The sequence below is a fragment of the Puma concolor genome, chromosome E1 (assembly GCF_028749965.1).
Source record: "Puma concolor isolate L17-30 chromosome E1, mPumCon1.1.hap2, whole genome shotgun sequence".
Lineage (NCBI taxonomy): Eukaryota > Metazoa > Chordata > Mammalia > Carnivora > Felidae > Puma > Puma concolor.
The window spans coordinates 18,342,267-18,394,269 of record NC_141680.1 but is presented as its reverse complement, the minus strand read 5'-3'; the positions used below and the strand labels follow the sequence as shown (position 1 = coordinate 18,394,269).

At 50.7% G+C, this 52,003-nt stretch overlaps 1 protein-coding gene, 3 long non-coding RNA genes and 1 pseudogene across 5 annotated transcripts; 4 read left to right on the top strand and 1 right to left on the bottom strand.

Moving 5' to 3' along the window:
* The first annotated feature begins 3,164 nt into the window (after positions 1-3,164).
* Positions 3,165-5,928, top strand: LOC147574168 (uncharacterized). The gene is made up of 2 exons (XR_015243712.1): positions 3,165-3,519; positions 5,715-5,928. It is a non-coding gene; the product is annotated as an uncharacterized LOC147574168 (long non-coding RNA).
* Positions 5,929-16,237: 10,309 nt separating this feature from the next.
* On the top strand, positions 16,238-17,277 carry LOC147574167 (uncharacterized). Its single transcript, XR_015243711.1, has 2 exons — positions 16,238-16,634; positions 16,957-17,277. It is a non-coding gene; the product is annotated as an uncharacterized LOC147574167 (long non-coding RNA).
* A 5,463-nt stretch (positions 17,278-22,740) lies between these two features.
* LOC112855137 (small ribosomal subunit protein eS25 pseudogene) lies at positions 22,741-25,590 on the top strand (annotated as a pseudogene).
* Positions 25,591-32,084: 6,494 nt separating this feature from the next.
* Positions 32,085-45,286, top strand: PIPOX (pipecolic acid and sarcosine oxidase). Of its 2 annotated transcripts, none has more exons than XM_086686474.1 (8): positions 32,085-32,261; positions 33,483-33,631; positions 40,962-41,175; positions 41,704-41,886; positions 42,875-43,027; positions 43,416-43,574; positions 44,165-44,240; positions 44,943-45,286. In XM_086686474.1, exons 1-8 carry the CDS (start codon positions 32,148-32,150, stop codon positions 44,984-44,986), a joined length of 1,092 nt encoding a protein of 363 aa, XP_086542600.1. In that variant the 5' UTR covers positions 32,085-32,147; the 3' UTR covers positions 44,987-45,286. The 2 variants fall into 2 exon arrangements, with proteins under 2 accessions (XP_086542600.1, XP_025773323.1); XM_025917538.2 differs by having other exon boundaries at positions 32,086-32,261; positions 44,638-45,286.
* On the bottom strand, positions 38,295-39,278 carry LOC147574166 (uncharacterized). The gene is made up of 2 exons (XR_015243964.1): positions 38,580-39,278; positions 38,295-38,438 (listed from the first exon to the last, which is right to left on the bottom strand). It is a non-coding gene; the product is annotated as an uncharacterized LOC147574166 (long non-coding RNA).
* Positions 45,287-52,003: the final 6,717 nt, after the last annotated feature.

Sequence of the window (52,003 nt, the reverse complement as noted above, 5' to 3'; positions counted from 1 at the left end):
TGGCATCCAGAGGGAGGTTATGCCAAGTTCCGGAGCTGCCTCTGCACCATTTCAGAACAGAAGAGGCCCGGAGTGCTTGGGAGGTGAGACCAGGGTAGGCACAAGGATCAGAGGACCTTGAGAGGGTCACTCAAGTCTCACTGGAAACTCCACACCAGCTGCTGCTGACCGTATGAGGGTTGAAGTTGAAGGGAGCCCGTGGGGTCTTGCAGGAAAGGGCTCAAGGTGTTGGCCCTCCAACAGCCCAAAGGCCCGGTGAGAGCAGCCTTCTCCTCTAGATTTGCATAATGTTTTGCATCTCATTTGAATGCTATTAATTTGGTGTCAGGCGAGGTTGGCACGGTGTAGAAAAGAGAACATCTGGCCTTCTCCCTCCCCTCTGTACCCTGAGGCTCACCCTGAGCCTAGCCCTCCCTAACTTGGGGAGAATGAGGCCTCCACTTGCGCCACCCACCGCAATGTTCCTTGGCACTTTGGAGAGTCCCTTGGTGAAGCCAGCTCCCAAAGGCCAAGGCTGCCTGGGCACTGTGGCCACCTGCAGAGTTATACTGAAGGAAGAAGAAAGGGTCCCTCGAGGTCACTCTCACCAGACCCAGAGTTACCAGGGGAGGGTGCTGGCAGTCTTCTCCCCGAGCAATCAAGATGGTTTGGCTTGGAAAGGGTCCAAAGATAATAACTCGGAGAGGGAGGGAACAAAGACAGGTGATAATCCCAGAGAAATATAGAGGGCTCTAGAAATAAAATTCCCTGAACTCAATATTTCTAGTGCTTGAACTTACATAAAATACATCTGTCCAGAGACATTGGGTTAATGGTGGTGTGGCTCTGGGACTGGGGGCCTGGTACGAGGATGACGGCCATGTGATGAGGGAGTGGGTCACCAGTAAGGTGAGCCCCTGAGAAAGGGGGAGAAAGCCTTTTGTGTATCTTGAGGCTGCCCCTGGCAGCTGGGCCTCAGAAAGCTACAGTGAGCTGGACGATGGGGGTGCGAAGAGCAAAGCTTCCCAGGTGTCCCCAAAGGGGTCTTGGTTCTTTCCTATATGGAACCAGTTAGGATGCCCAAGTGACTTCTTGCCTGGGTGGTCTACCCTGGAACCTTGGTCAGTAGATGTGAGAGTATTTATGCCTAGGACAAACAAGGAGGAGGTGCCATTGACCAGAAGGCGGTCCTCCTTCTGTCAGGGAGAGCCCCTCTCCCTTACGGAACCCTGGCCAACTCCATCCACTTCTGAGAACTCGGGCAGAATGAGGGTGGGGGAAACATGAACAAGTATCCCAGCCAGACTGACCTCACACCCCTGTCCCAAACAGCACTCACTCTGGGTCAAGCCATGGCTGGGGGCAAAAGAATACTCCATACCCTTTTCATGACTGAGACAAGACTGGGGGGTTGCTTTGAATAATGTGAGATGATAATTGAGTTTTCCCTTTGAGCAAACCCAGGCATGAAGCTTTGGAATTAGATTGCCCACGTAGGGGCACCTGGCTGGCTCGGGTGGTAGGGCATGTGACTCTTGATCTCGGAGTGATAAGCTCAAGCCCCACGTTGAGTGTAGAGATGACCAACAAATAAAATCTTAAAAATAAATAAAGAAGGACTGTCACATGCATTTAAAGCAGAGTCATAAAACATTAGTATATTCTCAGTTGGCCCCTGAATCCGATGGGCTATTCCTGACCTCTAAGAATAAGAATACTAGCACCATTTATTATTTACTGTCACTGGGCATGGAGTTGGGGTAGGTCCTATGAGGCAGGTACGTTATTGTCCCCATTGTACAGATGAGGACACTGAGGCCCTAAGAGGCTTAGTGATTTGCAGGTAGTTCATGGTGAAACCAAGATATACTAACAAGGCAGAGCAGAAAGGCACAGGTGCTGGTGGGCCTTTGCAGGGGCAGGTGTGGGAGGGACCTCAGGCTCCCTGAATCTGTGGGCTCTGTCCTGAGTTCACCTGCAGGGGGCCTGTACCTAGATTCTCTCCCCTGATGCAGTCCGGAGAGAGTAGGCTGCTTGGAATAGGCGAGGGCCGGGCTGGTCACTTATTAACTTATTCATTAGACAAATATTTATTAAGTATCCACTGTCCTAAGTGCTGGGGACACAAAGGTGAGTGAAAACAGTCACTGGCCCTGCGGGCTCGGAGCTCACAGTCTAGAATGAGAGACCTTACGCAGAACCACCTGACTAAATATAAACTGTGACATATCAGGTGCTCAGGGGAGGTTCACGGGGCTATGGAGGCCTACACTGGGGGTTGACCCGGTCAGGGAAGAGCACCTTGAGGAGGTGGTGATTGAGTGGAAAGCCACAGGATGAGTGGGTGTTACTTGAAGAGGCAAAGGAAGTACATTCCATGCAGAGGGAACAGCATGTGCAAAGTCCTGGAGTTGGCAGGACTAAAGAGATGATTACTGTGGCTGGATCACAGAGAAGTATGTGGTGGGATGCAGCTAGAGAAGCAGGCACGGGTGTAGGGCTCCAAAGCTCCAAAGCTCAGGGCTCCCAACCTGCCCGTGTGTCCATCCATTCATCTGTCTGTGTATTCCCTCATCCTACCCAGCCACCTACCCAATTTGTTCATCACCTGCTTACTCACTGTTTACTGAATGAGGGAACATTTTTTGTGCCAGGACCTGAGGGGAATATGGACAGGCAGAGCTCTCAAGGAGCTCCCAGACCAGGGAGGGGAGATAGAGTCTCAACTCACTGTCCTGCGGCATGTTTATCTCTATGAGTGCTTAATCAGGATAATAAAGGCCCTAGAGGCTGTCTCCCATGGTTCAAGCCTCCTAAGGCAAGGCAACATCATCTCCTCCATGGGGATCTTGCAGCCACATGGCTCCTCCTGACATCTAATCTCATTCCTTTCTGCTACAAAAGTAGCCCACTTCTTACCACCCCAAGGTAGGGAGTATTTCTGATGTTTGTTTTCATCGACTCTTCTTTTGGGTCTCAGAGGCTTCTTAGGCTCAGGAGAACACAGAGAAATGTGGTCAGGTCTCCCCCAGATATCAGAATCTACCTCCAGACACTTCTTTTTCTGGACATGAAAATAGGACAGAAACCCCAAATGTCCCTCAATTCTAGCTGTGCATTTCTACCCTCCACTCCTCCTTGAACTACTTGTCCTCTGCTTGTGACATCACAATGGTCTCTATGGCAACTGACTGTGAGGTCACCAATCCTTAAAGCAACAGAATCTGTGGGGCCAGACAATGGCCTGGAGGAGAGAGGGTGAATACAAAATGGGGGTCCAAGAGGGAACCCATCTCCTACTGGGCAAGGGCCACCCAAGACCTATGGGAGGGAGGAGGATTCCTCTTTGAGCCCCTTTGCAGAGAGGGGTAAAAACAGTTTCTTGGTTTTGTCCCTACACGGACACTGAGCCCCTCCAAAATTGCCCATGAAAGGAGAACTTCATATAGTCTGACTCAGATGGGCTACGGAGATTGATGGGGTTGCTGAAGAGCGTCTTGGGATCACTGACTTGGCTCTTTGGACCGCTGGGAAGTGCAGGTAGGAGAGGTTCTGGTCTCAGCCCCACTGGTTCGGAGGGTCTGACCAACACCTGGCATGTGTTTGAGCCTTGGCTTCCCCATCAGGGAAGGAGTGGAGGTACTAAGGAGCCTTGTTTCTTGACTTACAGGATAAGCAACAGATTGGCTTAACGCTATTGGGCCTGTCTTCCGTGAGTGAGTGGGGGGATGTTGCTGTGAGTGGGGAAGGGTGGAGGTAGGCACATGCGGGTGTTTTGGGGTAAGCTGGGATGGCTGCTGGTTACTCTGAAGCCATGTTAGTGGTCCGCAAGAGCGAGACCCACTGGAAAGGGAGACACTGCTCATCAGGAGGCTGAGGGGTGTAAATGCTCAGGCTTGGAAGTCAGGTCCGTGTTCAAAGTGATCCCAGACTTATGCTTGTCTTGGGCAAATTCCTGAGCCTCTCTGGGCCTCCGCTTCCTTACTTATTAAAGGAAAACCATGCCACTTGCCTTTCGGAAAATTATTCCGTAAGATATCCTGTAGGAAGTCTTGGCATAGAGCAGGCACTCAATAAATGGTTGTTTTATTCATTTTTCTATCCCCTTAGCCTAGGGTCTTTGCACATTATATGTGCTTCGTTAATGCTTGGGACTATAAGCACAGAGTGAAGAGTAGAGGACAGTGCTTAGAGCGGGGGAAGTCAGTGGGCCTGGGTTCAAATCCTGGTCCTTACAGCCTGGCACATGTTAAGTGTGCAGTGGATGGTGGCAACGGGGCTCAGTCTTGAGTGGGGCTGTTTCTGCACCTGCCACATGGCTTCTGTCCACTGTCAGCTTTAAGGAAGTGAGAGTTAATCCGTGGCGTGTCCAGAACTGGAGGGTGGGTGAGCCTTAAGACAGGGGCAGAAGGATGGCAGCCTCCCCGGGAGAGGTCACCACTGTCTGGATTCCTTCAATGTGGATACTCAGCTCATGCCAGCCATAGGCGCTGGGGCCCCAGCTGGACTGGTGGTCTTTGAAGTCAGGGCCAGGCAGAGTCTCACTCATCTGTGAAGCCCAGGCCAAGGCTTGGCACATGGCAGAGGTCCTGGTAGCAGCAGTTAAAGTCAATGGAGTTAGGTGATGTCTTAATAACCACATACTGGCTAACATGTTCTACGTACTCCCCATGCCAGGCTCTGTGCTAAGCTCTTTGCATGTTGTTGAGCCCCACAGCAACCTATGAGATAGGCGTTACTATCCATATTTGTTTAAAACGAGGAGGGGCGCCTGGGTGGCTCAGTCGGTTAAGCGTCCGACTTCAGCTCAGGTCACGATCTCGCGGTCCGTGAGTTCGAGCCGCGTGTCGGGCTCTGGGCTGATGGCTCAGAGCCTGCAGCCTGCTTCCCATTCTGTGTCTCCCTCTCTCTCTGCCCCTCCCCCGTTCATGCTCTGTCTCTCTCTGTCTCAAAAATAAATAAATGTTAAAAAAAAAAAAAAATAAAATAAAACGAGGAAAGAGGGGTGCTTGGGTGGCTCCGTCGGTTAAGCGTCCGATTCTTGGTTTTGGCCCAGGTCATGATCTCACAGTGCGTGAGTTCGAGCCCCGCATCAAGCTCTGTGCTGACGGCATGGAGCCTGCTTGGGATTCTCTCTCTCCCTTTCTCTCTGCCCCTCCCATCCCCCTCAAAACTAAACAAACATTAAAAAAAATGAGGAGAGACAGAGAGGCTAAGTAACACAGCCCAAGCCCCCACAGCTAGTAAGCAATGATGGGACTGGGATTTGAACTCAGGCCACCTGACTCTTAACTCCCATGGTAACCCAAGCCTCATGGGTCCTGTCCATCCATCTTGCCACATCTGCCACCACGAATTTTCTCCCCCACTGTCTTCTCCCAGCTGAGCCTCGATCCAGTGCAGCCCAGAGAATGCAAATTCTCCCCCCACCAGCCTCAGCCACCTGCCTCCCCCTGTACTGAAATAAAGCTGTGGCTGCCACGGCCGCCGCCACAGCCGAAGCCACCACCGGATCCCTTGCTCATTTCAAGTCCTCCTAAAGCTTGTTGAGTTCTTAACTTATTAAAGATAAGCACATGGAAATAGGGAGCAAATCTCTTTATTTATGACATAATCTCCAGCCCAGAAAAGCGGCAGGAACAGTGTTGCCTATATTAGGGAACCAATAGGAAAAAAAATCAATTAGATCCGCCAGAGCGCTTCGCTATTAACTTTCTTCTGATGTTTCTCTTAAGGCTGGCCGTGGGGGTCCCTGCCAGCCGCAAGCTGGAGGAGAGAGGAGAGCTTTGCAGGAACAGAGGAAGGGATGTCTCCGGGAAGACAGCAGACCGGGCTCCCAGACGGGCCTGGAAGTCTCTCTATCCCGGGTCTCCTTCACTGCTCTCCAAACCTCCGCCAGGAAGTCCTTATGTTGATTAAACCTCCATCCTCCTTGCTGCATGTCAGCTAGTGGCAGCTTGTTATTCTTTGCTTCGTGCAGACCTGAACCCCAAGTCTGATCACATTTCCTCTAGATCCTTAGAGTGGAGGATCCTCTTGTTTCTGGAAGAATGCTTTTCTGGAGGGGCTCTCGTTGACTGATCTTTAATAGAGTTGGCTTCTGCTGGGTAACACTGCTCGGGACCTGCCGCCACCCCCACGAGGCCTTCATGTTCATCCACCTGCCTCCGGGAGCAACTTCTAAGCTGTCTCCGAGACACAGGGCTCTCCCTTGTTCCTGAGAGCCTATAGCAAGGGGGACGTCCTGATTCCCATAGTAACCCAGGTTTCGTCTCCTTAAAGGCAGGGGATAATGGCTTGTGCACTAGTTTTTCCTCAAGGCCAAGCAGGTAGCAGGCGCTCAATAAATATTCATTGAATCAATAATTATGATAATAGCAACTCCATCGATTGAATGCTTACTCCGTGCCAAGGCTGAGCAAGGCAGGTGGTTATTTTTTTTTTTTTTTTTTTACCTAAAGTAGGACCTTTCTGCTTCTCCCTGAACCAGAAGAGGCTTCCGGTGTTTTGTTTTGTCTTATTTTTTCAGCCAGAGGCAGAGGGAACAGAAGCTCTGAGAAGCAAATATTATAATCCCCATTTTATGGAGGAAACAGACGCAGAAAGAAACAACTTGTCCTGGCTCATAAGTGAACGATAGGCTCTCTCCATCCATGTTTAGCCATTGGGAAGTCCTTCTTGACTTGTTTCAAGTCTTGTTTCAGTAGCCCCAGTTCCTTCTCGGTCCCGTGGAAGCAGAGAACGGCCCCACCTCCCATGCGGATTTGCCTCAGTTTAGGACTGTCCACTAGCTCTTTGCATGGAGGAATGAATATTAAACACCAAGCCTCACAGAGGCCAGCCCTGCGGGGCAGGCAATGAACCAACCCTCCTCATGCCTGTTCATTATTATAATTAATATTGAGCCGCGCTTGGTGGTGACCTCGCCCTCACCAGGTATTTGGGCTATTTTAGAAGCTTATTCAGATCAATGACAGACAGCTCCAAATAGATAAACTCACTGCCATCCAGACGAATCAATTGTAACACTGCCGTCACAACAAGCCCAAGAAATCAATCTGATTTCAGGCGACATGGTAACTCAGCACTGGGCAAGCTGGTTTTAATTTCCGTGTGGCTGAGACCCAGCTTCCTCTGCGCACGGGAACACCCCACCCTCCCAGCTGGTGTTCCAGGTACACAGGTGCCCGGGCGGGCCCTCAGAGGACCCAGGCCAGGGAGGCAGTCACAGGGAGGACAGGACGCTTAGGAGGCCGTGTGACCTTGAGGAAGGCTCTTGAACCCCCAGACCCAAGAGGAGCTGACTCAGACCCGCTGCTGGGATCCTTGTTTTGCTGGCTTCAGCTCCGATTTTTCCGCTGCCCTCTGCAAAAACCAAACCTGGAGGCCTTTCTGGGCCGCCTCCCAAATCGGGGAGCTGTAGAGGTGGTCTGCCTACCTCAGGCAGCAGGACAACGGCCCTTCTTGATCCTGGAGATGGAATCTGTTCTAGCAGCGCAGCAAAAAAGCTCCCCAGAACAGATACAGCCATTTACCGGGTGCTTACTTTATGTCCAGGCACTATGCTAAGTATTTTACACGCCATCTTAACCCTCACGACGGCCCCAAGAGATGGGGAGCCATTGTCCACATTTTGTAGAAGAGGAAACCAAAGCTCAGAGAGTTAAGCAACTTGTCCGGAGTCACACAGCTTATAAGTGATGGAGTCTAGATTTGAACCCAGATCTGTTAGACTCCCTTCCTCACGCCTTAGCCACCAACACGGTCTTAAAGCTGACGCCAGAGATGCCCTCATTCTCCCCCTCCCTGGATCCTGTCAGGTGAAATGGAGCCATTGCCTCTTCCTCCAGGCTGCCAGGGAAGGGAGACTGTCTCAGGAATTCTCACAATCAGCAACCGTTCCCTGAACTTCCACCCCGATGTTCTAGGTCCCTGAGTTGAGGCTGTTGAGGAGACGGGAGGGTCAGGAGGCCAAGCTGGCCACCTTCCCACACCACACCTCTCCCCTTCCCTCCCTCAGTCCTGTTAATGTATCTAGGTGGTGAGGAGCTGGGCCTGGGACGGGCAGCAGTGTGTTCTAAATGGCCCAGGTCAGGGCTTTTCAAATATATTTTAGCTAAGAACCTCTCTAGTGGGGAGACACCTTACGAGGAAGGCGAGGATACCAGCAGATGAAAATGGAGCTGGTCAGACGGAGAAGGGGGCCTGGGAGCTCTCCGTCTCCGTCCTTCTCCCACCCCCAGCCCCACAGCAGCAGCCCTTTCCCCCCACCCCGCCCCAGGTGGTTCCATCAAGCCCTGGGCCTGGCTCCCTGCGCATCAGGTTCAGCACCTTCTGTCCTCCCCAGGGGGGCAGGGACATCTGGATTCTGCAGCCTAGCAATGGAGGGTGACACACAACACCACGCAGCTAGCAAGTGACAAAAGCAGACTCAGATCCAGGCCTATGTGGCTGCAGAGGGCGGTGATTACCTGCCGTCTCTCTTTGCCAGACAGCGGCTGCCCCCCTGTCACCCCCTGTCCCCTGTCCTGCATAAAAGCATCAGCCCTTCCACCCACCAGATACAGAACCTGGAAAGGCACTCAAACTGTAGCAGGAGAAAAGGGGATTAGACACTGGCAAGGACTTCCTGACTCATTAGCTTGGGTTAGCAGTGCCCCCTCTCCGGAGGGGCTTCAGGCAGGGTCTCAGTTCAGCCGTCCCCCTGTGGCTCCCACTTCCTGAAAGCTACTGAGAGACAAGATGACCTCTGCTGTGTGTGGCTTTGTCTTTTTTTTTTTTTTTTTTTTGCACAGCTAATAGCTGCACATGGTTCCGAAAATAAGGGGACGGAAGCCTAGTCAGCGAAAAGCCCCTCCCCAACCCGCCCCCCACCCTCCAGTCTCCCAGTTGCCCTCCCCGGAGGCAAGCACACATTATGTGTTTCCTGTCTAGACATATACAAGCAAATAGGGACCCATATTCTCTTTCTTTAGTCCTATTTTTAATACACAAGATGTAGCACACTCTGCTCGCTGTTTTGTGCCTTGCTTTTGTCACCTGACAATATATCTTGGAGATTACTCCGAATCAGTACATAAAGAGCTGCCTTACTCTTAGGTGTCTTTTTACGGTCACGGGCTTCTGGGGAGCTCAGAAGTAATCACATCTGGTTTGATTAGCTTCACATTTCCATTTACGACATCCCCGCCCAGAGAGGGCAGGGAAGCTCTCCAAGGTCACGCAGCAAGGACTGGGGCCGCGTGCCGGCTTCTCCCCCTCCCCTGTCCCCAGCTCCTGCCCCCAGCCACCTCGAGGCTGAGCGCGGCCCAGGGGCCCAGGCGAGGGAAGGCGAGGGAGCCGGGCGGCTCTAATTGAAATGCTGGCCGCGCGGCGCGGGCTCGTTCGCAACAGGCACCTGGCGGTGCGCGGCGCGGGGCGGCCGGGCCCGGGGCGCGGGGTGCGGAGAGGACCGGCGGCGGCGCGGCGCCACGTGGGGGCGGGCGGGGCCGCCGATTCCCCGGGAAACCCGCGCCGCGTGCTTCCCGGTAATGAGCTCCCGGGGCGGAGGTGAGCTTCCCCCGCTGCTCACACGGCCGCCGCGTGGCACCAAAGGAGACGGGTACTTTTTTTCCCTCCGTGCCTGACAGCTCATTAGAAGAATTAATTTACTCCGGCGTTTGCAGTTTAAAGGACATTATTTACTGGTTAATTGTTGTTATTACAAAATGTTAAATATCATTATTTATTTCCCAGGCCCTGACAGCTTCTCTGACAGGAATTTATTAGGTGAGACGCTATCACCGGTGGGCCCCGCCCGTGAGGGGCAAGGTGAGGTGGCAGGTTCGCATCCCCCCCGCCCCCTGCCCGCCCGCCGCCGCCGCCCGGCCTAGGTCTGCGCCCAGAAGAGGCGCTTTGAAGGTCAGGAAGTGAGGGGCTGACTCTGGCCCACCCCAGGACAAGTGGCCATTGGCTCCTCCTCTCCCATCTCTGCCCGCTGTGGTGGCGGTGGGGCATTGGGGGGGGGGCAGTTGGTGGCCGACAGGGGACACATTTGCATAAGGTAGCAATTTGGGGGTCAGGATGGCAGTTGCCAGAGGTCTGGTGGCCAGAATGAGGCCTGGACTTTGGGTCTTGCCCTTCAAGGTTACTCCAGAAACACAAGTATTCAGGCCACTTTCTTGAAATGCAGAGAATTTAAGAGCTGGAAGTGGGAAAGGAGGTGAGGGCATTTGGATCCCACACTGGTGGCCTCCAGGCTGCAAATAGGGTCTATGGATTTGTGGTTGACCTGTTCAGGAGACTTCATATAAAAATCTTGATTTCTGGGGGCCCCTGGGTGGCTCAGTCGGTTGGGTGTCTGACTTCGGCTCAGGTCACCATCTCACGGTTCCTGGGTTCCAGCCCTACAACGGGCCCTGTGCTGACAGCTCAGGGCCTGGAGCCTGCTTCGGATTCTGTGTCTCCCTCTCTCTCTGCTCCTCCCCTGCTCACACTCTGTCTCTCTCTCAAAAATAAATAAAGATGAAAAAAATTAAAAAAAAAAACCTTGATTTCTGGCTGTCTTGAAAAATAAAATCTCGCCACACTTGACCCACAGTCTTGTTATCAATTGACAATGACCAGCTGGTAAGGGACATGCCTGCTACCCAGCTACGGTCTCTTCCACTCTTTGATTCCCTCTCGACGGGTTTTTGAGTTTCCCACTCCTGATCTGATCTAGTGATCACGTATAGATGAAGGAGTTGAGTCCAGGGCGGTTAAGGCTCTGATGGCCAGGACCACAGCCCAGCCCACTCTTCACCACACCATGCACCCCCCACATCTCTCTGCTCCTACCTCCTCTGGGTCAGGTTTGGAGTGAGTTTGGGCAGGGAGCTCGGGTCTTGGGGCAGCCTCTGTGCCAGGAGTGAGAGACAGCCCGGTGAGACTTTGCAAGGATCATGGGTCCAAAAATGGCATCGATTTGTTTATTCAGGAAGTAGTTTCTGAGGACCTACTATGTGACATATGGAAATGACTTGGATACAAATCTTGCCCTCAAGGAATTCGGTCTGGTGCGATTGTGTGCGAAACAGGCGCCCGAGATTACAGTACTGGGAGATGTATGAGTGTCAGAAGCATAGGGCAGCTCGGAGGAAGAAGGGGGACCAGTAGGTCTGGAGGGGATCCGGGGAGGAGGCTTTCCAGGGGAGGGAATTAATACCCCATGGAGCATGTTCTAGGCTGGGCGGGCTGCCTGTGTCCTCATACACAGATACTCATCATCTCCCGTACCTCTCATAACATGGTCAATTAAAAATGTCATCCGTCGATAAACAGTGGTTCTGCCAGGCCTCAGAGAGCCCCCTTCCTGCCATCTACATCCTCCCGCCCTGTGGCTGTCTGGAAGCTGCTCCAGCTTTGGGGACCCAGTCACTTGCCTACAGTCCATCAACCATCACCCACGTCCCATTGCCAGTCTCTGGGGCAAGGCTGATTACCCTCCTTTTATAAATTAGGAGCCTGAGGCAGGAGATAGGAGACAGGAGCTGGGGGCAGATGGAGCTGATGGGCCCAGGGAAGGAGGGAGAGGGGACGCTTGTCTGAGACCCAACATCCAGTCCTGGCAAATACGGATCTTTCGGGCTGACTTCAAACAATGGCCCGTTAGGTCTTCAGCCCCCTCTTTTCCTGCCCAGGAACCTGATGGCAGCGGGTAGCCTCAAGAAAAATTTGGAGAACTAAAGGGAGATGAAAAATACTTTGAAAAAGTATGAGAACGGGCTCAACCGAGCCATTACTGTTGCTATGCTGTAAATTATTACAAAGTTATTTCTGGCTGGCAGCCTGGTTTATTTTAGACCCTACCTCATTTCTTCCAGGTTATAGGCCCTAATTCCTTGCCTGGTGAGACAGAAAGAGACTAGCACCTATTGGAGTGAATCCTGAGCAGATTCAGAAGCTATAACGACAGCTTGAAGGATTTTACAGATTCCCAGAATATCAGGGCATGCTGCCCTTTGGAGGTCTTCTCCACCAGCCCCCTCATTTTATTTTATTGCCATATTAAATTTTTAAAAATTGTATCCGCATTTTGAACGGGTAATCCGTGCCCAAGGTGCAAAATTCAAAAGATGTAAAAGAGTGCCTGATGAATAGTCTCTCTCACTCCTCAGAGGCGGCCAATGTTTTCAATTCCTTGTTTTAATATATATATATTTTTTGAGCAGATTTTTTGAGGGGGACCAGAGGGAGAGAGAGAATCCCAAGCAGGCTCTATGCTGTCAGCACAGAGCCTGGCAAGAGGCTCAATCTCACAACTGTGAGGTCATGACCTGAGCCGAAATCAGGAGTCAGACACACAACCAACTGAGCCACCCAGGCTCCCCTTACTGCATTTTAAAATAGCATTGTTTTGGGGCGCCTGGGTGGCTCAGGAGGTTAAGCGGCCGACTTTGGCTCAGGTCATGATCTTGCGGTCCGTGAGTTCGAGCCCCGCGTCAGGCTCTGTGCTGAGAGCTCAGAGCCTGAAGCCTGCTTTGGATTCTGTGTCTCCCTCTCTCTGACCCTCCCCCATTCATGCTCTGTCTCTCTCTGTCTCAAAAATAAATAAACGTTAAAATAGCATTGTTTCTTTTCTGTTCATGTAGAAAATACCCTAACTCCTGCAGAAGGAAGTAAAAATCACATAGAGTCCCACTGTTTCGGGTTGAATACTGTTGACATTTTGATGTATAATCAGCAAGACTTTTCTCTTTGCATACACACATCTCTAGTTACAAATTTGCATAACCTGAGTTATTTATTTGTTTACATTAAATACAATTCTTCAAAATAACAGCCTGAGAGGGAGGATACATGCTAAACTGCTAATAATGAGTACTTTGAGGAGAGGAATGGGATTGGGTTAGGATTCGGTGGGGGGGCGGGTGCTCTACCTCTATTATCTGAAAATTGTTTTGGAATGAAAATATATTCGTATATGACTCCGCCCACCCCATATTGCAGAATCTGATTTTCAATGACTGCATCAGAAGGCTACTATGTGACCAATCCTTTATGACTGTGGTTTTAGGATGGGTTTGCCATTATCAACAAAGCTGGGATGGACATTTTTGTAGTTTTTAAATTTTTATTTAAAAAAATTTTTTTAACGTTTATTTTTGAGAGACAGAGATGAGCACGAGCAGGGGAGGGGCAGAGAGAGAGGGAGACACAGAATCCAAAGCAGGCTCCAGGCTCTGAGCCGGCAGCATAGAGGTCAGCGCAGGGCTCGAACCCACGAACTGTGAGATGGTGACTTGAGCCGAAGTCGGACGCTTAACCAACTGAGCCACACAGGTGCCCCATTTTTATACAGTTTTACACACTTGTCCAGTATTTCCTTGGAGCAGTGTCTTTTTTTTTTAATTTTTAAAAAATGTTTATTTATTTTTGAGAGAGAGAGAGAGAGACAGAGAGTGAGTGGGGAAGGAGCAGAGAGAGAGGGAGACACAGAATCCAAAGCAGGGTCCAGGCTCTGAGCTGTCAGCACAGAGCCCTACGCGGGGCTCGAACTCACAAATGGTGAGATCATGACCTGAGCTGAAGTCGGACGCTCAACCGACTGAGCCACCCAAGCGCCCCATCTTTTTTTTTTTTCTTAACTTAAAAAAAATTTTTTTTTTTCAACGTTTATTTATTTTTGGGACAGAGAGAGACAGAGCATGAACGGGCGAGGGGCAGAGAGAGAGGGAGACACAGAATCGGAAACAGGCTCCAGGCTCTGAGCCATCAGCCCAGAGCCCGACGTGGGGCTCGAACTCATGGACCGCGAGATCATGACCTGGCTGAAGTCGGACGCTTAACCGACTGCGCCACCCAGGCGCCCTCTTTAACTTTTTTTATAAACTTTTTTTCAATGTTTATTTTTTTTTTTAATTTTTTTTTTCAACGTTTATTTATTTTTGGGACAGAGAGAGACAGAGCATGAACGGGCGAGGGGCAGAGAGAGAGGGAGACACAGAATCGGAAACAGGCTCCAGGCTCCGAGCCATCAGCCCAGAGCCCGACGCGGGGCTCGAACTCACAGAGTGCGAGATCGTGACCTGGCTGAAGTCGGACGCTCAACCGACTGCGCCACCCAGGCGCCCCTCAATGTTTATTTTTGAGAGAGGGAGAGAGAGAGAGCACAAGTGGGGTACGGGCAGATGGAGAGGGAGACACAGAATCTGAAGCAGGCTCCAGGCTCTGAGCTGTCAGCATGGAGCCCAGTGCGGGGCTGGAACAGTGAGATCATGACCTGAGCTGAAGTCGGAGGCTTAACTGACTGAGCCACACAGGTGCCCCTCCTTGGAGCATTTTCTAAGAGATGGAATTGCTGGGTCAAAGAGAATGTACACTCTAAGGCTTTTTGATACATCATGTCAAAATCCCTTCCTTCTGGATTGTTCTAACATCCCATTCCACCAGCAGTGCCCACTCCCTATCCCCACTTCCCACTGATATGCTCAGCACAGCACAAATGAAAGGCTTGGGAGATAGTGGGGCAAGATCATGGGACGCTGGGGTGGTTTCTTCTCTGGGTGAAGCTTAGGAAGGGGCAGTGTGTGATTTGCGAAGCTTGCCCTGGTGCCTCAGAACCGTGGGAGGTGGGCAGGAGCCCGCAGGGGACCTCAGTGGCCAAAGGGGAAAGGAGGAGGGGCAAGGAAAGAAGGTAGAACCCTCAGGGGCTTCCACCTGTCCAAATCACAAGCCTAAGAGATGTGTCTGAATCCAGATCCTTCCTCCAGGCATCCAACTATAGGGGGAGTGCAGTGTGTCTTAGAGCTCATGGCATGGCTGCGATGCCTTCTCTTAGAGCTCTTCCAGCCCATGACAGTTACATCCCTCAAGTTCAAGTGGCACATGGAGGACCTTCCAGGGTCACACATCTCCAGCTCCTGCCTCTGAGTGTCACAGTTACTCTTTGATTCCACGTGTTTGTTGTGCCCAATTCTGTGGGTCTTACCTGCAGATTTTGCATCCTTAGACTCTGGTTAAGTTGACCCATACTATTCGGAAAGCTTCAAGAGGAACAAGAAGGACTGGAGACCCACTGACTGATTTAATGCTGAAAAGATGGCATTCTGAAGGTGCCCCCTCCTCTCTGGAGCCCAGCATCTCCCCAGTGGCCGAGGTTTCCTCTTGATGGGGCGACAAGAGAAAGCCCAAGACTGCATCTCATTGGTGAGATGAATAATACATTTGAAGCAACTCACAAACTGTGTTTGATCCGCCTAAAGCTTCAACGGTTAACGTATTTCTCTTTATCCCCAGCAAGGGAGGGCTGGGAACTGTCAACATTTTTCTTTCTGCCTAATTTGTGCCTTCTCCATCAAGAGAAAAGCAGGGGCCAGGGGAGGGAAGGAGGCAGGGAAGGAGGGCGACACATTCCCTGAACAATTCACTGAGTCACAGTACTGGGGGGTGCTCCCGAGGCCTGGGAACCCCTGGGATCACCGGATCAGAGCAGGGGCGGGAGGCTCTGGGGTGAGGGGCTGTGCTATGGGTGCTGAAGCTCTTTGAGGCCTGTCTGCAGGACTGTGCGCCCCTAAGAAGTTGATCCGGGGGAGGACCCATCTCCAGCGTTTCCCCCTCCAGTGGGAGACCAGAGAGGGAAAGCTGAGGCTTGCCAGCTGCCAAGCACTGGGTAGTAGGGAGTAACGACATTAAGCACTGACACTGACTGAGCTCAGAGGCCAGGCACTGTGTCCATGTGTAACTGACATGCTTTCAGTTTTCTTCACGTTGCTCTGAGGGGTGACCTTAAGTTCTAAGGATCTCATCCAAGGTCCCACTGCTAGTCCGTTTGGGGCTGTCTAGCCCAAAAGTTCACGTTCTCAACCACAGTGCTCTTCTCCCTCTTGCGTAGTCTCCGATACTTTGCCGAACTTGTCTCCTGTTCTGGAGGGGAAGTAGAAAGAAGTGGTTAACCTCGCACCATGCCTCAGTTTCCCCATGTATAAAATGGAGATGTTAACAATAGTACCAACTTCACAGGACTGTGGTGAGGAGCGTAGGAAACACCATGTGCATTTGTTTTTACTCCCAGCTTATTTCACTCCACAGTCGAGTTGCAATCCGTTTCCCCCCGCCCCCCCACCGCCCCTCCACTGACCTTGAGCCAATTCCATCCTCCCTCTTGGGACTGCCTATCACTACTCTGTCCCGCCAGCTTGGGGCCGCACTGCCAGGGTCCCCACACCCCCTTCTGAGAGGTCCTCTCCTTCCCAGGACTTGCGACTTGCCGATTTTCACGGCTCTCTTTTCTGCAGTGGCCGCTGGAGGAAACGCCCATCCCCTAGGTAGCCGACAGCACACTTTTGCTGGAGGCAGAGCACAGAGAGAGAAGTCTTCCCTGGGAGGAAGCAGAGCACATCGTCCCCACTGGGGAAGGAACAAGGGATGGAAGAGCGAGAGAGATTTTCCTAATAACTGACAATGTGTCTCCACCCTGAGCCATTCATTCCCGTACTTTCTCAGGCTCCTCCTCCCCCTGGGGAAGCTATTCATCGTGTCCACTCTCCAGCCCTCCAACTGCAGCGTGGACTGGGATTTCTGCAGAGGAGCAAAGAAACGCAGGAGAATTCCCGAGTGTGGGACAGGGGGAAGGAGTCGGCCAAAGCAAGGACCAGAGCCCGATTTTGAAGAGGACCTCCTCAAAGCCTGGATGTGTGAGAGGGGGCGTCCTGGGGAAGCGAGACCTCTCCCCACAGGGCCAAGGCAGGCCCAGTGGTCCCTAGCAGCCTGGCCCTTGCGCCTGCCCCGTGCCCCAGAGCCCTTCTGTTCAGGCCTGGCATCCCACGGTGGTGGCATTCTGCTCAGCGGCTCGGAGCACAGACGGGAAGGCGGGCATTGCAGAGAATCGATTTGCGGGAGCAGCGGGGGCTTTCTCTTCCTCCTTACTTCTCTGCTCTTTGATCTCCTGTCCTTCCTCCGCAGTCCCGTTTTTCTCCTCCTTCTTCCCTTGATCTCTCCCTCTTTCTCTCCCTTCAGCCGAATCACAGCAGCTCCCAGAAGGGGGGTGGGGAGCTGCAGTCCTTTGTCCTCTCGCTCCTTCTGACTCGCTGCCCAAGGTGCCAGCCTCCTGCCCCCAAGTCCTGAGAGGTGAAAGGAAACCCACGCACATGCACATGCACGCGCACCCACAAAGCCAGAGCTGAAGCAGAGGGGGAGCAACCACAGAAGAGAGGGAGACGCGAAGAGAGAAAGACAGGGACAAGATTCGGGGCGTCGGAAAGCCACTGAGAGAGATGGGGAGAGTCAGAGACGACGAAAAAAGAGAATTCAGCAAATTAAAATTTTTACAACCATCCGGCAAGTCTGCAAAAATGATCTTCCCTGCGGTCTTTCATTTATCTCATTATCTGACTCCTAATGTGCTTTTTCCCCCCTTTCTTTTCTCGCCACACTTGGTGCAAAATCTTATTAGCTTTTTTTTTTTTTTTTTTTTTTCTGGCAGGGGCTTCATATAGTCTTTTTCATTACATTTCCTAATAAAAGCAATCACTAGGAAGGCACGGCTGGGGGATTAAAAAGCCACCTCAGCAGCCGCCTGGCCAGCAGAACCATGACTTGTTTGTGCTGCCAGGGGATCCGGCCAGGCCCCGCGGGCTGGGTCAGGGAGACCCAGGTTGTGCTGTGGAACATTCCAGGGCTGGGAGAACGGTTCTGCCCCGGCAGGTTCACAACTGTATAGGAGGTGTGAGGACAGAAGCCCTGTAGGAAGTGTGGTTCCTCCCTGGAACCGGTTCACAGCAGGAGTGACAGCTACCTGCCTGACCCCCAGTGCTGTTTTGATCCAGAGAAAAGAATATTTTGGGCCTTTCTCTCTGGTCGTTGGCCCAGCACATTCTTTTGAATAGCATCAGTGATAGCAAATCCTCACCTTTTGAGACTAGATTTGATTTTGTTATCCATGCTTTTTTTTTGGTGGTAAAATTCACATAATCTAAAATTTACCATTTTAACCACTTTTTAAAAACTTATTTATTTTGGGGCGCCTGGGTGGCTCCGTCGGTTAAGCATCCTACTTCGGCTCAGGTCATGATCTCACGGTTTGTGAGTTCGAGCCCCGCGTCGGGCTCTGTGCTGGCAGCTGGGAGCCTGGAGCCTGCTTCCGATTCCGTGTCTGCCTCTCTCTCTGCCCCGCCCCTGTTCGCGCTCTGTCTCTCAATAATAAATAAACATTAAAAAAATTTTAAAAAACTTCTTTATTTTGAGAGAGAGAGAGAGCACAAGCAGGGGAGGAACAGAGAGAGAGCGAGAGGGTGAGAATCCCAAGCAGGCTCTGCACTGTCAGTGCACAGCCCGGTGTGGGGCTCAAACCCATGAACCGTGAGATCATGATCCGAGCTGAAATCTAGAGTCAGATGCTTAACCCACTGAGCCACCCAGGTGCCCCCCATTTTAACCACTTTTTAAGGGTACAGTTCAGTGGCGTTAAGCGCGTTCACATTGGTGTGTAACCATCAGAACTGGCCGTCTCCACAACTTTTTCATTTCCAAACTGAAATTCTGTACCCATTAAGCACTGATTCCCACGCTCCATTCTCTTAGCCCCTGGCAACTGTCAACCTATTTTCTGTCTCTATGAACTTGACTACTCTAGGTACCTTGTATAAGTGGAATCATATAGTATTTATCCTTTTTGTGACTGGCTTTTTTTTAAAGCGTATTTTTAAAAATGTTTATTTATTTTTGAGAGACAGAGCACAAGCAGAGGAGGGGCAGAGAGAGAGGGAGACACAGAATCGGAAGCAGGCTCCAGGCTCCGAGCTGTCAGCGCAGAACCCGACGCGGGGCTCGAACCCACGAGCTGTGAGATCATGACCTGAGCTGAAGTTTGATGCTCAACCGACTGAGCCACCCAGGCGCCCCTAAGTGTATTTATTTTGAGAGCGACAGAGAGAGTGTGCAGGGTAGGAGCAGAGGGAGAGGGGGACAGAGGATCCGAAGTGGGCTCCACACTGACAGCAGAGAGCCTGATGTGGGGCTCAAACTCCTGAGCTTCGAGATCATGACCTGAGCCAAAATTGGATGCTCAACCAACCGAGCCACTCAGGCGCCCCAAGCGACTGGCTTATTTCACTCAGCACAATGTTTTCGAGGTTCACCCGTGTTATAGCATGTGTCAGAATTGCCTTCTTTTTTAAGGCTGAATGATATTCCGTTGTATAAATATATCCCATTTTGTTTACGTCATGCTCTTTAAAACACAGAAACAGGGGCACCTGGGCGGCGCAGTCGGTTAGGCGTCCGACTTCAGCCAGGTCACGATCTCGCGGTCCGTGAGTTCGAGCCCCGCGTCAGGCTCTGGGCTGATGGCTCAGAGCCTGGAGCCTGTTTCCGATTCTGTGTCTCCCTCTCTCTCTGCCCCTCCCCCGTTCATGCTCTGTCTCTCTCTGTCCCAAAAATAAATAAAAACGTGGAAAAAAAAGAAAAAAAAATTTAAAACACAGAAACATTTCTATCCGTATAAGGAAACTGAAAAGAAACAAAACCCCACCCAGATACCCATCACATTAATGTCACTATTCTCCCTCTTGTGTGTTTCTCTCTTATGCTAACAGTTATATCTCCACCCCCTCGGTGAATTGTCGTGTCCTCCAAGGGCGGGTTCACACCACTCTGAGCTAGCAGCATGATGGAGGATATGGTGCTTGGAAGGAGCCAAACGTTACCAGGAAACAGGTGTGATAAACACCTTAAGGCAGAGGAAGGAATCTCTATCAAGCAGTATGACATTTTATTGCCTGGGTTATAAACTGGCCATGAAGTATTTATCAAATTGCCCTCCAGGATGATTTACGCCACATAGCGAGTGTCAGTGGGTTAACTACAAGACCTCTCAAGTGGGTGACTTTGAAGAGAACGATAGTCATTTGGGAAGATTTGACTTAGTATGTGTTAACATGAAGATACAAAACAATCTGATTAAAAGTGGCTTTTAAAGGTCTTGCTGCTTTGGGGATCACTGAGGCCATCCCTTGGTTAACTGCTGAGTCCCTTAGGTGCTCTGCCAGGACTGGCGGAATTGGTCCCGACCAGCACTTCTCAGAGACCAGAGAGCATCACGGATTTAGGAGACCCGCAAGAGAAGGCGTTATTGCAAAAGTGTGCACACCAGTATCTACGGAACCACAGCCCGCTGCCAGCAGGGATGCTTCAATCTCAGCCACTGGTTCGGTTAATAACAACAAAGCCTTGGATCTCTGTGGTCCTTTGGGAATCTTGTACCTTTTATTTTGTTCCCACTCTCTTCTCTCAGTCTCTGCCACTCTCTTTCCCTGGCCCAGACCCTAGAAGTTAGCAAATTCTGCTCAGGGAAGAGTAGAAACCCAGAGGTTACAAAGACCACCTTTCTTCCATCTTGTGTCAGAGCCCCTGAAACAAACTGCGATTTCACTACTTTTCCTCTCTCTACATGAGCAGAAAGTATTTTCCACGTGGCCTTAAAAACTGGATCTTTTCCTTATTCTCTCTCTCTCTCCCTCCCTCATACACACACGTACACACACACGTGCACACACCCTCTCTGTTCCACTAATATCAGCCTTTTCTAGATCACTTCCCTTTGTCTTCCTGAGAAGTTGCCCCCTCCCTTCCATCAATGCTCCAGGGGGCTTTTATTTTTCTTTTATTCTCAGCTCTCTATCAATCAAGGGGAGGGGGGGACACTTTATCTGAGCCCTTAGTGAGCAACAGCAGCAACCAGCAGCTGCCAGGGCAGTGGGGACTTCATTTCCGGCGCTGACGTTTATAAATGTGGCACAGAATACCAGTAGGGACCGAAATAAATCAAACAGCTTCTCCAGAGGTCCCTAGGGGCTGCTTTAGAATTTCTTCCCATTGGGGGTCATGTTCCTTCTCTTTCTTTGCAGGGGAGGGGTAGGGAATGCTGTGATTTGCAGCATGGAATGAGCCACCTCCTTGCCCTTCTTCAGAGAAGCACTGAGCCCGGGACGCAGGATGCTCTGGGATGAGAGCATTGGACCTGTCTCTGGATGGGGAGAAAGGCTTGGGGCCTGAAGTCCTGGGTGGGGGTTGGGATGCTGCCTCTGTCACCTACTAGCTACCAGTATCCTTGTCTGCAAAATGGGGGTAAAAATGCCTTCCCTGCCTACCTCGCGGGGCTGTTGTGAAGGTTGAATATCTATAAAGTGGGCGTCATGAAACTTTTGATAAGCTTATGCAATGTGGCGAGGGGTTATTATTGAGGGGCAATGACAAGGACCAGGGTTGTCCAGGAAGCCTTTTGGATGGGTTCCAGGCAGACCTTCCCCAGCCCATTCCACAAACCTTGGCTTTTTCCTTTCGTTCCAGAATTCTGGGCAAGGAGCTCTGATAGTCTGTTCCAAACACAGCTGGACTCCTCCCAAAATGTTTTCTAAGCCTTCTTTCTTCTGCTCCTCTAAGTACTAAGAAAATAAAGGTGGACAAGTATGAGAGCGGTAGAGAGAGAGGGAGAAAGGCAGAGAGAGGGAGAGAGGGGTGGGGGTTGGAGAGACACGGAGAGAGGGAGAGAGAGACAGAGAGAGGGCTGCCAAGGACGAGGCAGGAAGAAGGAACAGTTGGCTGATGCCAAGCTACTGTGAGCTCGGCATGGATCCTTCCAAAGTTCTGTATGAGAACCCTGCTCAGAGATGGGACCCAGCGTGGGCTCTACAATCTCACCCCTTTTATGCTCCCTAAATTCCAGATGCTGCCTACCACCTTTCACCTGTTCCCTGGCCTTTCTGTGGATTTTGATCCTACCCCGGCCAAACGCTGATTGCGGTTGGGAGCTTCGATGCAAGCAGGATGCTGACAATGCCCTGAGCCCCCTCAGGACAGCAATTACCTGTACAGCATTTTCTTCTAAGCCTTTTTCTGTAACAAGATTCCACCCAGCTTCACTCCCCAGAGGCAACTTGTGTTGCCAGTTTCTCGCTGTACTTAGAGAGAGAAACTGATTTTCTTTAAATATTTGTTCAACATTTGATTTAAAGAGGTTAGGTACTACGAAGAAGAAGGATGAACAGAGGACCACGTTTCTCTATTGTTCTGAGCAATGCAGCCCTGATAGGCAATTGCATGCTTCATTCTTTAAAACAAAAGCTTGTTCGTAAGCAGGACCCACTTTCAGCTGAAGGCCGTTAACTTTGGAGGTCATAGCCTACACCTGTATCTTATGAAAATAGTCCTCCTTTCAAACAAGTATGGGGATTCCCTTGAAGCCACCTGGGCCCCCAAATTCTATCTTATTCCGATTCACGATGATGCTTTAGGGTCACATGTACACCGGCCCTTCAGCCAAAGTCTGGCTGGTTCACCCCTAAATCTGGTTCTCTGGTAGCTGTTATTAAATTCTCACTCTTGCTGCCCTCTGGGGGAGGTAGTCACTCTTTGTATCCGAGGAGGAGGGAACAGGGGAGTGTAAATGGAGGAGGTACTGGAGAGCCGATATATGTTGGGTACCAGTAATCTGATTGCAACTGAGGTTGGAAACCTGGTAATGTGAGGCTGAATTATTTGGACCGACTATCCCAGTGAAATCAACTAAAAGGGCTAGATAAGATATCAAATATATCTTAAAAGCTCCAATGGGTTGATAAAATACCAAGGAATTAAGAGGCCAACATGGAAGAGAGCATCTGTCAATCCTAGTAAATCTGAACTTTCATTTTGATCACCTGGGAGAGTGAGTGGGTTAGAAGCCCATGCTCAGTGTCTCCACGTGGTGGGGAATCTCATAGAGCATCTTCCCCTCAATCCACTGAGACCCCAAAGGACTCCTGCATGATCCAGAGGACCTCAGACCAGGCACTCCACTCAGATAGCTTGGGACTGGTGGTGCCCCTTGTATCTGATGGAAGTAAGCACAATCTTCTCCAGAGGAAAGCCCCTTTGTATTCTGAGTATTCCTATCTATTTGGAAGAACATGTAATAAATTAATGTGCAATAAGCAATAGTTTGTTCAAATGCAGTTACCAGAACATGGTTAAAGATAGACAAGCTTAGAAGAAAATAAGGTTTCATGTTTCTCGTAGAGACAAGAGATAAATGAAAAATACCTGAGAAGACTTCACACGTTAGACCGATCGGACATGGACTATAGAACAACCATGCTTATTGTGGTCAGAGAAATAAAGGACAAGCTTGAAAATATTTACATGGAATAAAAAATTACACAAGGGAACAAAATAGACTTAAAAAAACCCAAATATCAATTCTAAGAGAAAATGAAAAAAAATAGCAGCTGCAGTTAAAATCCAACGCATTAATTTAAAAGCAGCCACGATGCAGTAGAACAGAGAATTAGCAAAGTAGAGGATAATAGTGAGGAGTTACCCAGCATGCAGTGTGGAGACAAAAAGGGGAGTGGGATGGAGAAGACAGTAGATACAGTGGCCAGAGGCCTAGTATATGTTTAATTAGCATCCCAGAAGAACAGAAAAGAACAAATAGGGGAGAGGCAAATATTTGAGAAGAGATAATGGCTGAGCGCTTTCCAGACCTGATGGAAGCCGCTTGTCCACAGATTCAAGAGGCCAGTGAATCCCAAGCATGAATATCCTGTCTAAATCAGCAGCCATACGAGAGAGGAGGGAGGTGTACAGCCCTGTGATGTCTTTCCGGCCCCAGTGGGCTTACACGTTCCATAAAATACTCGATTAGGAAAAAGAGGACTAAGGCTCCCACTAGGAAGCAGAGCTTTGTGGCTTTGGTGCCTGAGATTCCCTCCTCCCTTAGGCTCCCCTCCCCCTTCTACTGCCTCGAGGCCTCTCCCCCAGCCAGGTCCTGGTAGCCTACTATTTCTCTGCAAAGGCCCTCCCTCATACCCCTCTGTCTTGATTTCAAGGACAGGAAGGAGGCCCAAGGCAGAAACAGAAAAAAAGAGTAGAATAAGAACCTGAGAGAAAAGCCGAGTAAGGGAGATGAGTCTTACAGACATTAAGACTCAGGATTTGGGCCAGGCTGGCTTTGGAGGCCAGCCTGGAGGCAACTAGTGGGAGATGGGGAGCGAAGATGATATAGGAGTTGCTATCTAGAATTTCCCTCCCCTTCCCTTTCCTCCTTTCCCTCAGGCTTCCCTCTGATTCTCTGCCTCCGTTGACCTTACGTTTGGCAGGATAGTGTTGGGGGGACCCGAGCTCCACATTCCCTAAGGCACAGCAACATCAGGCTGCCCAGGTAGGAGAGGGAAAGACCGTAGCTCCTTGAAAACGGGGGAATATTAGAGCACTGAATCCCTGGAGCTGGTCTTCCTGCGTGCTAGTGAATTTGGGTTGCTATTTGTCACGTTAAACCAGCCCAATCCATGTGAAGGCCACCTGACTCTTCCTGCCCCCATTTCTCACTGCAAATTCCAATCCCAGGGTGTCCCGAGAGCCAGGCTATGAAGCATGGTAAAGCCATGGAAGAGTCCCTCCAGAAAAGGGAGGAGAGGCTCCTGACAGATGTCTCACATGTTGTTTCCGTCCTAAACACACCCTCACCGCCAAGGGGCAGAACGGGGACGCCAATTCTCAGCACTCTTTGATTTGCTATTTTCCCCTAACGTCTACTAAGTTTTAGTGGGACCTCTCCAAAAGCACAGTGGTGGACGTACACCCACACAGACATGCACAGGTATCAAGATGCCTCCTTAAGCAGCACCTCGGTATGTCTCAGAGCACCAGCGTCAGATGGGTGTGCACATGTGCACACATATTTGTGTATAGCTGGGGTAGCAAGACTTCGAAACAAGATTGAGAAGATTCCAGTATTTGGGGCGCCTGGGTGGCTCAGTTGGTTAAGCGTCCCACTCTTCATCTCGGCTCAGGTCAGGATCTCACAGTTCGTGAGTCTGAGCCCCACATCGGGCTCTGCACTGAGGGTGCAGAGCTTGCTTGGGATTTCCTCTCTCCTTCCCTGTCTCTCTGCCCCTCCCCAGCTCTCTCCCTCTCAAAATAAATAAAATTAAAAAAAAAAAAAAAAGAGAGAGAAGATCCGAGGATTTGCTTTTTGTCTGACATCTTAGCGAGGCTGCAGGGGTGACGGGTACTCTCTAAGCTTCTCAGTGCTGCCCAAGGACGACAAGAAAAAGATGCTGGAAAGTTGTCCAAAAAAGACAAAGACCCAGTGAGCGAATCTGGGGGAAGGCCAGAAAGGAGAAGTGGTCCAAAGGCATAGTTCAGGACAAGCTCGATAACCTGATCTCATTTGACAAATGACATATACAAACTCTAAGGAAGTTCCCACCTATAAGCTTGTAGCTCCAGCTGTTGTCTCTGAGAGACTGAAGACTCAGGGGGGCGGGGGTGCTGGTCCCTGGCCAGGGTTGCCCTTCAGGAGCTCCTTGGTAAAGGACTCGTTTTTTTATTAATGTTTATTTTTGAGAGAGAGAGTGTGCATGCATGTGCAAGAGTGGGGTGGGGGGCAGAGAGAGAGGGAGACAGAGGATCCGAAGCAGGCTCTGAGGTGTCAGCACAGAGCCCAACGCGGGGCTCGAGTTCACGAACCATAAGATCATGACCTGAGCCGAAGTTGGATGCTTAACCGACTGAGCCACCCAGGCGTCCCTGGTTTCAAAGCCCAGAGCTCAAGTCACTTACACCAGAAACAGCAAAGGTGGAGATGTGCCAGCTGCTGGTGAAGATTCATGAACAGATCCTGCCAACTGTCCACTTTGGAAAATAAAACTTTATTAAGTATAAGAAAAAAGAAGATTGCAGTGTTCATCTTCAGAGAAGTTTTCCCTTAGGACAATGACAATGCTTCTTTCCCCTCATTAAAAAAAAAAAAAATTTTTTTAACGTTTATTTATTTTTGAGACAGAGCATGAACAGGGGAGGGGCAGAGAGAGAGGGAGACACAGAATCTGAAACAGGATCCAGGCTCTGAGCGGTCAGCACAGAGCCCAACGTGGGGCTCGAACTCACGGACCGTTAGATCATGACCTGAGCCGAAGTCGGATGCCTAACCGACCGAGCCACCCAGGCGCCCCTCTTTCCCCTCATTTTTACTGCATTTCCCTTTGTCCTAGTGGGGTCCGAGGTGGATGCTTCCTTCCCAAGCTAAGTAGTGATTTAGTTTTTTACTCACAGGACTTTCTTCCTTACCCGGAGACTGCATAGCAATGGGATGCTTGTATCTTGGGGATGCAGAGTTGACTGTAATATCTGCCACTTGACAAATGCAAACACAAAAGGATGGCAGGAAGGAGAAGCCAGGGTCTCTGGTGTTGTATCCCCTCTACCTACAGGCCTGAAGATGGGCTCTGTCAGCCTTTGATAAACCTCTCCAGGCCAGCCTTGATGAGACCTCCCCACCCCGAACACCCAATACCAGATGGCTGGAGAGCCGCGCAAGTCCGGGTGCCTATGGCAGCCAGAAAAACCTACCATACTTTTCAGCAAATGTGTATGGGTGCCGGGGCGCCGGGGTGGCTCAGTCGGTTAAGCCTCCGACCTCGGCTCAGGTCATGATCTTGTGGTTCATGAATCGAGCCCCACGTCGGGCTCTGTGCTGACAGCTCAGAGCCCGGAGCCCGCTTCAGATTCTGTCTCCGTCTCTCTCTGCCCCTCCCCCATGTGCTCATGCTCACGCTCTCTCTCTCTCTCTCTCTCTCTCAAAAATAAACATTAAAAAAAAATATGCATGGGTGTCTTCTCTGTCCTGAATGCTTTCTCCGTGCACGGAATACTCTGTGGCCATCAGGAATAATGTTCCGGCTCCATCTGACTCATGTGGGAGCCACGATACAGGAAATGGAAACAGCAAGGTGCTGTGTAGTGTGCTACTTCTGAAGTTAAAAAAAAAAAAAAAAAAAAAAAGAACGTGCAGTTTCTTTCTTTTTTTAAAAAAAATTTTTTTTTAACGTTTATTTATTTTTGAGACAGAGAGAGACAGAGCATGAACAGGGGAGGGGCGGAGAGAGAGGGAGACAATGAATCTGAAACAGGCTCCAGGCTCTGAGCTGTCAGCACAGAGCCCGATGCGGGGCTCGAACTCATGGACCGTGAGATCATGACCTGAGCCGAAGTCGGACGCTTAACCGACCAAGCCACCCAGGCACCCCAAGAACGTGCAGTTTAAATGTGTTTGCACACCCATCGAACGTCTCAGTACTGCATGGGATGAGGAGAACAGAGTGACTGAGGGTAGGGCGGTGAGGAGACGCCCTCTTCGCAGTGTTCTCTGCTGAACAATGTAACCGTTGCTCCGTATGTGTGTATTACCTGTGGAAAATGACAATCAAAAGCAGACCCCTTCCTCTTCGGGAGCTTCGGGGGAAAGGCAGACACGCAAACAATTACAACATACTTGGCTCATTGTTATCACGGAGACTAGACAGAGAAGGGAGTATAGGAGAGAGGACGTCCAAGTTGGCTTGGGGGTGTCGGAGAATTTGGAACGATCACGGCGAATGCTGGAAGCTCTGTCAGCTCAGCCTTGCCAGGCCCTGAAGAGCACAGTGAGAAGGGACCCGTGCTAGAGCTGCGGGAGCCAGCAGAGGCCAGAACGCAAAGTGCCTTGTGTGCCAAGAGATTTTATCGTAATAGGAAATGGGTGGCTGTTACAGAATTTTCAGTAGGGGACTGGCCTGTTCAACTTGCTGTTTAGAGAGAGGACTCTGGCGGGAGCGTGGAGGGCTAGATTAACAGGGGCAAGGTGGGGTGCCAGGAGCCCGGGGATGAGGTTAATGCAAGAATCTAGGTGAGTGAAGGCAGATGGTTGACCTGGGGCAAAGGGAGCGGGGAAGGGGGGTAGCGATGGGGAGTCAAACCGGAGACATGCAACGGGGCCACAGTGTGTATGGTGACCATGTACAGATCCAGTTCTGCGGCTCCTGGTTTTCTCACTCTGGCATCTTCTGCACATTCAGGGCCCCGGACACCCCTGGCAGCTGGCAGGATGGGTCTGGAGGGGCCACTTCCCGGTCTGCCTGCCTGCCTCCTTGCCCCAGGTTCCGGCTCCTTGGCAAAGAGGGGCAGAGGAAAGAGAACAGAAGATTCTCCCTCGCCATCCAACTCCTAGGTCTCTCTTATTTATTCCACGCTCTCTCCCGATTTGGGTCCTCTCATTATTTTGAGCTGTGCAGCCTGCTGCTTCCCTGGCTGGGCTCTCCCTCCCCCGTCTGCGAAGTGTCAATCAAGCCATCAGATGAGCAGTTCAGCCTCACATCCTCGGTGGCTCTGCCCCAGGACACGAGCCGCAATTGCTGACACACAGCCGGGCGTGGGGTAGGGCTGCCGGCTCTTTCTTTAATAGTCTTCCGATCCAAAATGGGTGTTAAAATGGAATTTGAGGGGATCTCTTCTCTCCGCCTGCCCCTGTCAGGACAGCCGCAAGGACGGGGCAACCCTGAGAGAGAAGGGGAAGACTTCAGAAGCCGATTTCCTTTTCATTTCAAGGTTGGGCCACGGCCAGTGTCTGCTTTCGGAGGAGCTGTTTGAAATTCTTAACAAGAAGCGGATGCTTGCGTCCAGGAATCCAGGGCAGCCTTGTGAAGTGACGGTGGGGGAATGGAATTGTCATTTTATTTCTGAAGGGATAGTACGTTAAACAAAGGAGAGGTGGGACATAGAGCCGCTTTGTAGCTTCCCGGGAGAACGAACAATAAGAGACGGTTGGGGAAGGGGGGAGGGGGTGGGCAGCAGGAAGAACTGAGATTCGAACAAAGAAAGAACTTCCCCCAGCCCTGGAACCAGTGACCGAGGAGATCTGAGGAATCTGCTTCCCCGGGGGATTCCTCCCTCTCCTTTTACAAATTGTGAATGGAAGCTCAATTTTGATAGGACGTGGAAACTAATGAGCATTAATCTCAATTACTGTGCCGAATTCTCTTTAGATCTTTGATAACACGCACACACATAACTCCTGGTTGCGATCCGAGTGTGTGTATTTGTGCTCTGTTCTTTTTCTTAGGATGATCTCATACATACGCACGTTTCGATGTAGCCCACAGTCCTCAGCTTGTCATTTTGAACCGCTCCATAGTATTCCGTTGTGTCAACCCGCCAGATTTGCTCAGATATTCCCTGTGGCTGGGTTGTCTCCAGTTTTCTATATTGTAAGAGCATGGCTATGAATGTCTTCATACAGATGTCTTTTTCTTCCCTTGGATATTTCCTTGGGGTATAGTTCCCCAAGTCAGATTTCTAGGTTGGAGGGTTTGAACCATTCTACTGTCCCTGAACGCTGCCCCTTACTCTCCCGAAGGCCCAGACAATCCGAGTCGCCACCCTATTCTCTCCCCTTCCCCACGGCACTGACAACATCAGATTTTGTCATTGTTACTTATTGTTGCTCATTTAATAGGCACATAATCGTACCTTGAAGTTAATAAATTCCTATCTCTTTCATTGCTAGTGAGGCTGGGCACACTTTCATGGGAGGATTTATTGTCTGCTTCTCCTTGTGTGTAGACGGTTCATCTCCTCTGACACCTTATCAAGAGAAATCTGGGGACTGACCTTATATATTTGTATCAAGTCTTTACATACTTAAATAGTACACTTTTTCCCGTTGTGTCTACCATTCTTTAAGGGAGCCGTCCAACTGTGAGGAGGGTTGGGGTTGGGGGTGAGGGTGGAATTGAGATGACTTTTGGATTCTAGAGTGGTTTTTTTTTTCCATAAGAAAAAAAAGAGCCAGTCATATGGTACCCCTCTTCCGGACCCCCATTTTCCTAGTAAAGGAGGGGCTGGGCTGAGAGGACAGCCGGTTGCCAAGGCCACTCTGGGGCATCCTTTGCTGGGGGCGGGAGCAACCTGGGATCACATGATCTCCTGATCCAGTGTTTTTTCCCACTCACAGTACGGCCGTGAAAGAAACAGCAAACTGTTATTTATGTATGTACGTATGTTTATTTATTTTGAGAGAGAGAGAGAGAGAGAGAGAGAGAGCTCTTGTGCACAGGGGAGGGGCAGAGGGAGAGGGAGAGAGAGAATCCCAAGCAGGCTCTGTGCTGCCAGCATGGAGCTCAATGCGGGGCTCCGTTTCAGGAACCGTGAGACCACGACCTGAGCTAAAATCCAGAGTCTGACACTTAACCGACTGAGCCTCCCAGGTGCCCTGAAACAGCCAACTATTTAAATCAGAATCATCATTATGAGTTCTGACCAATCCCCAGTACAGCACAGTGGTTAAAGGAACAGGATCCGGAGCAGATGACCCTAGGTTCACATCTCGGTGCTTATGTTTACCAGGCGTGTGGCTTTGGGTGAGTCGTAACCTCCATAAGCCGTAATGTCTTTGGCTGTAAAAGGGGTGTTTCAGTCATGGCTGCATAAAAAGCTACCCCAAAACTTAGTGGCTAAAACAACAACTGTTTTATTCTATCTCACGATTTTGTAGGTCAGGAATTCAGATGGGGCTTGGCTGGGTGATTCTCTTTCATGTGTCATTAGTTGGGTCACTCAGCGGTATTGAGCTGGCGGCTGGGCTGGGCTGGGGGAGGGGGACATTCAAGATGGCTTCGCTCTTTTTTTTTCTTAACATTTATTTATTTTTGAGAGAGAGAGCGTGAGTTGGGGGTGGGGGCAGAGAGGGAGGGAGACACAGAATCTGAAGCAGGCTCCAGGCTCTGAGCTGTCAGCACACAGCCTGACGCGGGGCTCAAACCCACGAACTGTGAGATCCTGAGCTGAAGTCGGACGCTTAACCGGCTGAGCCACCCAGGTGCCCCAAGATGGCTTCACTCTTATGTCTGGCTCCCCTGCAGTCTCGGGGCCTCCCCGCAGGGTCTTTCCCGCAGGGCGGTTGGACCTCTAACATGGTGGCTCAGAGCTCCAAGAGGGAGTCTCAAGGACAAGAAGAAGAAGCGCTCGGTGTCTTATTAAGGCCTGGGCTAGAAAGTGTCCCAGTGTCATTTCTGCCTTACTCTATTGGTCACACAGTCACAGAGCCTCTGATGGGAGGAGTGACCATGAATTTGGGACCGTCTTTAATGTGCCCAAAGTGGGGATAAACACGTGTCCACGTGTCCTTCTAAGGCTGCAAGGGTTAAACAAGGAGATGCGTGCAGAGGCCGATTTACCGTGAAGCTAATGACACTTCAACCACGGGGCTCCTTAACTGGATGGTCTCTTCCTAGTCCTGGCATCTAATTTTGTATTCATGACTTTTCTTTTCTCTTCCTCTTCTTTCTTCCTTCCTTCCCTCCCTTCCCTTGCCTTCCTTCCTTCTATTATTTTTGAGAGAGAGAGAGAGACAGAGAGAGAGAGAGAGCAGGGGAGGGGCAGAAAGAGAGGGGGACAGAGGATCAGAAGTGGGCTCTGTGCTGACAGCAGAGAGCCTGATGCGGGGACGGAACTCACAAACTTCGAGATCATGACCTGAGTCAAAGTCAGACACTTAATCAGCTGAGCCACCCAGGCGCCCCTCCTTTCTTTTTCTTAAAGAAGACCCCCAAATTGTATAAGAACCAGGCCCTACAAATCCTAGCTCTGTCCTGAATACATGTAAAAGTACTTACTTAGCACACTGCCTGGCACAGAGGGCGCGTTCCCTACAGGGCCCCTCCATGCCCCGGGCTGGTGCCTGGTCCCCTCTCTGTGCCTCAGGACAAAGCTCCACCTCTCTGTCCTTTCCATTTGTTCCGGATAATTTCTTCTCCTTTGTAAAAAGTGAAAGTAAGACATGCTGAGAATAATTTCATAATCACAAAACTGCCCTCCCGTTTTGTTTCCTGCGTCTACCCCCGACCTTGCACCCCACCGGGGAGGTGGGTCTTACCCTGGGCAGAGTGCCAAGTTCTTAGCTTGGCCCTCTAGAATCTCCAAAGGAAATCAGGCGGGAGGGAGGGAAGCCAGCAGGGGGAGGCAGCATTCCTGGTGCCCAGCTCGGTCTAGGAGGCATTGAAATTCCAGGGCCGAAGTCCGGAGACAAAGATCATAATGAGACAGGAAGGTGGCATGGGAAGGAGCCATTTGCATGACAATAATTGAGCCAAGAATAGAAAGCTAGAGGGATACAAGGGTGAGGCTGGCAGCTGAGCTGGGCTAAACCTCAGATCAGACTACCCAGCTCCACTCTGCAGGAGAGGTGGGGACTGAGCCCTATGCCAGGTTTTGCGGGGAGGGAGGGGTGGGGAGAAGGATGCAGCCCAGGGGATTGTGGGAATGCTGGCCAGGCTGGACTTTGCCCTACTCCTCCTCCTTCAGCCCAGAGGCTTCTTTGTGTGCGGGCTTTGTGGCTGTAGGACTAAGTGGGCATTATGGCTGCTCAGAAAGATCTCTGTGATGCCATTGTGATCGGGGCAGGCATCCAGGGCTGCTTCACGGCATACCATCTGGCCAAACACAGGAAGAGGGTCATCCTGCTGGAGCAGGTACTATGTTCCCCCTGCACTCCTGACCTTAGGGACGGTCCCTCTCTCCTCCCCTAGAGAGAAGTTTCCAGAGCCAGCAGACTTTGGAGTGAGGTCTGATTGTCAAATTCTGTGCAGTTTGCGGCTTTGCTGCCTAGTGTATTTCGTGACAACGCAAAGAAACTTCCACCGTCCCTAAGACCCACACTGGGTTTCCAGGCTCATTGCCTCCTCTTACTGCCTCCCGGTTCCTGCCCTTGATGGAGAAGTGTCCGAGGCCCTGTTCTCTTCCTTCTTGCCAGTCAGTTTCTTCTGTGCCTTTTAAAATGGTTGATCCGGTCCGGAAAAATAATCAGTTCTGCTTTGGGTAACCTTAAGTAAAAATAATTTTGCCCAGAGGCAAAAGCTGATTTGTCAGCCTAAGAGGTAGGATTCTTCCCTGGGTATTCCTGGCCTCTCACGCTGGAACCCAGCAGAAGCTTCTGTTGCTTTCTGTCACCTCTGGTTGATGGCAGCCTTATTGTTTGATACACAGGCAGGACGACTTAGGTCTTATTTTTCCCTGTGGAAAAGGTGACCCCACGTGGGGCAGTGTACCTTGACCACGGCACATGTGGGTGGGCCCTGTGAGTCTCCGGGGTCCTTCCCTGGGCAGGTCCACCCAGCCCACCTTCCAGAGTCCTCTATCCTCCCATCCTCTCTACAGCTATCCAGATGAGTTTTGATTTACCCTTCTTGGTAAATGAGCTAGATTGGTTAGAAACCTTTTTCAGCTTCTCTATCAGTTTTCTCAAAGCCTGAGGGATTCCTGGTTTAACCTTGCAGGAAACTCTCCATCCTCTGCTAAATCCCAAGGTGGCTCCCTTGTCCCGAGTGATCTGAAACCACAGAGAAATAGCATCTGCTTCCTTGTCCGTAAGATGAAGGGGGCTAGACTGGAATGATCTCAAAGGTTCTTTGTGGTTCTGTTTCTCTAGGAGACTAGGTGGGGTGGGGTTGCAGCAAGATGACCAAAGGCTAACTAACGAAGGGACTTTGGGATGTGAATAATGTTAGCAAAAGGGAAGCTGAGTCGGTGCTACTGAAAACTTCTGTGCCGATGGCTAAATCAGTAACTTGGTCGTGAAGGGAGACTGAATGGAAAGATCTGAACGTGACGAGCTGGCTCCAGGGGGTGGGGATGAGGGGCGGGCAGCGTAAGGGGTAACAGCTTCGGCTGTCTCTCTTGTTTTCCGTCTCCAGTTCTTTCTACCGCACTCCCGAGGAAGCTCCCATGGGCAGAGCCGGATAATCAGAAGGGCATATCCTGAAGACTTCTACACCCAGATGATGGATGAGTGCTACCAGATATGGGCTCAGCTGGAGCATGAGGCTGGGACCCAATTACACAGGTTTGGGTGTGGGTGGGAGAACTCCTTGAATCGTGGGGCCCAGTGCCTGGGGGTGCTTGGAGTCTGTGAGGGGGCACCGCCATCAACACTTGAAATGTGGTGCAGGGACACAGGGCCCAGGGGAGTGCCAGACACGTGGAAGTATTGTGCCCACTGTCATGACGATTGCCCCACAGGGCCAGCTGGCTCCTGCCTCACTCTGAGCTCCAGGACTGGGGTCAGACACGTGTTCGAGGCTGGCAGAGGTTGTACTGGGAAGACTGCTGAAAAGGCACTGGGAGCAGATCTCCAGAGCTGGCTCCATGGAGCCATCTGAGACTCTTTTAGGGCAGAGATTGAAATCAAGGAGGAGGCTGCTGTCTTGATTTTTTTTTTTTAATGTTTATTTTTTTCTGAGAGAGAGAGAGAGAGAAAGCACTAGTGGGGGAAGGGCAAAAAAAGGGGGAACAGAGGATCTGAAGCGGGCTCAGTGCTAACAGCAGCGAGCCCTACGTGGGGCTGGAACTCATGAACCGTGAACTGCGAGATCATGACCTGAGCCGAAGTTGAATGCTCAACTGACTAAACCACCCAGGGACCCCTGTCTGGATTCTTTATATTCCTGCTAATATCATAGCCCTTCATGCTGGATCCTCATCCCCAGAGTGACCCCTGTAATCCATGCATTCTCTCTGAATGCCTCTTCCTATAGGCCTCCTCTTCAGGCCCCGTGGCTTGCTGGAGATCTCGATTGTTCCCGTGGCTCTCTAACCCTTAAGACACTGTTGCCCCCCCACCCAACCTCCACTGACCTTTCAAACACCCACGGGGAGGAAGGCAGACAACCCATCATGCGCAGAGAACTTGAACCACCCACCCCACATCCCCTCCCACCTTCTCTGTGGCTCTTAACTGAACTTTCTACAAAATCACGGCTCTATCCTACAGGGTGGCAGTTATTTTAATGGCCAGGAACCAAGAGGTTACTGTTCTGTTGCAAAAACACCATTAACTTAAGAACAAAGTGAAATCCATTATGCAAATACGGCTAGGACAGCTAATTACAGATTTATTCCAGAGGCAGCGAATGCACCCAGCACCCAAATAAAGGAGCATGTCTTGCTGAGGGGTGGCCTGGCAAAGGGACCCCTCTCTGTCAGCCATCTGTGAATACAGTCTGGTAGTAAAAGTGCCAAGGCCGTGGAGGGACCACTTCTTCCCAGCAGACACGGAGGCAACTAAGATGTTGGGAGAGTGATGTTACGAGAGTGTCTGGAACCTTTCAGAGGGAACATGGTTCGGGAGACAGGCTTGGACTTGACTTTGTGCTCTACCTCTTACGGACTGCGTGACATTGGAAAAATTTCTATACCTCTCTGTGCCTCATTTTTTCCTCACAGAGCTTCGTGGGGATGAAACGAGACTCTTAGGAAGTACTTGGCATAGCGCCTAGCACCTTCTGATAAGTGGCAGCTCCTACGACCTCTTCCGGGTCAGCGGTATCCTATCTGCATTGCACAAGGCAGGAAGAAGGGCAGGAGGAGACACGTGGGGCGTAGCAACCATGGACAAACCGCTGCTGGAGAGAGGGAAAGGAACCGCTGGGTAGGAGAGTCTCATAATCTCACAATCCTTTCCTTGGCAGGAATCTGGAAGGGCTTTGGGACCAGGCCGACCTGCTCTACACGTCAGCTCCGACACATTTAGCTATATGGTTTGCAGCAAGCCGTTTAACTCTACGAGACTCAGTTTTCTCATCTGTAAAGTAGGGGTATCTATTTCATGGGGCTGCTGTGAGGATACGTATGTGAAGGGCTTAGAGTAGTACCTGACAAGTCCCTCGTCATCATTGACACCATCATCACCTATTTAATGCTTGTGATAAGAAACTAAGGCTGTTTTAAAAGGACTCAACACGGGTTAACTCATTTGTTTCTCCCCACAGCCCTTTGAGAGATTTGTTACTGAGCAGTCAGGGTCCTATTAGTGCAAATCACAGGATTACTATACTCCTAGTTAGTCTAGAATAGGGCTTGGCGAACTTTTCCCGGAAATGGCCACATAATATTTTAGGCTCTGCAGACCATATGGTCTCTGTTGTAACTATTCAGCTCTGCCAATTACCCAACTCCTGCCATTGTAGTGTGAAAGCAGCCACAGATGATATGTAAATAACTGAGCGTGGCTGGGTGCCAATAAAACTTTATTCACGGACGCTGACATTTCATATTCTCCTCATGTCATGAAATGTTCTTTTTTTTTTTTTTTTTAATCAACCACCAAAAAAAAAAAAAAAAAAAAAAACCAACACAAAAATCATCTTGGCTTGTGTGACAAACAAAACAGGTGGTAGACCTGATCTGGTTCCCGGGTCATGGTCTGCTGGCCCCTGGCTCAGCAGATACCACAGACTGGTTACTTTGTCCATCCCCTCTGTCCCAATAAATTCATGTCTAAATCATCCTGGGTGGAAAGACTACTAATGTTTATTTAAAGATAGGGACAGGGGCGCCTGGGCAACTCAGTCGGTTGAGTGTCCCACTTCGGCTCAGGTCACGATCTCGCTGTCCGTGAGTTCGAGCCCCGCGTCGGGCTCTGTGCTGACAGCTCAGTACCTGGAGCCTACTTTGGATTCTGTGTCTCCCTCTCTCTCTGTCCCTACCCGCCCCCTTTTTCTCTCTCTCTCTCAAAAATAAATAAACATTAAAAAAATTAAAGACAGGTACATATTGGGGCACCTGGGTGGCTCAGTTGGTTGAGCTTCCGACTTCGGCTCAGGTCATGATCTCATGGTTCACGAGTTCGAGCCCCACGTCGGGCTAACTGCTGTCAGGGCAGAGCCTGCTTCAGATCCTCTGTCTCCCTTGCTGTCTGCCCCTCCCCCACTTGCACGCATGTGCGTGTGCATGCGCTCTCTCTCAAAAATAAATAAAAACATAAAAAAAAAAAGACAGGGACGTATGATAGCCCCTCTTAAAAGACCACTCTGATGCCTAGAGTCCCCAGTTATGAAAAAGAAAGAGTACAATGAATGTGCTTTGGAAAACCTTCCGAGTTCTACAGAGTGCTAGGTATGTTGCTATTATTATTTGAATCATTATCACGTCCTTTCTTGTGGCTAATCTGATTGACTCGGGCAGGCTAATTTCTTTGGTTCTTTTCTTTAGGAACACAGCACAGATACTTCCCGTTCCAATTCTTTTCGCTTTTATTCTTAATTCTGGTTTTCTACAATGACGCATCATCTCTGGGGTTCTTATTCTCCGAGGTTCTTCCCGGAGAACCAGCACAACATCATGATCTAACCGACAGATACAGATGTATTTACTTAAGGCCACCGCACAATGATGAAAAAAGCAAACAAACAAACCACCAAACATCTTCAGGAGTTGCCGGTGAAGGTGGTTGTCCGATTCTTTTCATTCTGTTCTGCCTCTTCCTGTGACAGTGGCATACTAAACACGGGTGGGCTCAGGATATTTGCATATATTCTGGGTACAGACAATGACACAGGTGCCGGATCACAAGGTCCGAGTCTTTTGTGACGGGTACAGCCAGGACGCTGATACCACCAGCAAATCCCAGCTCTGGGGCCCAGCTCTTGCTTGCCCCGCCTTCTCCCTTTGAGTCCTAATATCTAGCTCCTGACCCAGGCTGCCCCTGCTTAGCTGACAATATCAGACAAGATCACAGCCGTAGGCAGTACAGCTGCTGGCAGAACCTGGTGGCCCCCTCCGCAGCTGCTGCTTCCTGTGTCTGTGAAGTGCCTGGCTTGTCAGCCACATCCCCTCCCTGGAGCAGAGTCTTTGTTAACCAGTTCCACCTCGGCCCACTGAGCGGAAGATGAAACGCCAAGAGCTCCTCCAAAACCAACAAAGACAGCAGCCATTACCGAGTCCCCTACCCAAGGTGACTCTGGGAGCTGGCTTGCCGTGCACTTTAAACCCCCGAGAGGAAAAAACGGGAGCCTGGGATGGGAGGTGGCTGACGCGGGTGAGCTGCCTGCCCCTCCCGATTCCTGCTGGCTCCATCCGGCGCCCTGGCCTCCTATAGAAATGGATGGAAATCCCCTATCACCAGCTCCTTACATCGTGTCCGAGGCTTTAGTCGGCCAGAGGAGTCAACAAGGCCCTTGGGAGGATTCTTCGATTACCTCTTCCTAGTGCTGAATCCGGCTGGGGTTGGAGGAAGACGCCCGTTCACACCACACGCTCTGCACTCAGCTGACCGCGTACTGGGAGCTGGGAGCTGCAGTCCTTCCAGGGTTCCCTGACAACCCAGCCTCGCTGCAAGGTGCTCTCTTTCTAGGCCAGCCCTGACCAGGCATTTCCTGGACAAATTTTTTTTTTTTTCCTTGCGACGGCCTTGTCTCCTCTCATGCCTCCCCTCCCCTAACTTTGTAGCCTAGATCTGAGCAGAAAGAGCACAGGGAGACCCAGAGCACAGGGGTGAGAAATTGATGCAGAACTAGCCGGTCTGTTTATTGGGATCTAGGAAAAGCCATTAAGAAAATAAGCATTTAAATGATTTTCAATCCGCCCATGGAAGTCATCTATCTTCATACTGGGGGGAAAAGGCCCATTCTCTGATCCCGGTTTTGACTGACTGATTTCCAATTCTCTAAGCATTTCCCACAGGAGCCTCTCACCTATCTCCCATAATGACAGGCCTTTGCATTTCCAGGCAGTGTTTTACATTTATTTCCGATTTGCTCATAATGGTCAAAAATCTCTCTCCAATCGGAGGCATTTCTCCAGCCGTGCGCGGTTTCCCTCAGGCCAAATAGCTCAGCTGTGATCCACGGAAAATGAGAATTTCCCAAACGCATCTTCGGACCAGGGGAGGGTCCAGCATCACAAATTCAGATGGAAAATTTCCCACTGTTAGATCAATATCTGGGCTAAGAAATAAATGCCACAGGGGCAGAGAGCTGGAGCAAAATGATTACAATTGGCACAATTACACTCACCGGCGGAATCAGCTCACTGATTACTCCTAGGGACGGGAGCGCCCGCTTCATCCACCGCAGGATAGCTTGGGAATTAGAACATCACTCAGCGTTTCATAATTCGACTGATTTGCCCGTTGTCTTGGCATGAGTTTGTTTTCCCCATACAGTACATTCCTGTAAGAGGGCTTCTTACTTCAAGGGAAGAAAGAGGGAAGAAAGGGAGGGAGGGTGGGAGAGAGGAAGGGAGGAAAGAAAGTGACTGAGTCTCCCAGTCTACGGGGAGAGACCGAGAGACGGGGAGAGACTGAGAGACGGAGGTTGCTCTGTTGCAGGCAGGGGTTGGAATACGTTGCTCTGAAATTTCTAAGCCAGGGATCTGACATTGTAACCGCGGAGGTGAGGGTTCAGCCAGGTCTTTCCCAGAATTCTCCCCAGCCACAGCCCCAGAGGGTAGAAAGGGCTCAAGAACATATCCTTGCATGACTTCTGAATTATCCTCTCCACTGAGAAGTCTACCAGGCAAGTTTTCATTCCCTGAGAACCCATCTGAAGTCCTTTTGGGGGCCACGGGGAAAGGACCCGGCTGACGAGTGGGGATTCGACAGCATCTTTCCTCTGCTAAGCTTTGAAGAGGCAGAGGCTCTCACTGCTTTCTCACCAGTGGTGGATGCCGGGTAGGCGGGGGCCGTGGCCAATGGATTGGCCACGCTGCGCGGCTCTGTGTACTGACACCGGCCCTGGGGCCTGCTGTGTCCCTACCCCCTCCCAATCTTCTCTTTAATCCCCCCAACCAGATAATGTGGGATTTGGAAGCATGTAATATCCATGAGACTCCATTATAGGCTATTACGAGCTTTATACACAGTACCTGGGGGATGTACCAGGCTGATGCTGGTCACTGCGGCTGCTGAAAGCGAGAAGGGACTACAGCAACAGTCCCGAGGTCCAAAGTGACCCTTCTATGGTTTAGATCAGTTTCCACCAAAAGGGAGCTCTGGTCTCTTGTGACAGAGAGACAGGAAAGTATTCAGGAGAAACAGATTTCACTCCCCCAGAGAGTAAGAAGCATAAAAGGACGTATAGGGAGAGACAAAACCATAAAGTCACTGAATTAATTGCTGGAACCCTAAGAGACCATCTACTGGTGTTTCTGCAGGAGGGTGCTATTGGCACTGGGGTAGGATCTTCCTGAGCATTGCAGGTTTAGCGTCCCCGGCCCCTGCCCACTAAATGTGAGTGGCAACGCCTAGGCACTGTGATGACTAAATAAATGGCCCACGCCATTCACATGCCCTAGGGTCGGGCGGTACCACCCTGGGGTGGCACCACCGATGGTCCAACAGGCATGTGTTCCAGAGGAACGTGGGGCCTGGAAGAGTGTGTAACAAGAGCAAGGTCCCGGGGATGTCCCAGGACGAGACCCAGAGCCAGGTGTCCCGATTTAGGATCCTTTCCACAAGACAGGCAGCCCCCAAGGAGGAACCAAGCACAGGCCAGCGCAGCAGGGGACAATACGTCATATGACAAGAAAAGGGACAAAGGAAAAGAAACAGCAGGGGGTGGCGTGGGGGCAAAGAGACTAGAGATCAGGGGCACGTGGGTGGCTCAGTGGGGTTAAGCATCTGACTCTTGATTTCAGCTCAGGTCATGACCTCACGGTGTGTGAGTTTGACCCCCGAGCTGGGCTCTGCGCTGACAGCACTAAGCCTGCTTGGGATTCTCTCTCCCTGGCTCTCTGCCCCTCCCCCCACTCACACTCTCAATCTCTCTCTCAAAACAAATAAATAAACTTAAAAAGAATACAGATCACAATAGTGAATGGATCAAAGGAGGGAGGAAGAGGAAGAAACACCTTTCCAGGTGAGGATTTCAGATGTCTGCCCTATGGAAGGACAAGCAAACCAACAGTGAGAGCCCAGGGTAGACTTAGGAATGGGCTGGCAGCCCGCTCAAGAATACTGACCTCGACCCTAACAACAGCATTGAGATGACTTTACCCGTTCTTTTTATTGTTAATTTTTTAAATCTTTTTAAGTAAGCTCCACGCCCAGTGTGGGGCTTGAACCTACGTTCCGGACATCAAGAGTTGTGTGCTCTGCTGACTGAGCCAGCCAGGCGCCCCTGACTTTACCAGTTCTTTGAACAGGAGGCTGAGACCTCCTTGATGGGACCCTTGCTGAAGAATGAGACAGAAGGGCCCAGGACCCTGACTCATACCCTCACCCATGTGCCTTTTTTTTTTTTTTCCTTTTCTTTCTTTCTTTCTTTCTTTCTTTCTTTCTTTCTTTCTTTCTTTCTTTCTTTCTTTCTTTTTTTCTTTCTCTCTTTCTCTCTTTCTCTCTTTCTTCTTTCTTTCTTTCTTTCTTTCTTTCTTCTTTCTTTCTTTCTTTCTTTTTACAGGCAGACGGGGCTACTGCTGCTGGGAATGAAGGAGAATTCAGAATTAAAAACGATCCAGGCTACTTTGTCTAGACAGGGCGTGGAGCACCAGTGCCTTTCAGCTGAGGAGCTGAAACAACGTTTCCCCAATGTTCTGTTGGCTAGGGGAGAAGTGGGGGTCTTGGACAAGTCCGGAGGAGTTCTCTATGCAGACAAGGCCCTCAGAGCCCTGCAGGTAGTGTGTGCGGCTTTTGGGGCAACGCAGCCCCTGCGGTGGTTCCAATCTGCCGTCTCCCAATCACCTTGGCCGGATGAGGGCCTTTGCCCTGCTGGCTTCATTCTCGACCTTTTGGGCAGGGCGGTCTTTTTTTTTTTTTTTTTTTTTTTAATTTTTTTTTTTTCAACGTTTATTTATTTTTGGGACAGAGAGAGACAGAGCATGAACGGGGGCGGGGCAGAGAGAGAGGGAGACACAGAATCGGAAACAGGCTCCAGGCTCTGAGCCATCAGCCCAGAGCCTGATGTGGGGCTCGAACTCACGGACCGCGAGATCGTGACCTGGCTGAAGTCGGACGCTTAACCGACTGCGCCACCCAGGCGCCCCGCAGGGCGGTCTTATATACCCTGCTAGGCCCGGTCTTTATGGGACAGGGGGTCTGGAGTCGGAGCCCTCTCTTCCGCCCTAAGTGAAGGACTTTGTTCACCAGGGTGAACCACATAACTATGTAACTAACTTGCCCTTCCCCGCTGCCGCCCTTTTTAGGATGCAATTCGACATCTGGGAGGCCTAGTGTGTGATGGAGAGAAGGTGATGGAGATAAAACCGGGGTTCCCAGTCACGGTGAAAAGTATGGCCGGGAGCTACCAAGCCAAGAGCTTGGTCATCACAGCGGGCCCTTGGACCAACCAGCTCCTCCGTCCCCTGGGAATAGAGCTGCCTCTGCAGGTAAGGGGAGCTGGAAGCCTGAGCATTGGTGCTTAAGAGAAGAAACCTTGGAGTCAGACGGACTCAGGTCTGAGTCCTAGATCTGCTACTTGCTACCAGATGACCTTGGGCAAATTAGGATACCTCATGAGCCTCAGTTTTATAACCTGTCAAATGGGGATATGACTGTTGGAGAATTAAATTATGTAAGAAATATGAAGCCCTTAGGAAATGGCTTGACCTGTAGTAAGCGTTCAATAAATCTGAGGTATTATTAACTCCGGGAGAGAGAGAGAGAGAGAGAGAGAGAGAGAGAGAGAGAAGTACGGCTGGGTGTAAATAAATATTAAAAAAACAAGACTGGAAGAAGAGACAGATGCAGAGATCTTTGTACCTCATATCAAAATGTAACATGTCGGGAGCCTGGGTGGCTCAGTTGGTTGAGCGTCCGACTTTGGCTCAGGTCGTGATCTCACAGTTCGTGACTTTGAGCCCCATATCGGGCTCGCTGCTGTCAGCACAGAGCCTGCTTCAAATCTCCGTTCCCCTCTCTCTCTCTCTGCCCCACCCCCACTGGTTCTCTCTCTCTCTCTCTTTCAAAATCAATACATAAATTAAAAAAAAAAAATGGAACATGTCAATGACGTGAGAATTGGGTGAAACAACGATGGACGAGTTAAGAGGGGGCACCCAGCTTGTATTCAAGAGCTACAGGACCCCAGAAGAAACTGTTCTTTTATAGAGTTTCAGGGCTTCCCCCCCCCCCCTTTTTTAATGCTTATTTATTTTTGAGAGACAAAGAGAGCTTGCGTGGGGGAGGGGCAGAGAAATCAGGAGACACTGAATTCGAAGCAGGCGCCAAGCTGTCAGCAAAAGCCCGAGGCGGGGCTCGAACCCATGAATCGTGAGATCATGACCTGAGGTGAAAGTCGGACCTTAACCGACTGAGCCATCCAGGCGCCCCCATGGCTTTCCCCCTTTATCTCCCACTTCCTCTCTCTGCTTCAAGACCCTGCGAATCAATGTGTGTTATTGGCGAGAGAAGGTTCCCGGAAGCTACGGTGTGTCCCAGGCCTTTCCTTGCTTCCTAGGCCTGGGCCTCAGCCCGGCTCCCCACCACATCTACGGGCTGCCCTCCGGAGAATACCCAGGGCTGATGAAGGTGAGCGGAAAGGCCCAGAGAAGGCTGGCAGGGGCCCATGCAGATTTGGTCCAGCTGCTCTGAGGTCCTTTTCAACAGATCCCTCAGAACCCCCCTCCCTTTCGGGGAGCAGAAGGAGCAGGAGAAGAATACTTCACCATTCCTTATTTGCAGCACAAGACCCCCAGCTGTCCTGAGGCGGCAAAGGAAGCCCTTCCTTTGCAAACACAGGGTTGGAGGGGGAAGGACCAGCTAAGGCAACCTCGAGTGGCAACACACACAGCATCGGTCAGGACTGGGGAAGGCTGGGATGATGGATGGGGGCCCTCGGTGAGAGCCTGCCCCCCTGGGCTGGGGGTGTGCAGGAAGGCCGGCCCTCGCAGCTCACACCGCTCTGATTGGGAGCTAGGTCTGCTATCACCACGGCAACAATGTAGATCCTGAGGAGCGGGACTGCCCGGAAGCATTCTCAGACATCCAAGACGTCCAGATCCTGGGCCGCTTTGTCAGAGATCACTTACCTGACCTAGAGCCCAAGCCTGCCCTTTTGGAGCCCTGCTTGTACACGGTAAGGGTGTGGGCGGTGGGGCAGGCCCCTCTCACAGCCCCGGAGAACAGGGGAAGGAGACAGAACTCAGCACTGCTCAGGCTCACATCTAATTGACCCCTGACATGATATGTGACTTGAAACAAATGAGCTTATTTCCGTGGGTCGGTTCACCTCTACCAGAGAAGCCCCGCTAGAGGTTATTCATATTCCTTTTCATTAGCACACGAGGCTGATGCCTGGCTGCCCCTCGCTATGTTTCCCAGAAGAGCTCTAAAAGATTTTTTGGCAAGATGTTCTAGTTGAACAGGCCTTAGGGACGAAGAGAAGAGACAGATGTCACCAGGGCCTGAGGCATCTTGGCTAAAGTTAGTTTACACGCATTAACTGAGCACCTACTGTGTTCATAGCTCTGTCTGAGAAGAGAGGCAGATGGACAAATGAGAAAGGCTGTCGCACCCGGAGGGGGCACTGGCATGCAGAACACATCCTTGTGCCCCGTTCCCATTTTTTCTGGAAAGCAACCCAGCCTGGTCCCCTCCCTCCCTTGCCTGCGGCTCTTCCTCTTCTTTCTATCCTCAGAGGACACAGGTGTGATCGTTTCTTTCTAGAACACCCCTGATGAGCACTTCATTCTTGATCGACACCCAAAGTATGACAACGTTGTCATCGGTGCTGGATTCTCTGGTGAGCCTGAGCAGGGGAAGACGTGCCTTAAAGCTGACCTATCTCCGTACCAGGCAGAATGTTGTTTTCTTTTTCTTTCTTTCTTTCTTTTTTTTTTTATGTTTATTTATTTATTTTGAGAGAGAGAGAGAGAGAGAGAGAGAGAGCTCAAGCGGGGCAGGGGCAGAGAAAATGGTGTTTTCTGCGTTCTTGGCCGGCCAAAGTCTAGACTCGACTGTAAAAAGGTGCTGGGTGGTGCAATCAGAGAAGAAAGGATAGCTCTGGTGGGAGGCAGCTCCCAGTTTTGGGATGCGGACCAAGAAGAGAGGTGGCCTTATTTGGGGACAGGGTAGTGGACATGCAGGGACCCCAGCCGCTGTCTCTGAGGAGGCTTGACAACCTCCTCTCCTTTCCCTAGGACATGGATTCAAGCTCTCCCCTGTTGTGGGGAAGATCCTGTATGAATTAAGCATGAAATTAACGCCATCGTATGACTTGACACCTTTTAGAATGAGCCGCTTCCCCGGCCTGGGCAAAGCCCACCTCTGACCCCTGGCCAGCGCCTCCTTTTTGTACACTGGAGCCGGGAATAAAGCCCTCTGGCTGTAACATGCCCTCGTGTTCTCCTGCCTCTCTTGAGTCCCCTGTCAACGCCGCATGATTGAATCGACCTTCTCTCCCTGGCCAGCTCTCCAGTCCTCACTACTTTTTTGCTTCCGGAAGGTCAACCAGATATTCCACAATCACAGAGTAGCAAGGACCTTTGAGATGGCTGTCTCAATAAGGAGGACGCGTAAGGAGTGGCTCACGGGACCAAAGCAGTTGTTGAAATTCTCTTCGCTGAGGCATTTGATAAACCTGGGGTGGATGGGACTAACGCTGCCCAGGGGAGGGCAAACAGAACGACGTGTAGACCGCTGCTGCCCTTGGAGTTCCTTTTCCGAAAGCTGGAGCCACCCTCCATCACAAACTCCCATAAAATCTGGCTCACCTTGGGTGCACAATAAATGTTTGTTGGAAAAAATGTGTTGAGCAAACAAATAAATAAAAAGCTGCATTGCACTAAAGTCTGCGGTGGGCTGTATTTTCCATGCGACCTTATTTCTCAGAGACTTTAATTGTCTAACTCAGCACCCCAGAGTCCATTATCCCAGGAATCCTTGGGGTCTTTATCCTCTCAGGGCACCGCGCCCTCTCTCCCTGGATTCTTTGTCTGGTTCTCGTCCTCTCTCTGGTTCTGCGAAGACGCTTAGCTCCCCAGTCTCTCATTAGGGTGTATTGTCAGGTCCTTATGAAGATGGAGTTGTTATACCAGAAAGGAAGAGAGAGGCACACTCGCTTAGAAACCCTGTTCAATGTTTGAATGTTAAATGTGCCATTTTATTATCATTAGGATTGCTCCCACTTAATGAAACGGCATTAGCACCGAGTCGGCTGGCCTCCTCGCACTAATTGCTTTGGAAGGGAACAGGCTCATAACTACCCCAGGGTGGGTGGAGGGGTGAGGGGGGTAACAGGGACTCGAGCGGGGCCCATCGAGCTCAGTCGAAACCCCAGCAGGAGCAGCTCCAGACCGGGCCAGTGTGACTTGAGAAAAGGCCTGCTCTGGGGAGAGAAAAACTGGGACCAGCTGGGGTGGAAATGTCAGGAGGAGGCAGTGAGTGGGAAGAGAGGGAAATGGGAATAGGAGTAAAAATATCCCCAAAGGAAAGACAACACAGAGGAAATTGCCTCGTAGGCCTAGGCACACGGATCGGCGCTGACTTCTCCGGGGAGTTGTAAAAGCCAGCCAGTCTCCCGCGCCCCAGCCAGGTCTGCTTCTTGGGTGCTCTCCGAGGCTCCCCTGCACCTCAGCCTCCATAAAGTGGGAATAATCACGTCTGCAGAGTAGGAATAACGCTAAGGTGATGCCAAGCGCCAGGAGCCAGACAGACGCAAAAGGACAAACACTGGAGGATTCCACGCACAGGTGACGCTTATGGCAGTCAGATTCACAGGGACGGGAAGTGAATGGTCGCTTCCGGGGAGCTGAGGAGAGGGGGGAAGGGGGAGTTAGTGTGTAAGGGATGCAGGGTTTCGGTTCGGGAAGATAACAAAGTTGCGCAGATGGTGGTGACGGCTTCACAACACCGTGGTTTAACACATTACAAACGCAAACGTGGTTTAAGAGAGTGTACTCAATGCCACGGAACGGTGACACTTAAAGATGATTAAAATGGGCAGCGCCTGGGTGGCTCAGTCGGTTGAGCGACCGACTCTTGATTTCGGCTCAGGTCATGATCTCTCAGGTTTGTGAGATCGAGTGCCGAGTTGGGCACGTGCTGCCAGCTGGGAGCTGGCTTGTGATTCTCTCTCCCTCTCTCTCTCTGCCCCTCCCCTGCTTGAGCACTCGCACGCACACCCTCTCTCCCTCTCAAAAATAGAATAACAGGATACTTATTCTATTGAGTATTAAGTATAAGTATTCTGTTATTTATTTATTTTTATAAAGATTTCCATTTTTATAATGTTTATTTTCTTATTTTCGAGAGAGAGAGAGAGAGAGAGAGAGAGAGCAGGGGGGGCAGAGAGAGAGAGGCAGAGGATCCAAAGCAGGCTCTGCACTGACAGCAGAGAGCCTGATACGGGGCTCAAACTCACAAACTGTGAGATCATGACCCGAGCCGAAGTTGGACCTTACGCGACTGAGCCCCCCAGGCACCCCAGTAAATAAACGTTAAAAAATGATGACAAAGGTACGTTTTATGTCACGTATATTTTATCACAATAAAAAAATGGGAATAATAACACTGACCAACTTTACAAGGGTGTGTGAGGATCGAAAGAGATCACTTGTTCAATGTACAATTTTTTTTTTTTTTTTTTGAGAAAGAGAGAGAGAGGGCACACGTGAGCAAGGGGCAGAGAGAGAGACAGAGAGACAGAGACAGAGAGAGAATCCCAGGAGGGGCAGAGGGAGAGAGAAATAAAGAGGGAGAGACAAGTGGAGCTGGGGTTGAGCTCACCCCACGTGGGACGCGAACTCACGAACCATGAGATCATGACCTGAGCCCAAGCCAGATGCTTGGCGACTGAGCCACCCGGGCGCCCCAATACACGTTTATTGAAATTCTGCTGTGTGCCGGGGACTGTGCTAGGCATCCTGGATGTATCTGTGAACAAAACATGAAATCTCTGCTCTTGTGGCGTTCACCCAGTCCAATGTGAAGACCTATAAACAGTACGCATGAGTAAATTTTATCATAATTTAGAAGGTGACAGGTGCGTTGGGAAAAAGACGGAGCAGGGCGGGGAAGATAGAGAACTCTGGCGGAGGCGGGTTGGGGGACGCTGCCCTTTGCGATGATGGTGATGGTGATGATGGCGGTCAACCTGGGACTCAGTGAGGAGAGGCGTTTGAGCAGCCCAGGAAGAGGGGGGAGGGCACCATGCACATAGTGGGATATGTAGAAGAGAATGCAGGAAACTGTAAAGCGAGGTGTTGTGTCGTTGCTGAGAGAGAGAGAGAAACGGGGTACAGAGAGAGATCCGTGTAAGATCCTGCTGTCTCCCAAGCTGGCAAAGTTGGGGAGAAAGGGTGTTGGGAACCTCTCCCTCTCATTCAATGGCTGCCCGCAGCTCCCTCTGCCTCTGCTTCGCTCAGTGCCGCCCTCCTCCCCCAGCCAGCTGCAGATCCCCTTCCAAAATATCCAGTCTTATTCAGCTTGCTGGTGACAGTAAAGGAGGGGACCAATGTCTAGAAGAGGCTGAGAAAGGACAAGTGGGGGATGCTGACAAGCCCTGCCTGAGCTGGTGTGTCCTAAAAACGGAGTGTGAGGAGGGGCGGGGGCGTGGGGGGGTAGGAAGGGGTGTGTGTGGGAGGGATGAGGTCAGGAAGGAGTGGAGAGAAAAAGGAGCCGCAGGAGAAGAGACTGGTCATGTGCAGACCAAGAAGGCAGACGGGGACCTCCAGGGGTGCTGCCCACCCCCAAAGCCAAAGGAAGCTGGTCCAGAATGCCCAAGAGGGAGGATCCGAGCACTTCGTATTGGGGCTCGGATGGGGTCCTGGAGGGGATGTAGGCAATGAAGAGTCCGTGGGCACAGAGGAGAGGAAACACCATTGTTGAAGGTGGGGGTGGGGATGGACAACTTGAGGGTTTTAGAAACATGGAAGGATTTACCAAAACCGACCCACCTACATTATCTCCCTGCTTCCCTCCAGCCTGAGCGTGGCCAGGCATGCCCCTTCAGGCAGACCCTACGTATCTTCAAGATGGAAGGAAATCGCAATAAATCGGGCAGGCAATAAGAGACCTCTGGAAAGGCCGCTAGGGTCTGCACAGGCTGCAGGGGAGAGATAAGGGCAGCGGAGAGAAAGAGGCCAGCATGGTTGCCAACCAGACGAAGGAAAACAGAGGCAGGCTAAAAATAGGTTGGGGGTGGGGAGGGAGGAAAGCCAGTCCAGAAAAGAAGGGAAAGCAGAGGCAATCGATGCCATTGTGACTCTGACCCAATTCTTCCTCTCTCAGCCTCACCAAACTGAAAAACTAGGGGGTGACAGGGGAAGAGGGAAAGGTCTGGCACAGAGAGCGGAGAGTCAGAAAGTCATGTGAGTCCTAAGACCTGGGCAGCTGTGGAGCACAAGTCAGTAATTGTGACGTGGAAAAGAGGGGGTAAAGTGTAGGTAGTACTAGTTAAACCCTTCCCAGAGTTTGGTGCCCCAGGACAGGCTTAAGAGCTTAAGGAGTGTGAGTGTAACTTGGAAGGAGGAGGTTCAACTGTCTACAAAGGTGAAAGGAGGCGATGAGGATGAGTTAGTCTGGAGACAGTAAGCAGGAGTCACTTGACAACTTGAGTTTTACTTCTCAGAAAGGTGATTAAAGAGAATTTGGCTACTGGATATTTTATTTCTTTTATTTTTAAAGTTTATTTATTTATTTTGAGAGAGAGAGAAAGAGAGAGAGCATGAGCAGGGGAAGGGCAGAGACAGAGAGGGAGAGAGAGAATTCCCAGCAGGCTCCACACACTGTCAGCGCAGAGCCCGATGCGGGGCTCGAACGCACGACCCGTGAGATCGTGACCTGAGCCAAAGTCAAGAGTTGGACTCTTAACCAACTGAGCCACCTGGACAGGCATGGATATTTTACTTCGACGGTGGGCTTCCAGTACAGCAGGAGGGATTTAGGTTAGACCTCAGGAAATCCATCCCGCTAAGTAGATTTGTGAGACATTAAAACATGTACAGAAACACTCTTGTGGTATCCTTTCCTTGGACATCTTTTTTTTTTTTTTAAATTTTTTTTTTTTCAGCGTTTATTTATTTTTGGGACAGAGAGAGACAGAGCATGAACGGGGGAGGGGCGGAGAGAGAGGGAGACACAGAATCGGAAACAGGCTCCAGGCTCTGAGCCATCAGCCCAGAGCCTGACGCGGGGCTCGAACTCACGGACCGCGAGATCGTGACCTGGCTGAAGTCGGACGCTTAACCGACTGCACCACCCAGGCGCCCCTCCTTGGACATCTTTTAAAAAAATTTTTTTTTTAACATTTATTTATTTTTGAGACAGAGAGAGACAGAGCATGAACGGGGGAGGGTCAGAGAGAGGGAGACACAGAATCTGAAGCAGGCTCCAGGCTCTGAGCTGTCAGCACAGAGCCCGACGCGGGGCTCGAACCCACAGACCGCGAGATCATGACCCGAGCCAAAGTCGGCCGCCCAACCGACTGAGCCACCCAGGCGCCCCTCCTTGGACATCTTTAACAATGAGAGGCCCATCTATCTGGGCCTGTATAGGTTTTCCTGAAGGCTAGGGCCTCCCCAGAAACCTCTGGGAGACTTCCGGCTAGAGAGGAGATCTAAGGTTTTTATTACCCTTGAGGTAGGGTCTAAAATGGGTTTCTGGATCCGGGCCGATGGCAGGGCAAATGTAAGCACCTGGGCCAGCAAGGGGAGGCACAAGGTGGGCTGAGTCTGTAGGGCAGGGAGAAGCAGCAGAGACAAGGGGCGGGCTTCTAACGGGCAGGGCCCAGTGGCATTTACATAACTTTGAATAATGAATGAGCCCAGCTCTGGGGCTCCTAGTCAGCATGCTCATCTGCATCTTTATTAAGCTTTATAAATGATTCAGCTCCCTACCCCTTCCCCCCCAGCCCCTGCCCAGCCTGCCCCAAGCATCAGGGTAGCTGATTGCTCATTATTTTAGACTAGATTTGTTTCACCAACATTCAGTGAGGCATGGAGTGGGGGACGCAGGAGGGAGGAATGTGGCCAAAAGGCAGGTGGAGTTGAGGGGAAGGGGACAGAAGCAGCAGCCACGGGAAGGCAGGCAGACGGCTGGGAGCTAGGGACCTGGGCATAATTCTCTAAATGGCTCCTGGGGCCAACATCTTCAGGGACGAAAAGTTTCTTAAGATTCCCCAAAAGGTGCTGGGTTCAAGTCCCATTCAATCCCCGGTTTCCCTCGCACCTGCTGCCAAGCCCCCCGCAGGCCCCTCGCTCAGCTCCATTGCAATGTTGAGCCACTTGAGCAGCCAAATGATGAGTACAGCCCCCAGGAAAGCTCTCACTTTTTCCTGAGGCAGGAATTTTGATATTTTCACACACACACACACACACACACACACACACACACACACACAAAATCTGCGACGCTTGCAAGGTGAGAACAGGCATCAGGCATTATTAGGGGAGAACGAGACAGACACAGACACACACGGTATGTGGATATGTAGGGACAAGGAAGCCTCCCGCCCACAGAGTTCGAGCCCACCTGGAGGAGAAGGCTGGAGAAGACGCGCAGCCTTCAGTGTGTCCCGGGAGGGCATGTTAGTGCCAAGTGCTCTGGGACCTGCCGGGTCTACCGGCTGGAGGCAGGGAGAGGTATTAAAAGCCTAGACAAGGAGGAGTTGGCAGGAAACCGGTAGGGGGAAAGGTAAAGCATTTCTCAACCCTGGCTGCACATTAAAACTACCCAGGGAGCTTTCAAAAATATGATGCTTGGGATCCACCCAAGACCAATTAAATCGGAATCCCTGAATGAGAAAGCCCTTAAGCACAGTATTTTTTCAAAGGCTCCTCAGTGTTGTTTCGATCCTGACTGGAACACATTTTTAAATTTTATATATAGACAGTTTATTAGATTATTAATATATAAAATAAAATCAGAGAAATCTAAACATTGGATATTTGGTATTAAGGACTTATTGATAATGTATTTAGGTGTGATATGAGTATTGTGATTACATTTTTAAAGTATCTTTGTCTTTTCTTTGAGGGATATACACTAAGGTATTTCTTGAGAAAGTGATATGTCTGGGGTCTACTTCAAAATAATCCAGTAGAGGGAATGGGAAAGTGGGTGGGGGTGTAGATGATGCAAGATTTGCTCAGTGTTGATAATTGTTTTGTTTTTAATTTGTTTTAAGTTTATTTTCCGAGGGGGGGGGAGAGAGAGAGAGAGAGAGAGAGAGAGAAGCATGAGTGGGGGAGGGGCAGAGAGAGGGAGAGAGAGAATCTCAAGCAGGCTCAGCACTGCCAGCTCAGAGCCCGATGTGGGGCTGGAACCCACAAATCCCATGACCTCAGCAGAAATCAAGAGCTGGTCCCTTAACCGACTGAGCCACTCAGGCGCCCCCAGTGTTGATAACTGCTGAAGCTGCTTGATAGAGAAGTTCCTTGTATTATTCTTTTCACTTTTTGTATACAAAACAATATACGGAGTTCCTTGAGTGTTTCTAATATGCAGCAGGGTGAGAACCACAGAGCCAGGCACTCAGCAGAAAAGGGGTCACCATGGCACCTCTGT

Coding starts and splice junctions, on each gene's coding strand:
- PIPOX (XM_025917538.2), top strand. CDS start 32,148: ATGGCTGCTCAGAAAGATCTCTGTGATGCCATTGTGATCGGGGCAGGC. Junction 32,262..33,482: donor GGGTCATCCTGCTGGAGCAG/GTACTATGTTCC, acceptor TTCCGTCTCCAG/TTCTTTCTACCGCACTCCCG. Junction 33,632..40,961: donor GCTGGGACCCAATTACACAG/GTTTGGGTGTGG, acceptor TTCTTTTTACAG/GCAGACGGGGCTACTGCTGC.